This window comes from Gossypium arboreum, chromosome 2, assembly GCF_025698485.1.
Source record: "Gossypium arboreum isolate Shixiya-1 chromosome 2, ASM2569848v2, whole genome shotgun sequence".
In the NCBI taxonomy this organism is placed as follows: domain Eukaryota; kingdom Viridiplantae; phylum Streptophyta; class Magnoliopsida; order Malvales; family Malvaceae; genus Gossypium; species Gossypium arboreum.
Genome location: NC_069071.1, coordinates 80,416,230 through 80,488,318, shown reverse-complemented (window position 1 = coordinate 80,488,318; position 72,089 = coordinate 80,416,230). Strand labels below are relative to the sequence as shown.

At 34.8% G+C, this 72,089-nt stretch overlaps 2 protein-coding genes and 1 pseudogene across 2 annotated transcripts; all 3 read left to right on the top strand.

Moving 5' to 3' along the window:
* The first annotated feature begins 36,499 nt into the window (after positions 1–36,499).
* LOC108466587 (uncharacterized) lies at positions 36,500–39,173 on the top strand. The gene is made up of 2 exons (XM_017766971.2): positions 36,500–37,252; positions 38,806–39,173. The coding sequence occupies exons 1-2, from the start codon at positions 37,022–37,024 to the stop codon at positions 38,959–38,961; spliced, it is 387 nt and encodes a 128-aa protein (XP_017622460.1). The 5' UTR covers positions 36,500–37,021; the 3' UTR covers positions 38,962–39,173.
* Positions 39,174–39,681: 508 nt separating this feature from the next.
* Positions 39,682–40,224, top strand: LOC128283779 (auxin-responsive protein SAUR66-like; annotated as a pseudogene).
* Positions 40,225–43,156: 2,932 nt separating this feature from the next.
* LOC128284897 (uncharacterized) lies at positions 43,157–43,486 on the top strand. The gene has a single exon (XM_053022421.1). The coding sequence runs from the start codon at positions 43,157–43,159 to the stop codon at positions 43,484–43,486; it is 330 nt and encodes a 109-aa protein (XP_052878381.1).
* The last annotated feature ends 28,603 nt before the right edge of the window (positions 43,487–72,089 follow it).

The window sequence follows — 72,089 nt, the reverse complement described above, 5'->3', positions numbered from 1 at the left end:
ATAAATGTGAACGGTAAGTTTATATGATTTGATGAAAGTATGATGGATTATGGAAAGAATGCATATGTGATAGTAAATCATGCCTATGAGATTATTGTACAATGACCTTGTGATTATGGGATTATATCTATGATATATATATATATATATATATATATATATAATAAACATTTTTACCATGATAATTGAAATGGTTGTAAAGGTGATACAACCTTAATACCATTATTTTACATTAAAGTAGTTTTAGACAACAGCAGTAGACCGACTTTGAAAATCCACAAAAAATTATGGAAATTGAATTAGAAGCTTAATAATATATGAAACTAAAGCTTATTTAGTCTAGTTCCACATGAAGGAAATGGTGTAAGCGAAAGAATTTTGTATTATGAGATATTTAAGTTCTTGTGAGATAGAGTCGGAGTGATTCCAGACTCCCCTGTCTTAACTTTGGAAAATTACTAGAAATTTTACAAAAATAGTTTATAATTTATATGACTGAAATCCTTAATGATTCTAATTTCAATAGAAAGATACGGAAACATTATCGGAGTCCCGTACTATGAGATATTTGATTTTTAGTAGATAAAGGTCGAAGCTATCAGATAGCGAAATAGGGGAGTGTTTAAAGAATAAACTGTACTTATTGGCTAGACCAAAAATTCTGGAAATTTTATGATAAAAAGATATATGAGTATAGTTTCAGGTAAAATTTACAGATCTTAATTTGGATTCTTGTAGCTCTAGATATAAATAAATTAGTAACTATGACTCGAGAAAACAACATAACCAAAAAATCAGCAAAGGTGTATTTATGATTATATTTCCATGAAATCATGTTGGTAATTTGCTTATTATTTTCATATGGACTTACTAAGCATAAAGCTTACTCCCCCCTTTCCATTTGTTTTAGTGTTGTCAGATTAGCTCGGGGATAGAGGATGTCGGAGGCAACATCATACTACCAAGCTATCACCTTGGGATATTGATACATAGGTTGAGAAGTTTCAAGTGAGTAGCATGTATAGGAACTTAGTTATTGATATGCGTTCTTATGACTTAGCCAAACATAATGGCTTATATCGATTCATTGTATATAGCCATGAGATGTGGCTTATAATGATTTTGGCTTGTAAGCTTATTTATCCATGGTATGTGTTAATGTCTTGTGATGTGGTTATGTGATTATGCTTGTTCAATATGTATGAGAAGTATATGGCCGATGTACATGATGAATACCCCAGGACCATTCAAAATGGTCGTGGCCATGGAGTGAAAGTGTGGCATGGTAGTAAGATGATAATGATTGAACATGGACAATTGTAGAATGCGTAGAGATAAAGTGTTGGGTAATTAACACATGTATGACAACATGCAAACTATTTAATTGAATTTCACTAAAGGTTGATTAAACACTAAATGGATGTTATAATTTGAGTCTATGACGTGTATAAGTATGGGAGAGAATTAAGGTCAACATAAGGCTTGGAAAATAGCCTAAGTGTTGGCTACATGGGCAGAGACACGGCCATGTGTCTCAGCCGTGTGGAAGACATGGCCTAGCATACGGGGGTGTGGCTTGGCTGTATGGATCAATTTGTTTTGCTGATGTCATAGTCAGAGAGCTACACGGCCTAAGGACAGGGTCTGTCCAATGTACACGGGTGTGTCCCAGTTCCCACACGGGCATGTGACTCTGTTTCCTTAAAAAATTTTCTAAGTTTTTCTAAAACTTTCCAAAGTTCCCGGTTTAGTCCCGAACCCTCTCTAAAGTATGTTTTGGGCTTCATAAACCTAAATAAGGGACGATGTGTATGTGTATGAAAAGTTTTGGATGAAAAGAAATTTTATGCCCCGGTTTTGCATGTCTGTTTATACTTAAGTCTGGTAATGCCTCTTATCCTATCTTGGCATCGGGCTCAGGTAAGGGGTGTTACACATATTATATGACCTCATATTTTCAAGTATCAATTTCACCTAATTGACCTAATTCACATACATGTATATCTTATCAATTATACTAACATAAATAAATTAATAATGAACCTATATGATTCCCATCATTTAACCAAATCAAAGACTCATCAAACACATTAAGACCATATATAAACACATCAAAATATGTCCTTCACAAGCCAATCTAATGGCTAGTTACAACCAAACATTTACGTTGCCATCATTGGTCATATTTAGCCTATACATGCCATTATAACCAAAATTAGTTTGCTATATATACTGAAAAAGTCTGAGGTATAGTGTAACACCCCTAACCCATATCCGCTGCTGGAATAGGATTACAAGGTATTACCGATCAATACAAAACATATAGCTTGCATTTATTATTATAAAGCATTCATTCTCATACATCATTCAATACAACCACCTTGTCCCTTATAAGGGCCTACGAGGCCTTAAACATGCTTTGGAAGTGGTTCGGGACTAAACCGATAACATACGAAAATTTTAGAAAACTTAAAAAATTTTCAATCATATAAGGGTCACACGGCTAATAGACACGCCCGTGTCTTAAGTCGTATGGAAACAGGGCATACATATTGACTTGCATCACACAGCCAAGGACACGCCTGTGTGCCAGGCCGTGTGAAAACTGGAGAGTATACTGACTTGAGTCACACGGCCAACCACACGCCTGTGTGCCCTACGAAATGGCCACACACGCCCATGTGCTAGGCCGTGTGCCATTTAGGGGTTATACTGATTTATACCACACGGCTTGTCACATGCCTGTGTGTCAGACTGTGTGGAGCATACTGACTTAAATTCAATTTCAACACCAGGGGACATGTGACAGCCCAAAATTGACCCTAGTCGGGAAGTGGTTTCGGGACCACTAAACCGAGTCACCGAAATGTTTGAACGTAATATTTATTGTCTAGAATATGTATTTACGAATGTGTAAAAATTTCAAGCTTCGATTTAGTCGATTGCATGTGAATTCAGTTAGTAGGACTTGTATGTCACTTTTGAAAAATGATAGGCTAATCTATAAGGACCTAATAGTACATGTAGTCAAAAGGAGGACTTGCATGTCAAAATCCCCCCCCCAAGTGCTAGTGGCCGGCCATGACAAGGAAGCATGGGCAAGACATGTCATGAAACATGTTGGGTGAGTGTTTTATGTTGAAATAAATAAAATAAGGTGCATGAGTAATAAAAAAAAGTGTGTGTGTGAAGGCTTTCCCCTCCCCTCCCCATTGCCGTGCAAGTGAGAAAGAAAAACAAAAAAAAAAGCTTTGTTCATCTTTTTTTCCATCCTTTTGGCCGAAAATCTCAAGGGAGAAGAAAGGGGTCCTTGCTCATGGTTGGTTTGGAATAGGTTGGCCATCCTTGTAGCTAGATTAAGGTATGTTTAATATGGTGCCATGAGATTCATGCATGTTCTTAGTTGCTAGTTTTAGTTCTAATTAGTCCATGATTCAAAACCTTGCTATGTCATGGGGATGATAGTATGAAATGAAAATTTGAGATAAGTAAGGTTAAATTTGATTTGGTAAAATCGGCCATATGGGTGTATATGTTTGTAAAATATATTTTCTTTGTTAACTCCTTACAATCGGTTGTAGGAGTAATATTGGCTTATAAGGTTGAGTTGATTCATGATGTTGTATGTTAGGATTAAAATACTTGAGACTAGATTAGCTTAATGGTGACCATGCATTCGACCTTGAAGCATTAAACAAATGTTGGTTGAGATTTTGATATTTTGAACAAAGATAGTTGTGAAATGGGGTGAAAACCATTAAGTTATACACATAAAAATCCAGCAAGAAGATTAAACTACTAAATGTATTCATTTTAGATCAAGACATCAAAGAGGGAGAACCAAGCAAAGGCAAAGCAAAGATAATCGAGTAGTAGATTGGGAATCATTTCATCCGATATAAGGTAAGTCATTAAGCACTTATTTTGTACTAATTTAAAGGGTCGTAATGTCCAAGTAATGATGCTGAATGGAATGGTAGAATATATATATAAACATGTATGTATGTGGTGATAAAAATATTGAATTGAAAGAAAAGAGGTGAGATGTATTGAATGATCGGTTTCGGCACTAAGTGTGCGGGTGTAAACATTTATAATCACAAATTGGCACTAAGTGTGCGGGTTCAAATTATACAGCACTAAGTGTGCAAGTTTGATTATATAGCACTAAGTGTGCGAGTTCGACTATTAAGCACTAAGTGTGCGGGCTTATTGCACATCCTCTAATAAACGTACATGTTCTATGTGCGCGGCCTTACCGAGTCAATCATGGACAGCGGTACAAGTAAACACCTTGAGCTCATGAGGAATGGACATTTTATTTATATTTGGAATTTTGGTTTGGTAAGTCTTGATCTATGTGGTGATTATGCTCGAAAATAAATGCATGCAATGTCATATGGCGTAATGTATGAAATATCAAGTTGGGCTTGGTATGTGACCAAACCGAAATGCCTAAAGAATTATAGTACCGTTTGGGGTGTGGATGGAGGATTTTAATCCCGCATTAATTATTTTCTTTTATGGTATATTATTACTGAACGGAAATATAATGCTTATGGCTTCTTGAGTTATATACTCACCGGTGTTTGCTTGTCGCCATTTTAGGTTTCTCGGACTCGTCCTTTTTGCGTGCTCGTGATCGTCATTGGAGTCATCACACCGGCTATCAACTTTTGGTATTTTTTTTTGTGTGTAGTCGGTTTAAGAGAACATTTTGGCATGTATAGGCTAATATGCTTTGTTGAACTTTGGTATGTAAACTTTTAGCCATGCGAAAATGGCATAAATGCTCGGTTGGATTTAGTTCTCCAATGTTAAGTCACAAGTCTTGGTAATTCGATTTCCATGCCTTATGCCATGGTTGATTATTTTGGTGTTAAAATGCATGTTATGGCAATAGTGTAGTAGGGAGATGTTGGATAATGATTAGCCTCTGGTATGGCTAGTCATGATCATGATTTGTGACATGTATGATGAATCACTAGTTAGATCAAAGGGAAATCATGAAATAGGCATAGTTGCTTTAGTGACAGGTGCTGGCAGCAGCAGTAACGTGAGATTGAAAAATCACTAAAAATAGTAGGAATGATATTAAATAGTAAATAAATTATGTAAATGTACCTTTATGAATCTACTTTTATATAGAAGAAACGAAATGGTCATATGAGTTATAAGTTAACAGATATTAAAGTTCTTGTGAAACAGGGCCAGAACGGTTTCTGGATCCCCTGTCCCAACTTTGGAAAATCATTGTAAATTAACCAGAGATAATTAGGAGTCATGCCATATATGTGTAGATTCCTCTCTGAGTCTAGTTTCTATAGAAACAAACGGCATCAGTATTGAAGCCCTGTACAGGGAGATATCCAATTCGTAATGCACAAAGGTCAGTGTAGTCGATCCCTGCAACAGGGGAGACTTTAACTAATAAACTGTACTAATTGGCTCGACGAAAAATTCTAGAAAAAATTATGTAGATGGAAATATGAGTCTAGTTTCATGTAAAAATTGCGAAACTGATTTTAGAGTTGTAAAACTCAAGTTATGAATTTTGGAGCAACTAGTACACAGATTGGCAGCTTGTCTGGAAACTTTCAATAAGTGGGTTGAAGTCTGTTAACACCTCGTGTTCGACTCCGGCGACGGTCTCGGGTTCGGGGTGTTACAGGACACACGGCTGTGTAACCTAACTGTGTGTCGCACACGGCTGATACACACGTCTGTGTCTCTGCCCGTGTGGACAAAAATAGGCCATTTGCAAAGTCAATTTGCCACTCTTTTTGCACATACCTAAGTAAACTCAACTGGTACCATTTTAAATCACAAATATGCAACCAAAGTTCACCAACCAACACATCATCATACCATATCCATTTCAACTAAATTCAATACTCAAATCCATAACATTTACCTATTAAAATACCAATCAATTTATCTTGCTTTACTAAGCATAATTCACATGTATAATTCATTTAGCAAAACCAATCCAAACATACATAACCACTTCAATCCCATTCATTCATTATAAGTCTACTACCAAACATTAAAAATAGAACTATTTGCACATTCATAAGCATCATCAAATTCATCATCTTATGCCAACTCAAATGGCCAAAATAGAATCCATCAAACAAACCAAATTGACACAAGGCTATACATGCCATATTCCATATATACATAATTTCAAAAGTACCAAAATAGATGATCGATAGTACGATGAAGTCTCTGACAATCTACGGATCCGAGCTAGCTTTGCAGAACTATAAAACACCGAAAATTAAACAAAGTAAGCTATAAAGCTTAGTAAATTCGTATGTGAACATGAAATAATCTCAAATTCATATAGTAATTCAAAATAGATAATATCATCGACATTTAAAGCATCAATTCATGAGCTAACATAGAATTTATTCATATCCTCATTCATGAATTCTCAACTTTATCTATCTCGATACTTGAATAGTTTTTCGTACATACCTGTACCGATATATTTCTACATCTCATTAATACTATTATCAAACCACTCTGGTTTATAAGTGCTGACGATACAAATTCATTGATTTTCTGATGCCATAGTCCAACTATGGTCTTACATATACATTGCCAAGGCCCTGCCGTGGTCTTTCATTCACATGCCATAACCCGGCTATGGTCTTATTATTCGATTGCCGTAGCCCGACTATGGTCTTATTCGACAACTTGCCTTACTGAACTCATACATTTCATGTAATATCTCAAAATTTATCTAATAGAATAAATACTACTCAATTTCATCCACTCAATAAATGTATATACACATTTAAGTTCAATTATACGAACTTACCTTGTATTCGGAATTGTCGTATCGAGTCGAATATTTGATAACCTTGCTTTTCCCCCAATCTAAATCTGAATTCTTTCTTTCTTGATCTATTTGAATTCAAAATTGACTTATTCAATCACATATTCTTTCAATTTAGTCCAAAAACACACACTTGGGCATTTTTACACATTAGCCCTAAACTTGCAAATTTAATCAATTTAGTCCCTATTTCACAATTACACAAAATTCACATAATTTCATTATACTCTAGCTTAGCTGAAATACCTATAGGTCCCTAGCAGCCCATAACTTTCATTTATTTCACATTTCAATCCCTCAATTTATACATTTCACAATTTAATCCCTATTTGACACTTTTGTCAAAAATCACTTTACAAAACATGTAAAACTATCATCAAGCTTTCATATTTCAACATTAAACGTCAAATAACTCATAGATTCAACAATAGAAACTCTCAAAATCTTTAACAATTTTAAAATCTAAGGTACGGGCTAGCTAAATTGAGCTGCAACGATTACAAAAACATAAAAATCATCAAAAATTGAGCTCAAACCGTACCTTAATCAAGCTTAATATGTGCCGAAACCTAAATGCTCTCCCTTAGCTTCCTCTTAATCAACAATTTTATGTTTTGTTTTGTTATAATTAACTTTCATTATAAAATTACTTGTTTAACCTTAATGACAAAACATTAACATCATTATATTAAAGTCCATATAAGTCCACTAACATTTAAAATTGTCTAATTTCCATTTAAGGCCATCATATTTAAAAGCCAAGGCTATTTTACACCTTTAACAAATAGAATGCAACTTTTGCATTTTACGCGATTTAGTCCTTTCACAGAATTAAGCATTCAAATAGTAAAATTTCTTTACGAAAATTTCACATAATAATTCTATCATGCTGTAGAATTTAATAAAATAATAAAATAAATATTTTGACCTCAAATTTGTGGTCCCGAAACTATTGTTCCAATTTAACTCAAAAACGGGATGTTACAAATAGTGTGATGTAGGTCCGACCTGCTTCCAACCTTTACGAGCTTTCAAAAACCATAAAATAGAAGAAATAAAACCAAAAAAGTATTTAATGCTTAGTAAGTTCGTATAACGGGAATTTAACTTACCATTCATTTTCATTAAAATAAACATTCAAGAGTATCCAAGCAATTTAGCTAATAGCCTAAACACACAACTTTATCAAACATGTTAGTCATTTATTTCACATGCATAACAAGAATCATGTATGAGCTCATCAATGTCAAATTTCCATGTATTTCGTGAAGATACAGGTAGCATTTCTCTTTGAAATAATTTATTTTCTCATATATGGATGTTGCTTGTTAAATCATTAAAAATATCAATGGATACCCAGGTAGTACACACGAAGTGTACAAATCTGTAATTCGTCAAGTCATATTCAGGAATGCTCATACAAGCATATAATCGGGAAGCTCTTTTGAGCCATATAATGGGAAGCTCATGTGAGCCATATAACGTGAAGCCTATACGAGCCAATGTTGTGAAGGTTTAAGTGAGCCAATATCGGGAAGCTCATGAGACCCATTAACAAGAAGGTCACAAAGAGCCTTTAATCGGGAAAATCACAAAGAGCCATTTATCGAGACGTTATAAGAGTTACGGTGTGTCCACAACACATGTAAGACCACAACCAAATCGGGATGCTCTGAAGAGCTTAACGGGAAGCTCGCAAGAGCCATGTAATGAGAAGCTCATAAAAGCTAATAACGAGATGCTCTTTTGAGCTATGGTGTGTTCGCAACACATGCAAGACCACAACAAATATTGGAACCCTGTATACATCGAATTTCATTTATTCAAATGGGACTTAACACTTGTCGGATATATTTGGATACGTGTTCAATACTTATACATGAAAATTATACATCCCACACACAACAATATTCAATTTAAAACATTTAAATACACAATTTAGTTACACGAACTTACCTTGACAATATTCGTGCACACAAAAGTTACTAATCCGCTACTTTCTCTTTTCCTCATTCTAACTCTGTATTTGGTCTATCATGATCTATACGAATGAATTTAACATAAATTTAATACATTTAATATTCAATTCGTTCCAATTCACATCTTAGGCAAAATTATCATTTTGGCCCAATACTTTTAATTAATTTTGATTTCATCCCTAGGCTCGAAAAATGAAATTCATGCAGTTGAATCCTTATTTCAAGCCTAATCGATTTTTACATATTACAATAACAATCCATGTATTTCAAAAAAAATTAGAATTTTTCCATAAATTTCACATATTTTCAATTTAGTCTCTAAATCATAATATCATCCAAATTCCCTTTACAAAGTTATTTATCTATCAACAACCTTTCATTTTCTTCCATAAAACATCATAATTCATGCATAATGATCCATGGAAAAACTGTAATACCTTAATAACTTTGCAAATTAATTCTCGAGATAGCTAGACTAAGTTATTACGATCTCGAAAATATAAAAATTATTAAAAACGGGACAAAGAAACATACCTAATTGAGCCAAATAAGTTTGCTCAATGCCTAATTTCCATGGCTAGGGTTTCCATGTTTTAATTTTGGGAAAGATGATGAAATAAGATGATATTAGATTTTTATCATCTTTAATTATTTCTATTTTCAATTTAGTCTTTTTCTTTATTTAATTTTCCATTGATGAATCATCATGCTTATCTACTAACTCTTCTTAATGGTCTATTTGCTATATAAGGACCTCTAATTTTGAATTCCATAGCTATTTGATCCCTTTAGCTACTAGAATTCAACTTTTGCATTCTATGCAATTTGGTCCTTTTATCAATTAAACATGTAATCGGTAAAATTTTCTTAATGAAATTTTTATACGACATTCATATCATAATGCAGAATATGCAATAATATTAAAATAATTTTCCTTCCGAACTCGGATTTGTGGTCCCGAAACCACTGTTTTGATTTCACTAAAAACGGGCTGTTATAAAATAGAAATTTGTTAAGATACCGTCATACGATATTTCTGAGTGCAAAGCATGATCTGTGAAGCTCCATACTCCAATGTTCAAGCATAAAGGTGAAATATGGAATAGGTCCTTTAGGATGACACCGTGGCGACGATTATTAGGTTCCATAGAGCAACACCGCAATGATGATCAACAGGCTCTATGGGGTGACAACATGACTGTGGTAAGGTCCTAGAGGGCGAAACCCCAAAATAGTCTAATGTGTAAGACCATAGCTTCGTTATAGCAACCAAAATAGTCTACTGGGATAGTAAACATGGGTTAGTCTGTCGGGATATTAAACATGGATTAGCCCGTCGAGATAGTAAACTCGGGTTAGTTCACTGGGACAGTAAACACGGGTTAGTCCATCAGGACATTAAACATAGGTTACTCTGCTAGGACAGTAAACACGAATTAGACTGTTGAGACATTAAACACAGGTTAGTCCATTGGGATAGTAAACACTGGGTCGTCCACTGGGACAGTAAATACGGGGTAGTCAGCCAGGATGTAAAACATGTAGATTATAATTGGAAAGCCTACAGTTTAAGAGGAACATTAAGGGATTTAAGTAGAGCTTGCAGTGTGACTAATGTAACGACCCGAACTTTAAGGTTATAGGAAAAGTGTATTTTCAGGTCTCTGTTTCTAAAAAAAATGGATTAGAAAATATTTATTAAAAATAATTACAATGTTAATTGAGTAATTAACTAGGCTTTAATTAAGTGAATTTAGCTTAATTAAGAGAAATTAAGAAAAATGACTAAATTGAATAAAGGATGAAAGTTGAATTGTAGATTAAAAGAAAGTAAAAGGATTAAAATGGCAATTAAGCCATTGACAATAGATGAGGCGGCATACATGTAATTAAAATATAAGATTTTTCTTAAGTCATATATAAATATATTATAAATTATTATTACAGTTTATATATTAGTTATTAGTTATTATTATTATTATTATTATTATTATTATTAAATAAATTAAAATAAATACAAATGTATGATGATAAAATTGTACAAGTGTAATATATGTATTTGAACACTTGGAATATGATTGTATATTTACTTAATTTTAGAACAAAAATATTTATTAATTAAATAATTAAATAATGAGATTTTGTTTGATAAATAAATTAAATAATGACAATTGTAATAAATTTATTGGTACAAATGTGAAAATATAAGTGTGTACAATTGTAATATTAGTATTTGATATTAAATAAGATATTTATTAATTAAATAATTATATTATGAGATTTTTATGTAATAAATATATTAAATTATGACAAATGTATGGTAAAATTTGTGACATGTGTAATAATAAAAATGTATACAAATGTAAAATAAATATTGATTATTAAATAGATATTTATTAACTTATTATATTATATATATATATAACAAAACAAAACAAAGTAAATGAAAGAAATAAAAAGGAAAGAAACAGAATAGGCAAACGTGAAATAGGGGAGAAAGAAGGAGAAAAGAAAGGAAAGAAATAAAGAAAAGGGAAAATTGAAGGTTTGAAGCTTTAAAGTTTAATTGGTAAGTCAATATAGCTATTTTCACTTAATTTTGATGTTTTAAAAGCTTTAGAACAAAGTTTTGATGAAATTAAATTAATATTTTGAAAGTTATTAGATTTCTAAATATTGTTCATGTTGAATAAAAAGATGAATTAGGGGTTAGATTGATAGGAATTCAAGTTAGAAATGAAATAAGGATTGAATTGTAAAGTAATTCATAAGTTTTATGTTGTAGGGACTAAATTGATGAAATTTCGAAATTAGGAAAATATGCTGGAAATTTAATAATTAAGTATGAGTTTGGACAAAATTTGAATAGAAATGAAGTATGAATTGAGATAGAAAAAGTAAGTGAATTTAGTTAAGATTAAATTGAAATTAAAGTAGAAATTGAATAGAAATTGTATTAATTAGATATAAATTAGTAGTGAATTAACGAATATGAATTGTTTTAATTCTCGTAGCTAATATTGTCACGGGAAATCTCGGCTAAGCAAGGAAAAATGGCAAAGACAACTGGAGTTAGCTCGAGAAAATACGGTTTGTATTTCTATAATCCGAACTTAGTCATTATTTGTTATATTTATATACATATGGCAATTGTTAGTGTTAGAAGTATGACGTTTTACAATTGGAATGGATTGATTTTGGTATGCGATGAATTTATTGAATTTATATTGATTGAATTTATTTTGATTGAATTTATATTGATTGAATTATATAATATATATGATTTAAGTAAAAATTTGAATATTGAATGAATGTTATATTAAAAATATATTGATTGGAAATATGAGGAAATTGATATGAATATATGAGATTTGTAATATTTGAATATTTGATATTGAAAAGTGAATTGAATTGTATTGAATTATGAATTAATGTGAATAATTGAAATATATTTGTTAAATTGAATGAAAATGTATGAAATTGTGAAAATGTGTAAATATATGTGATTATTAGAATGGTATATTGATGAAAGAATTATTAAATTGAGAAAGTGAATTAAATACCCTATTAACAGTATCGGACTAGATTGGATACAAATGGCATGCCATAGGATTGTGATGTGATGAGGAGATTTGTAGCTCGGCTAAGAAGATGGTTCTGTTATTATATGCTTCGGTTTAACCGAAGAGGCATTTAATGCCTTATTGGTGTGTTTGGAAGGGTATATTATACTGGAGTGTTATAGAGGATTTATATTATTCTGGGTGTGTTTGGGGTGGATATTTTGGTGTGTTTGGGCGGAATCCGCGTATCTATCAGAGTCCGAGTCTTGTTAATAGGGGTAAATAAGTGAAAAAGATAAATCGAATATATTTAATTGATCAAGCTATTGAACTGAAACGAGAAATTGAATTGAGAATTGAAAATTTAGATATGAGATTGAAAACATGAACCAAAGGTTCATGGAATGATTGGAGTTCGAATTGATGATATATGATGCCACTTGATGAATTGAAATGTGATTTGAGATATATGAATTGTAGGTATATAGTGAAAGCTATCAGGGATAGTAAGTTGATATGATATAAATGAAATTGACTGTTATTGAAATGGATTAAAATGGAAAATGATTGATAAGTGCATAGTTGAATATAGTTTATTGATATTGAATTGTGAATAAATTAAGGAAAGCTATACCGATTAGTAAGTGAAAGAATGGAATAAACAATAATGAATTTATTTAAGAATTGAACAATTACGTTATTGTGTTTATTATATGATTTGTATAGAATTTATATGGTAAGTAGTTGAAATTTATCTATGAAATAAATAATTGAATAATTTGTAATTGTTATTATGATCTTAAGTATTTGTTATATTATTAAATGTTCGGATTATAGAAATACCATTGAGTATACCTATACTCAATGTACGGCTTGTTTCCGTGCGTAGGTTAAGTAAAGATAGAACATTGAATCAGCATCCTAGGCCAATCCCGAATTCAATAAGGTAAGGTGTGTTAATTATTAGTAATGGCATGTACCTAGGGTGTCTTATGTGTGTATCATTTTGAAATTGTAAATGTAAGGATGAAATAAATAGATTTAGTTTTAGTTATGATATATAATAGAATTTGGTTAATTTGGTATGAAATTGATTTATTTGATGATATTTGATATTTGATATTTGAATAGAATTAAATATTGGATAATATGTAAATGTTTAAATTTGGCAAATAATGAGTGTATCTGGTTGTGTTGGTATTTATGTGTATATTAATTGTAAATGTCCAATAGGTTCGATAATGCTCCGTAACCCTGTTCTGGGGACGGTTGGGGTTAGAGGGTGTTACAACTAAGCGATAAGTTACAAGAATGAATGAACTTGGTAAGTCTAAGGATCATAGACCACCAGAACAATAAGAGAATTCGCCAAAGGCAATAATGAGTAATGCCAAGGATGCATCTCAACCCAATTAGGATGATAAAAAGAAAATACTCCTTAGATAATGAGGTATACATAATGTATGACAAAACGAATTCGCTAGGAAAGTTACGAATCCCATATGGTTAAAGCTAGTCATAATTTGTAAGTCGAAAAAGAGCCAGCCAACAGGCTGGATAGGCTAATAAAGACTCTCGTAAGAGGAAATGACTGCTCAATGATGAATGACCAGTAAAGTTCTTTAGAGACTAATGGAAAGTGGAGGTCCGTCGGGATCATGGAAAATAATAGAGATCTTATTAATCTACCAAAGGAAAGAACTACATGTCTAGTAAAACCTCTTTAAGGAATGGGTTGAGTACTTTGGTGCAGTGTGATGGGCATTAGTAGTCCAAGATAGTGAGGATATCATATTCTGGTAAAGACCCCAATTATGAAAATTACTTGGTAGTCGCCAAGTGACGCAAATAAAAAATAATGAACATAAAAATCAAGAAGATGGAATAGTGAGAGAAGGAAGGGATGAGACTAAGAGTGAACATGGTAAAAAATCGAACTAGGATTTAAGTATTTGCTTAGTAAAATTCTAATACTATACACATTTAAAACTTACTCTATATGCCTTTCCTCCATAAACAGTATTCAAACACTAGGGCCTCGTTGGGCGGGATGTTACAATATTTGCTTTTTTCTTTAGGGAATGTGGTGACACTAGTGGTGGTTACAGTGGGCCGAGTCCCCCATCTTCAATAGCTTCCCATGCTACTTCGTTGACAGACATAATGAAAACCCTTATACGAGCCTTCTAATAAGCATAGTTTGTTGAACCAAGTAGCAACAAAGGTCAAGCAATCAAACTACCTTCCTTCATGGATTCCATGGTCGTAAATCGAACAAAGGATCACCTTTACATATCTATTGAACTTGTTCTAACACCAATTGTAAAAAAAAATTAGTTTGTCGATATGATAAACCAACTTGTTTAACATTCGTTGTAATGTCAGTTAGAGCAAAAACAAGTAACGTAAAAAATAAGAGTATAAAAAAATCGACGCGACCAATCTTTGTTAACACAATTCAGACACAACAATCCTACGTTTATAGAGCCTCGCTCAATGGATGATTTTATTCAACAATCGTTCGAATCACCTATTGGCTTAAGCTTAATCTACTATCACACAAAGAAGTAACTCTAGCCCCAATACCAAGCCCTATTGTCACAAATTACTCACCTAAATTCCTCACAATACAATCAATAAACTCTCCAAAGAATACATAAAAGAGTGTCACAAAATAACCACAAGAACGCAACAAAGTTATCAACAAAGGCATTTCAAAAACTGCTCTCAACATAAGAAAGAAACAAAGGCTGGTAGTGAGAAAAGAAAGTGAAGATCTTCTAGCTCTCTGTATCATGATTTACCAAGGGAGAATGAAATCTATCTATAGGTTATTACAGCAACAAGATAAACTCATTTAAATCAACAAATAAATCCTTGAAAACCTCCATTGAATAAATTTGATATTTATCTCTAAAAAAATATCTCTTTAATCATAAAGATATAATAAGACTTCCATTTTAATCAAACCACCTCATGGAAGTCAATTGGGAGTTTTAATATCCAAGTCAACCCATGCTTCTAATTTTGTCAAATATGCCACATTCAAGTGCACCGAACTCTGCACAAACAAAACCTATTCAAGGCCTAAGTCGATAGGCCAAGTAGAGAAACAATTTCACTATAACAGGATATGAAATAAGCAACAAAATTTTCCAATAAATTTGAATACCCTAAGAGTCTTAAAGACCAACATGTGCCTTCCAATTTCTTTTACGTTTGCGTAATCTTTTTTTACATCATAAAACCATGGTCAGTGATGGGCGTCGAAACCACCCAATATAAATTCCTACGACAAATATAACAGTAAATTGAAATATAGACCAGTAGGATCGAATCCACAGGGACTGATTATCTAATTTCGCCTTATCTTATGACCAGATTCACTATCGCAGTCACAGTCGTGCCCACGACCTGTGCATAGTAGTGCTGAAAAAAATAAAAATAAAAATGGGATGTTTAAATTAATTAAGATAATAAAATAAGAAAATATGAAATGTAATAAAATAAAATAAAAACAGATTTGAAAATGTAAAAATAAATTTAAGAAAATAAAAAAAATTGGTAAATAAAATATTTTTAAACTTAGTCTTAGCCTCGGTGTACTCTAATCTTGAATCGATCCTTGAAACAGATTTTCCCTTCCAAGCGATAAGCTGGTTATAGCAAGCGAGGATCCCTCAAACTGCCAACTCTTCCTCTCGTAGTTGATCCTGGTATCACCTGCAAATAGACCCATATCGAATTTTCAACCACGTGACACGTACCAATAATTTAATACTTCAATAGCCTTGTGATCTGAAAAGCCCAACTCGAACGGCCTCAACTGTGTAGGTTGTTTAAATCTGATCACTATCTCCCTTGACGGAATCCAACTAGCTTTTTCCAATTGAACACGCCAATTTATTCGTGGGATTTTGAATACAGCACTGCCGACTCAACTTCCCAACTATACGCTAAATGATTCCAACCCAACGCATACTTTTTGAATTGAAATCGAATCAACTTTGAGGGATGACTTTGTACTATCCCATATACCGGAAGATAGCGAATACCGAGTTGCAAAGTATTTAATGTGGGTTCATATCTCATGATTACTTTGTCGAAGTTATAACTAGGCTAAGGTTAAAAAATGTTTCGTTAATCATGGAAAGAATCATGCCTGAAAATAAATGGTTTAAATGGAATTGTGAAAGTAGAAAGGGAAAAGGTCTTGGAAGGCAATTAAACCAAAAGTTGAAAGTAAAAGAAAAAAAAATGAAACATCACAATTGAATTGCTAATACGTAGGAGGGAAAAAAAGAGAGAATTTATTAAATGCCAAAGACAAAGTGTTAGAATTGCCAAAGACAAAGTGTTAGAATTAAGTGACCCGAATTCTTATTTAAATAAAATACAGTGGTTAAATAAAATAAAAGAAGAATCTATATAGAATTGCACTTCTTTTATGTTATTTTAGAATAAGGTTTTTTAAACCTTATTAAATTCTATCTATTTGATATTGATTAGAATAAGGTGTTTTAGTCTTACTAGAATATGGCTTTACAAGCCTATAAATAGACATAGTCTATTCCTTTTGTAAAAAAATTTTGAATTCGACATAGTGAATTTTCTTTTCCTCTGCCCGTGGTTTTTTCCAAAAGGGTTTCAACGTAAAATTTGTGTTTTTTATTTTTATTTTTATTTTATTTTATTTTCACAAATTGGTATCAGAGCTTTCGGGTTGTTCATCTTAATCACCGTAATGGCGTCTTTGAAATATGAAATTTCGCTGTTGGATCGCAACACCAGATTTGCGTTGTGGCAGATTAAGGTGCAAGCAGTTCTTGAGCAGATGGATCTGGAGGATACCCTACTAGGGATAGATAAGATGTAACACCCCGAACCCGAGACCGTCGCCGGAGTCGAACACGAGGTGTTAACAGACTTCAACCCACTTATTGAAAGTTTCCAGACAAGCTGCCAATCTGTGTACTAGTCGCTCCAAAATTCATAACTTGAGTTTTACAACTCGAAAATCAGTTTCGCAATTTTTCCATGAAACTAGACTCATATTTCCATCTACATAATTTTTTTTTAGAATTTTTGGTCGAGCCAATTAGTACAGTTTATTAGTTAAAGTCTCCCCTGTTGCAGGGATCGACTACACTGACCTTTGTGCATTACGAATTGGATATCTCCCTGTACAGGGCTTCAATACTGATGCCGTTTGTTTCTATAGAAACTAGACTCAGAGAGGAATCTACACATATATGGCATGACTCCTAATTATCTCTGGTTAATTTACAATGACTTTCCAAAGTCGGGACAGGGGATCCAGAAACCGTTCTGGCCCTGTTTCACAAGAACTTTAATATCTGTTAACTTATAACTCATATGACCATTTCGTTTCTTCTATATAAAAGTAGATTCATCAAGGTACATTTACATAATTTATTTACTATTTAATACCATTCCAACTATTTTTAGTGATTTTTCAATCTCACGTTACTGCTGCTGCCAGCACCTGTCACTAAAGCAACTATGCCTATTTCATGATTTCCCTTTGATCTAACTAGTGATTCATCATACATGTCACAAATCATGATCATGACTAGCCATACCAGAGGCTAATCATTATCCAACATCTCCCTACTACACTATTGCCATAACATGCGTTTTAACACCAAAATAATCAACCATGGCATAAGGCATGGAAATCGAATTACCAAGACTTGTGACTTAACATTGGAGAACTAAATCCAACCGAGCATTTATGCCATTTTCGCATGGCTAAAAGTTTACATACCAAAGTTCAACAAAGCATATTAGCCTATACATTCCAAAATGTTCTCCTAAACCGACTACACACAAAAAAAATACCAAAAGTTGATAGCCGGTGTGATGACTCCAATGACGATCACGAGCACGCAAAAAGGACGAGTCCGAGAAACCTAAAATGGCGATAAGCAAACACCGGGTGAGTATATAACTCAGTAAGCCATAAGCATTATATTGCCGTTCAGTAATAATATACCATAAAAGAAAATAATTAATGCGGATTAAAATCCTCCATCCACACCCCAAACGGTACTATAATTCTTTAGGCATTTCGGTTTGGTCACATACCAAGCCCTACTTGATATTTCATACATTACGCCATATGACATTGCATGCATTTATTTTCGAGCATAATCACCACATAGATCAAGACTTACCAAACCAAAATTCCAAATATAAATAAAATGTCCATTCCTCATGAGCTCAAGGTGTTTACTCGTCATCGCTGTCCATGATTGACTCGGTAAGGCCGCACATAGAACATGTACGTTTATTAGAGGATGTGCAATAAGCCCGCACACTTAGTGCTTAATAGTCGAACTCGCACACTTAGTGCTATATAATCAAACTTGCACACTTAGTGCTGTATAATTTGAACCCGCACACTTAGTGCCAATTTGTGATTATAAATGTTTACACCCGCACACTTAGTGCAAAACCGATCATTCAATACATCTCACCTCTTTTCTTTCAATTCAATATTTTTATCACCACATACATACATGTTTATATATATATTCTACCATTCCATTCAGCATCATTACTTGGACATTACGACCCTTTAAATTAGTACAAAATAAGTGCTTAATGACTTACCTTATATCGGATGAAATGATTCCCAATCTACTACTCGATTATCTTTGCTTTGCCTTTGCTTGGTTCTCCTCTTTGATGTCTTGATCGAAAATGAATACATTTAGTAGTTTAATCTTCTTGCTGGATTTTTATGTGTATAACTTAATGGTTTTCACCCCATTTCACAACTATCTTTGTTCAAAATATCAAAATCTCAACCAACATTTGTTTAATGCTTCAAGGTAGAATGCATGGTCACCATTAAGCTAATCTAGTCTCAAGTATTTTAATCCTAACATACAACATCATGAATCAACTCAACCTTATAAGCCAATATTACTCCTACAACCGATTGTAAGGAGTTAACAAAGAAAATATATTTTACAAACATATACACCCATATGGCCAATTTTACCAAATCAAATTTAACCTTACTTATCTCAAATTTTCATTTCATACTATCATCCCTATGACATAGCAAGGTTTTGAATCATGGACTAATTAGAACTAAAACTAGCAACTAAGAACATGCATGAATCTCATGGCACCATATTAAACATACCTTAATCTAGCTACAAGGATGGCCAACCTATTCCAAACCAACCATGAGCAAGGACCCTTTCTTCTCCTTGAGATTTTCGGCCAAAGGATGGAAAAAAAAGATGAACAAAGCTTTTTTTTTTGTTTTTCTTTCTCACTTGCGGCAATGGGGAGGGAGGAAAGCCTTCACACACACACTTTTTTTTATTACTCATGCACCTTATTTTATTTATTTCAACATAAAACACTCACCCAACATGTTTCATGACATGTCTTGCCCATGCTTCCTTGTCATGGCGGCCACTAGCACTTGGGGGATTTTGACATGCAAGTCCTCCTTTTGACTACATGTACTATTAGGTCCTTATAGATTAGCCTATCATTTTCAAAAGTGACATACAAGTCCTACTAACTGAATTCACATGCAATCGACTAAACCAAGCTTGAAATTTTTACACATTCAGTAAATACATATTCTAGACAATAAATATTACGTTCAAACATTTGGTGACTCGGTTTAGTGGTCCCAAACCACTTCTGACTAGGGTCAATTTTGGGCTGTCACAACTCTCCCCACTTAAGGAATTTTCGTCCCGAAAATCTTACTGCAAACAGTTTGGGTAACGCTCTTTCATAGAATTCTCGGGTTCCCAAGTAGCTTCTTCCATCCGTGTTTGAGCCATAACACTTTTACTAACGGAACCCTTTTGTTTCGCAACTCCTTCACTTCACGAGCTAGGATACGAATCGGTTCTTCTTCATAACTCATATCGGCTTGAATTTCAATCTCGGAGGGTTTATTACATGCGAAGGATCGGATCGGTAACGTCAAGCATCGAAACATGGAAAACGTTGTGGATCCTTTCGAGTTCGGGGTAAAAGCAACCTATACGCCATCGGGCCGACTCGTTCGGAGATCTCATATGGCCCAATGAATCTCGGACTCAATTTGCCCTTACGGCCAAATCGAGTATCTTTTCGGTGATACCTTAAGAAACACTTTGTCTCCCACGATACTCAATATCTCTTCGTTTTAAATCCGCGTCGACTTCGACGATTGAAGCGACCTTCAAACTTTCACGAATTACTCGAACTTTTGCTCAAGATCTCTAATCAAATCCACCGAAAATTTTGCTTTCACCGAGCTCGGTCCAAAACAATGGTGTACGGCATTTACGACCATACAAAGCCTCGTAAGGCGCCATCTTAATGCTTGACCGAAAACTATTGTTGTAGCGAATTCAATCAAGGGTAAATACTGTTCCCATGAACCATTAAACTCGAGGATGCAACATCTCAACATATCCTCAAGTATCTCGAATTATCCGCCGGATTGACCATCGGTTTGGGGATGAAAAGCGGTGCTAAAATGCGACTTGGTACCCAAAGCTTCTTGCAATTTCTTCCAAAATCGTGAGGTGAATCTCGGATCTCTGTCCGACACAATAGAAATCGGTACCGTGTAATCTCACAATCGAGAAACATACAATTCAGCTAGCTTATCCAATGAAAAATCCGTGCGTGGGGATAAAGTGAGCGGACTTAGTCAATCTATCAACGACGACCCAAATTGCATCTTTCTTGCTTGCGACATCGGCAAGCCGGATACAAAATCCATCGTGACTCGTTCCCATTTCCATTCGGTATCATGATTGGTGAAGCAAACCCGTGGGCACTTGATGTTCCGCCTTTACTTGCGACATACTAAGCACTTGAAACAAAGTTGGAAATGTCTCGTTTCATACCATGCCACCAAAAGCGGTGTCTCGGTCGTTGTACATTTTCGTACTCCCGGGTGGATTGACATTCGATTCTTGTGAGCCTCGTTCAAAATCATCGAAACAAGTTCGAATTCCTTGGAATACATAATCGACCCTTGAACGTCAAGCAATCATGGTCGTCAATCTGAAATTTCGATTCCTTGTTCGGAACACACCCATCCCGTTTTGCAACCAACTCATCGTCGACTTTCTGAGCTTCACGAATTTGACGTATCAATAATGGTTTGGCTTTCAATTTAGCTACTAACACATTGTCGGGTAGAAACGCACAAGTGTACATTCATCGCTTCATAACACAAATAGTGATTTACGACTTAAGGCATCCGCAACCACATTAGCCTTTCCGGGTGATAGTCAATGACCAACTCATAATCCTTTAACAGCTCGAGCCAACGTCTTTGTCGCAGATTTAAGTCTCTTTGAGTCATCAAATATTTGAGACTTTTGTGATCCGAATACACATGGCACTTCTCACCAAATAAGTAATGTCGCCATATCTTTAAGGCGAATCGATGGCGACCAATTCGAGATCATGGGTCGGATAATTTTCTCATGTGGCTTTAATTGTCTCGACGCATAGGCCACAACTTCGCCCTTCTTGCATCAATACGCAACCCAACCCAAGTAGGGATGCGTCACTATAAATGACAAACTCTTTGCCCGATTCGGTTGCACTAGAATTGGGGCTTCATCAAATAAGCTTTCAGTTGATCGAAACTTTTCGACATTTCTCCGTCCATTCGAACTTAACATCCTTTTGGAGTAACCGTCATTGGCGTGGCTATCGTCGAGAAACCTTTTACAAATCGTCAAGAATAACCGCAAGCCCCAAAAGCTCCTAACTTTGGTAACATTCCTTGGTGGTTTCAATCGACTATGGTCGAAATTTTGTTCGGGTCCACCGACACCGTCACGGACACCACGTGCCCAAAAAGCTAACCTCTTTCAACCAAAATTCACATTTATTGAACTTTGCGTATAATCGCTTATCTCGTAAGATTTGCAACACTAGCCCGTGTGTTCAAATGTTCGGTTTCATCTCTCGAATAGACCAAAATGTCATCGATAAATACAACTACGAACCGATCCAAGTATGGCTGAAAATTCTATTCATTAAATCCATAAACACCGCAGGGCATTAGTGAGCCCAAACAAAGATCACCAAGAATTCGTAGTGACCGTACCTCGTTCTAAAAGCGGTTTGGGTATGTCCGATTCTCGGACCCTCAACTAGTAGTACCCGACCTCAAATCTATCTTTGAAAACACCGAGGCTCCCTTTAATTGATCAAACAAATCGTCAATTCGTGGCAACGGATATTTATTCTTTATCGTCACTTTATTGAGTTGGCGATAGTCGATGCACAACCTCATGCTTCCGTCCTTCTTTTTCACAAACAATCTTGGTGCGCCCATGGAGAAAAACTTCGGTCGAGCGAAACCTCTATCCGTCAATTCTTGCAATTGGACCTTCAATTCCTTTAACTCCGTTAATGCCATACGATCACGGAGCTATTGAGATCGGCGTAGTACGGTACAACCGATGCGAATTCCACTTCTCGAACCGGTGGCAATCCGGTAACTCCTCCGAAAAACATCTGAATACTCACAAACCACTGGTACCGATTCGAGTTTCTTTTCCGTCTCTTTACTTTCAAACACATACGCAAGGTATGTTTCACACCCTTTTCACATATCTCCGGCGGTCATAGAAGATATTATCGGCGGCACTCCTTTTAAATCGATGAGACTCGACTCGGACTACCTCATTATTTGCACTCCTCAAATCAATGGTTTTCCTTTTGCGATCCACCATCTTGCATCATGTCTGATCACCAATCCATACCAAGAATAACATCGAATTCATCAAATGGTAGAAGCATCGGATCGGCGAAAAGCAGATTCTCGAATTATTAGGGGCATCTCTTGCACACTTTATCAACGAGTGCGTATTGACCCAAAGGGTTTGACACTCGAATTACGAACTCGATGAGACTCAACGGTAGAGTCTTCTTGGATGCTAAAGTTTCACATACATATGAATGAGTAGAGCGGGGTCAATCAATGCAATCACACTAGTATCAAAGAGAGTAAAAGTACCGGTGATAACGTCGGGGAGGATGCCTCCTCTCGTGCGCGGATGGCATATGCTCTAGCAGAGCACGGGTCTCGGATCGAACAATAGTATCGGTGGCTCCTCTCGATTACCACCCCTACCTCCTGAAATCCTCGGGGTCTACCTCTAGCTGTCGCCCCACTCGATCTTGCACTGCATCTTATTCTTCTCATCTAGCTCGTGCAATCTCTAATGAAGTGGTCCTTGAACCACATCCGTAATGAGCCAGGTTAACAGACTTACCCCAACATTCACCTAGGTGTCGTCTTCCACATTGGGGTATTCAGGTCTCTCTTGACGATTATTGCCCACACTAGCCACGAAGTAGCTCGAGAGTCCGTCGATGGTCGTGCTCTAATGGAAATTCCATGATCGTCCTCGATTTATTAGTGTCCTCCACGAACTTCTTTACTGATCGAGAACGGAGCTTTACCCATCGATCTCTTACGATAGTCTTTAGCTTCAAATTCAGCCTTCTTCTTCTCCTTTCCAAGTTCTTCCGCCTTGTAGGCTCATTCGACCAGCGTCACGAACTCCTTTATCTCCAAAATACCCACTAGTAGTTTTAAATCTTCATTCAATCCTTCTTCAAATCTTTTGCACATAGCAACCTCATCGCCACACACTCCAGAGCATACCGACTAAGTCTTACGAACTCATGTTCGTATTCAGTATCTTGTCATACGGCCTTGCTTGAGTTCCAAGAATTCCTTACGCTTTTGATCGATGAACTGTTGACTAATATACTTCTTTGAAATTACATTTGAAAGAAATCTCAAGTAACTTCGCTTCGTTTGGGACTATGGAGATCAAAGTCCTCCACCAATAGTAAGTGAGTCTCTAACAAGGATATAGCACACTTTAGACATTCATCGGTGTGCATGACAGTTCATCAAACACCGAATGGTGTTATCAAGCGAACTCGGCTCTTTCGGCATCATCAAGAACTATGGCCTTAAAATCCTCAGCCCCGCTTTCTAATCAAGTCTGGTGGCTTACTCGGCCTCATAGGATCGATGGCGATGGCATTACAGCCCTTGGGGTGGATTATTTAAATTCGGAATTGTTGGACAGTAGGGTTGGTTGGGCGTATATGCTACCCACTCATTCATCATGGTAAAGAAGGCTTGTTTTGCCTCCTCACCTTGATTATTCGCAGATGACCGAGGTTCAACAGCGGCGTCCCTTGTGCAGGAGCAGCCGCTACACTTTCAACGTCATCCGCCAAGGTTCTCTCTACACCGGATCCATTTACTAATCAAAACAAAAATTTTAACCGTCAAGTCATCACACATTTAAACATTAACATTAAGGCATGTATAGCTAGACTCATACGCGCTATGGTAGTCCTAGAACCGACTAAACCATATCTCTGATACCAATAAAAATGTAACACCCCGAACCCGAGACCGTCGCCGGAGTCGAACACGAGGTGTTAACAGACTTCAACCCACTTATTGAAAGTTTCCAGACAAGCTGCCAATCTGTGTACTAGTCGCTCCAAAATTCATAACTTGAGTTTTACAACTCGAAAATCAGTTTCGCAATTTTTCCATGAAACTAGACTCATATTTCCATCTACATAATTTTTTTTTAGAATTTTTGGTCGAGCCAATTAGTACAGTTTATTAGTTAAAGTCTCCCCTGTTGCAGGGATCGACTACACTGACCTTTGTGCATTACGAATTGGATATCTCCCTGTACAGGGCTTCAATACTGATGCCGTTTGTTTCTATAGAAACTAGACTCAGATAGGAATCTACACATATATGGAATGACTCCTAATTATCTCTGGTTAATTTACAATGATTTTCCAAAGTCGGGACAGGGGATCCAGAAACCGTTCTGGCCCTGTTTCAAAAGAACTTTAATATCTGTTAACTTATAACTCATATGACCATTTCGTTTCTTCTATATAAAAGTAGATTCATCAAGGTACATTTACATAATTTATTTACTATTTAATACCATTCCTACTATTTTTAGTGATTTTTCAATCTCACGTTACTGCTGCTGCCAGCACCTGTCACTAAAGCAACTATGCCTATTTCATGATTTCCCTTTGATCTAACTAGTGATTCATCATACATGTCACAAATCATGATCATGACTAGCCATACCAGAGGCTAATCATTATCCAACATCTCCCTACTACACTATTGCCATAACATGCGTTTTAACACCAAAATAATCAACCATGGCATAAGGCATGGAAATCGAATTACCAAGACTTGTGACTTAACATTGGAGAACTAAATCCAACCGAGCATTTATGCCATTTTCGCATGGCTAAAAGTTTACATACCAAAGTTCAACAAAGCATATTAGCCTATACATGCCAAAATGTTCTCCTAAACCGACTACACACAAAAAAAATACCAAAAGTTGATAGCGGTGTGATGACTCCAATGACGATCACGAGCACGCAAAAAGGACGAGTCCGAGAAACCTAAAATGGCGATAAGCAAACACCGGGTGAGTATATAACTCAGTAAGCCATAAGCATTATATTGCCGTTCAGTAATAATATACCATAAAAGAAAATAATTAATGCGGATTAAAATCCTCCATCCACACCCCAAACGGTACTATAATTCTTTAGGCATTTCGGTTTGGTCACATACCAAGCCCTACTTGATATTTCATACATTACGCCATATGACATTGCATGCATTTATTTTCGAGCATAATCACCACATAGATCAAGACTTACCAAACCAAAATTCCAAATATAAATAAAATGTCCATTCCTCATGAGCTCAAGGTGTTTACTCATCATTGTCCATGATTGACTCGGTAAGGCCGCACATAGAACATGTACGTTTATTAGAGGATGTGCAATAAGCCCGCACACTTAGTGCTTAATAGTCGAACTCGCACACTTAGTGCTATATAATCAAACTTGCACACTTAATGCTGTATAATTTGAACCCGCACACTTAGTGCCAATTTGTGATTATAAATGTTTACACCGCACACTTAGTGCCGAAACCGATCATTCAATACATCTCACCTCTTTTCTTTCAATTCAATATTTTTATCACCACATACGTACATGTTTATATATATATTCTACCATTCCATTCAGCATCATTACTTGGACATTACGACCCTTTAAATTAGTACAAAATAAGTGCTTAATGACTTACCTTATATCGGATGAAATGATTCCCAATCTACTACTCGATTATCTTTGCTTTGCCTTTGCTTGGTTCTCCTCTTTGATGTCTTGATCTAAAATGAATACATTTAGTAGTTTAATCTTCTTGCTGGATTTTATGTGTATAACTTAATGGTTTTCACCCCATTTCACAACTATCTTTGTTCAAAATATCAAAATCTCAACCAACATTTGTTTAATGCTTCAAGGTAGAATGCATGGTCACCATTAAGCTAATCTAGTCTCAAGTATTTTAATCCTAACATACAACATCATGAATCAACTCAACCTTATAAGCCAATATTACTCCTACAACCGATTGTAAGGAGTTAACAGAGAAAATATATTTTTACAAACATATACACCCATATGGCCGATTTTACCAAATCAAATTTAACCTTACTTATCTCAAATTTTCATTTCATACTATCATCCCTATGACATAGCAAGGTTTTGAATCATGGACTAATTAGAACTAAAACTAGCAACTAAGAACATGCATGAATCTCATGGCACCATATTAAACATACCTTAATCTAGCTACAAGGATGGCCAACCTATTCCAAACCAACCATGAGCAAGGACCCTTTCTTCTCCTTGAGATTTTCGGCCAAAAGGATGGAAAAAAAAGATGAACAAAGCTTTTTTTTTTTGTTTTCTTTCTCACTTGCACGGCAATGGGGAGGGGAGGGGAAAGCCTTCACATACACACATTTTTTTTTATTACTCATGCACCTTATTTTATTTATTTCAACATAAAACACTCACCCAACATGTTTCATGACATGTCTTGCCCATGCTTCCTTGTCATGGCGGCCACTAGCACTTGGGGGATTTTGACATGCAAGTCCTCCCTTTTGACTACATGTACTATTAGGTCCTTATAGATTAGCCTATCATTTTTCAAAAGTGACATACAAGTCCTACTAACTGAATTCACATGCAATTGGCTAAACCAAAGCTTGAAATTTTTACACATTCGTAAATACATATTCTAGACAATAAATATTACGTTCAAACATTTCGGTGACTCGGTTTAGTGGTCCCGAAACCACTTCCCGACTAGGGTAAATTTTGGGCTGTCACATAAGATGCCTTCGACATTAACAGATAAAAAGAAGAAGCGTAAGGATCGAAAGGCATTAACACAATTACATCTGCATTTGTCCAACGAAATTTTGCAAGATGTGATGAAAGAGAAGACTGCCGCTGCATTATGGAAGAGGCTAGAACAAATATGTATGTCGAAAACTCTGACAAGCAAGTTGCATATGAAGCAGCGTCTTTATGCTCATCGTTTGAAAGAAGGTGCGTCTATACACGAGCACTTAACAGTGTTTAAAGAAATTCTCTCAAACTTGGAGGCTATGGAGGTTCAGTATGATAAGGAAGATCTAGGGTTGATTCTACTTTGTTCGTTGCCCCCGTCTTATTTAACCTTTAGAGACACGATTTTATATAGCCGAGAGTCTTTCACAGTTGATAAGGTTTATGATTCTTTGACCTCATATGATAAAATGAAGCACCTTGTGGTTAAACCTGACTCTCAGGGAGAAGGTCTCATTATTCATGGGAGACAAGATTGGAATGCTGATGATAATCATGGAATGACACAGGAACGAAATCCTCGCGGTAAATCTAAGGGTAGATCAAAGTCTTCAAACAGAGGTAAAACTTGCAACTTCTGCAAGAAGAAAGGGCACATTAAATTTAAGTGCTACAAGCTACAAAATAAGATTAAAAGGGAGACTGCGAATCAAAAGAAAAAATAACCAGAAAATTCCAGTGAAGCTGATGTTGTAGAAGACTACAGCGATGGTGAACTTCTAGTCGCTTCTGTCAATGATTCTAAAGTAAGTGAGGAGTGGATACTTGATTCAGGCTGTACCTTCTACATAAGTCCTAATCGGGATTGGTTTACAACTTATGAAATAGTATCTGAAGGTGTTGTTTTGATGGGAAATAATACTCCCCGTGTAAAATCGCAGGTGTTAGAACAATTAAAGTTGAGATGTTTGATGGAGTTGTCAGAACACTTAGTGACGTACGACATGTTCCAGAATTGAAAAGAAATTTAATTTCATTGAGCACTCTTGGTTCAAAAGGGTACAAATACACAGCTGAAAGTGGGGTTTTAAAGATTTACAAAGGTTCCATTGTTGTGATGAAAGGGCAGAGAAAGATTGCCAAGTTATATGTTTTGCAGGGTTCTATTGTTACTAGTGATGTAGCTGTCGCTTCCTCTTCCTTGTCAGATGATGATATTACTAAACTTTGGCATATGCGCCTAGGGTATATGAGTGAGAATAGCATGGAAGAATTGAGCAAAAGAGGAATTTTTGATGGGCAAGGAATTCGCAAACTGAATTTTTGTAAGCACTGTGTTTTTGGGAAGCAAAAGAGAGTTTGATTCACCAGAGGAATCCATAACACGAAGGGAACGTTGGAGTATATTCATTCTGATCTGTAGGGGCCATCCAGAGTGCCTTCGAGAGGTGGAGCTAATTATATGCTAACCTTTATTGATAATTTTTTCAGAAAAGTTTGGGTATTCTTTCTGAAACAGAAAAGCAATGTGTTTTTCGCATTTAAGTCTTGGAAAATTATGATTGAAAAATAGACGGGCAAACAGATAAAAAACATTCGCACAGACAATGGCTTAGAGTTCTATTCTGATGAGTTTAATAGATTGTGCAAGTCAGAAAGGATTGTGAGACACTTGATAGTTCGCCATACTCAATAGCAAAATGGCGTTATAGAACGAATAAATAGAACGATCATGGAGAAAGTTCGATGTATGTTGTCAAATGCCAACTTACCAAAGTCGTTTTGGGCAGAAGCAGCCTTTACTGCATGTTTTTTGATCAATCGATCTCCATCCGTTGCCATTGAGAAAAAGACTCCACAAAAGGTATGGTCTGGTAATCTTGCTAATTATTCTGATTTAAAGATTTTTGAATGTCCTGCGTATGCTCATGTTGATAATGGAAAATTGGAACCGAGATCTATTAAATGCGTTTTTCTTGGTTATAAAGCTGGAGGGTATAAGTTATGGTGTCCTGAAAATAAAAAAGTTGTGATTAGAAGAGATGTTGTTTTTGATGAAACTACTATGCTACCTAACTTATCTCTTAAAGACTCTTCCAATAAAAGAAAATCAAAAGCAGGTGGAGCATCAGATTAATACAAAGTCAACTCTTCAAGCCAATACAAAAATTTAGAATAGAGTTGCTTCTTCACCACAATACTCTATCGCCAAAAACAGAACTAAAAGAGAAATTAAACCTCAAAAAAAGTATGTCGAGGCCGATCTAGTTGCTTATGCTTTAAATGTGGCTGAAGATATAGATTCGAATCAAGAGCCATCTAATTATTCTGAGGCGGTTAGCTGTGAAGACTCAGAAAAATGGACGTTTGCTATGCAAGAGGAGACAGAATCACTCCACAAAAACAAAACATGAGATCTTGTGAAACTTCCTAAAGGTAAGAAGACTGTTCGTTGTAAATGGGTGTTTAAAAAGAAAGAAGGGACTTCAAGAGTTGAAGAACCTAGATATAAAGCAAGGCTTATTGCAAAAGGTTACAGTCAAATTCCAGGAGTGGACTTCACAGATATGTTCTCCCTAGTTGTGAAGCATAGTTCGATTCAAGCTTTGCTTGGTATTGTGGCCATGTATGATTTGGAGCTTGAGCAGTTAGATGTAAAAACTGCATTTTTGCATAGAAAACTTGAAGAGGATATTTACATGCAACAACCAGAGGGTTTTACAGTCTCAGAAAAAGAGGACTATGTTTGCTTGCTGAAAAAGTCCTTTTACTGTTTGAAACAGTCACCAAGGCAGTGGTACAAGAGGTTTGATTCCTTTATGACTTCTCATGATTTCAAAATAAGTAGTTTTGACAGTTGTGTTTACTTTAAGAAAAACAATGATGGTTCTTTTGTGTATGTACTTCTTTATATTGATGACATGTTGATCGTAGCAAAAGATAAAGGAGAGATAAGAAAGGTCAAAGCCCAACTAAGTAAAGAATTTGAGATGAAAGATTTGGGACCAGTAAAGAAGATACTTGGTATGGAGATTCTCAGAGATAGAAAAGTAAGTAAATTGTACCTAAGTCAGAAAGGATACATTGAGAAAGTTCTTTGCAGGTTCAATATACAGAGTGCTAAGCCTATTAGTACTCATTTAGCAGCCCATTTTAGACTTTCATCGGCTTTGTCTCCACAATCAGATAATGAGATTGAGTACATGTCACATGTTCCATACTCTAGTGCAGTGGGATCTCTCATGTATGCTATGGTTTGTTCACGTCTAGATTTATCATATGCAGTTAGTACAGTTAGTAGATATATGGCGAATCCCGGTAAAGAACATTGGAAAGCAGTTTAGTGGATTTTAAGATACTTACGAGGTACTACTGATGTTTGCTTACAATTTGGAAGAACTAGAGATGGAGTCATTGGGTATGTTGATGCTGATTTTGCTGGAGACCTTGATAGAAGAAGATCTCTCACAGGTTATGTCTTTACAATCGGAGGTTGTGCAATCAGTTGGAAAGCCACTTTGCAATCTACAGTCGCTTTGTCTACCACTGAAGCTGAGTAATGGCGATTACTTAGGCTTGTAAAGAAGCTATTTGGTTGAAGGGACTCTTTAGTGAACTCAATGAAGACCTTCAAATCAGCACAGTATTTTGTGACAGTCAAAGTGCCATCTTTCCTACAAAAGATCAAATGTTTCATGAAAGAACAAAACACATTGATGTTCGGTATCATTTTTTTCGTGATATTATTGCTCGTGGTGATATTGTTGTGAGCAAAATTAGTACTCATGAAAATCCTGCAGATATGATGACTAAGTCACTTCCTGTAACCAAGTTTGAGTATTGCTTAGACTTGGTTGGTGTTCATTGTTGAAGTTAAACCCTTAAGAGGTTTTATGGAAGAGGTGGAAAACTTGTTCGTTGAGAGTTCGCGATGAAGAACTTGTTCTATTGAGAATTCGTGTCAAGGTGGAGATTGTTAGAATTAAGTGACCCAAATCCTTATTTAAATAAAATACAGTGGTAAAATAAAATAAAAGAAGAATCCATATAGAATTACACTTCTTTTATTTTATTTTAGAATAAGGTTTTTTAAACCTTATTAAATCTTATCTATTTGATATTGATTAGAATAAGGTGTTTCAGTCTTACTAGAATATGGCTTTACAAGCCTATAAATAGACATAGTCTATTCCTCTTGTAAACAATTTTTGAATTCGATATAGTGAATTTTCTTCTCCTTTGCCCATGGTTTTTTCCCGAAAGGGTTTCCACGTAAAATCTGTGTTTTTTATTTTATTTTATTTTTTATTTTATTTTCACACAAAGTGTGTGTTCAATTGGCTGTAGTCATTAGATATTTATACACACTTTTAAGGCTAAAATTTAGCTAGATTTTTATTAAATATTATCACTAAATAATCCTAAATATTATCACTAAATAATTCAAAATTTAAAATTTAAATTTAAACTAGAGATTAAATTTAAACTAATTATAGAATTGTAACAATATAAAAAATCCTTCAATCTTTATCCAGCCACTTTTGAAAAAAAAACTTCAACCCTTCAATCTTTATCTAGTCATTGTATCTTCAATCTTTCAATCAAGCCCTCCTCTTTACTTTTTGTTCCAATTTAGCCCCTTTTTGTAAGAGTTTGAATTCAGCACACCAACTTCATTCCTGATAAGAAAAATTCAAATTTAATAGCATATTTCTGATAATTAGCCAAAAATAAATAAATTAAAAATAAAATTTTTCTTGCTATTCAGTCAGATTTCAATTTTGGCCTCTAGAATATGATGAAACTTGATATTTAATCTATATACTCTAGTTTTTGACATAATTTAATCCATGTACTTTTATAATGTAATTAATTAGTCTAAATAATTAATATTGCTAACTATTTCAATCAAAATATTGACATCAATTTTTCTTAAAAGCAATATAATATTCAAGAATGGAAGAATTTCAATGTAATATTCAAGGGAGTGTAAGGAAGAAGATTACTTCTCTAGGGTTTGATCCTCTCTTTGGGATGCGCGCACTCTATGTTGATATACAATTTTTGTTATTATTTTGAAATTCTCTTTTCTATGAAGAAGAACAAATGGAATCATATGTTTAATTTCAATTGAGTTATTTCTTGTTTCTTATTCATATGCTAATAAAGGTTATTTATATTTATTAGTTTTTAATGCTTTTCATTGTTTGATCAAATTTTAATTTGTTTAGTAAAGTTTAAGGGAAACTTAAAAAGAAAGCCTAGATTAGACTCAATCAGTATAGCTTGTGGTTGATGTTTGAAATTGTCAATTTACGGTTAGGATAAGAATTTACCTAAACATAATAGGTAGCCATATTAAGGTTGATGATTAATGATTTTATTAAATTGCAAACTACCATAGGAATGTAGGAAATTGGTCTAATAAATAGATTTATTAGTGATTCGAGAAAATTTAGTGATTAATAAAATGATAGAAAGGCTCATTAAAAGAAGATATAATGGGGAAATTAAGGGTGAGTTTGGATGGGCGGTGCGTTTACCTGCCGCTAGTGTAAAAACAGCGGTGGCGGTGAGATTAGATACTGTAGCAATACTGTAGCGTGAGACAAAAAGTAAGCTAAACGCACCGCACCGTTGCCCCAAACGAAGCCTAAGTACCTAGATTTATAAATATTAATAATTGTTTTTCTTATTTCAAAATTTCATTACCTCATATTTTTATTTCCTGTTTTATCATTTTAATTTGGATTGAATTAGTCAATTATTTAACTCAATTCAATGTCTAAAAAGATTAATATTTTCATACTATTTGTGTAGTATGTGTGTTTGAAAATTCTGCAACACACTACCTCTATCAACACCTCCCAAAAGCCACCATGCCACCAAAACCATTGAAAAAAGCCTTATTATTCTAAGAGAGAACTGAGGCAAGGGAAAGACTGAGTAGGGAAGGGATTGGAAAGAGAAAAGGAGCTTGCTTTCAGCCACCAATGGCACCAAGCGATTCACCGCACAACAAACTTAAGATATGGGTTTTTATTTTAGGTATAATGTCAAATTTATTCCTCAACGATTATATTTTGTGTCAATGACTCTTATTGATTTTTTTAGATAAATTTGATCATCAATATTTTAAAAAGAGTCAATTTGAATATCAACTTTTCAAAAAGAAATATTGTGCTTTTTATAGAAATATTGACTAAAATGCTAAACTTTTAAACATTTTAGCCTGTGTGGCAATTCACATGTATATTGTGCTTTTTTTTTTGAATTTTTATAATTTTTTATATATATTTTTGAATTTTAAAATTTCTATAATTTTTAAATTATTGATTGACATAATATATAAAACAAATAGTATGTTGTTAATATGAATTATGCATGGATTATCATGTGGGTTACTATACTAACATTGTTAAAAATTAATATTTTAATTAATATTTTTATAAAAAGAATGAGTTACCTCTTTTAAAATATTAATAATTAAATTTAACTTAGAGAATAGATGAAAGGTTAAAGAAAATGTATTTCACATTGTACGTTCTTTATCAAGGAGTTAAAAGCGACGCACTTTCTCTTGGGTTTCTGTTTTGTACATTTATTACAATAATTTTTGCCATTCATGACAGTCAAAGACATTATTAATGGTAGAGGCAAAGATTTGCTTATCGTTTGCGTGTTGAATTGATTGATTTTATTAATTGGAAGTTTATTTTGAATAAATTAATTAAATTTAAATAATTTTATTAATTCGATTAATTTTATTAATTTAATAAAATTAAACCTTTTATATTTTAATAGATAATTTTATACATCCAACAAAAAAAATCAAAATTTAAAAGTAAAACATACTAAAAGTATTAATAAATGAAAATATTCGGTACAATTTTATTGGAGTTTAAGAACCTTACAAGGAGGTTTTAATGAGTTGAGTTCGCTTAAGCATAGTCTTAATACATTTTACGATTATTTAAGCTCGGTTCGACCTGAAATATGATTTTAAAAATTTGTTTAAATTTGCTCATATTTGTAGATGGTTAATCTAAACTTAATTTAGGCTTGTCTATATTATTTTTTAAGGTTAAACTACACTAATAATTGCCCAACTATTAATATTCTTTTTGTTACCCAACTATGAAAAATTATAAAATGGTCACTCAACTATTAGCAATGGCGGAGCCATTTTTTTTGGCGGAATTAAATTATATATTTTTACAATAGTAAAAATATAATTTTACCATTTAATAGTTTATATCTTTATAATTTTTAAAGGATTAAATCAAATTTTTATCATTTTGGGAGCCAAAGTGTAATTTACCATTACTAATTTAAAATTATATAAATTATAAATGGCCTAAATGGAAAATTTCCCATTTTAGGAGGCTGCTAGCCCCCTGGCTATTAGTAAATTTTATTTTTAGTCAATAAATTATGAAAAGTTCTAAAATAATCATCAAACCATTCAATTTTATCTTTTTTGTCACTAACTAACTAATGTACAAATAGAAACACACAATAATCCCATATTGTTGGGTGATTAAAAAAGACAAAATTGAAGAATTAAATGATCATTTTGTAACTTTTCATAGTTGAAATGAGAAAAGAAATTTACTAATATTTAAGTGACTACTAGTGTAGTTACACTTTTAAAATTTTAAATTATTTTTATTTAATATTAATAATTGTATATATTTTCATTTATTAAAATTATATTTACAAGCAATTAACATTTTTCTTAAATATGTTTACATTATAGTATTATATATTATTATAGATTTAATTTTTCGTGTTATAAATTATATAATATATTATAAATTTAAAAAAGATCGAGCTCAAGCTTCAAATGCTTGGGTTTAGGCTAGACCCAAACTTATACTATAGAGGAGTTTAAGTTTTTATCTAAATTTATTTTTAAAACTAACATTTTCGTTTAAATCTTCTTAAATTTTGAATGAATTTTTGGTCGTGAGTACATAGGCCAACCAGTTTAGTGATGTCAAGTGAATGTAGTGTAGGTGAAAGGAAAATTATTTTATACATGTGGAGGCAGGGTGTTATGAAGTATATTAAAATAAATAAAATAAATTATATAAATGAACGGTATTACTTAAAAAGGAGAAAAAAAATTCACAATAGTGACGGTACAATAAAAAGAAAATGGATGATCGGGTGAGGTGAATGGGCCACTGTCCCTTTAGCAGGGCAATGGAATGGAAGAGGAGCAAAAAGGAGCCAACTTTAGGGAGTGTCTGGAGACTCGGGTATTGGTCGGGGGCCCCATCGGTCCCTTCTTTTCACACCGTGATTGCCGCTCGTCTTGCCTTGCCCCCAAGGAAATGAAACTATGGGGGACCCACCAACCCTTCGACCTTGGGAAACCCCATAGATTAGGCATCATGCTTCACCAACACTGTTGCTATTCCAAAGTCGCTAATCGACAAATATCACCCCATGATTTGCACATTTCTAAACAAACTAGCAAGGGACTTCTTTTCCCCTGAAATTGTCGATTCAAAATGAATTCTACACTTGCTAAGTTTTGCTTGAAAAGACAAAAGCCAAAATAAGATTCTTCTTCAAAAACCAAAATATGGACAAAATTGAGTTCAACCTAGGAAACTATATGTATATTTAATTGCCATATCTTTCATCAATCTTTCTTTTATTCGACATAAATGTGAATGTTTTTTAACTTGATAAAAATAGAAAATCTATCCATGAATTACTCACCATACTTGCCACAAATTTCACACAAAACGATAAGTTACATCTTCTAGATATACTTTACTATTTAAATTGTAATCATTAATCATCAAGTTTATAAGCTAAGCATTGCGCCAAAAATGATGACAAAATCAATTTTCCTTGTGTCTTCTTGCAAACTTTCACATCTACTTAATACTATCACTATTACTAATTAGTATTAAGATTACCCAAAAAAACTCTCACTTAATCATTAAACAATCTTAACAAAGTTCAATAATGACAATACTTGGGAGAGTAGAGCATTATATTAATTTCCCACTTTCCAACCAATAAATTACTACTATTAATTACATAAATTTATTAGGGGTACCTTCTTGCTACTCAATACTATATTTTAATTATTGTGTTTCCTCAACCTCAAGCCCAACAAATTACAAAACCAAATATTTTACTAATTGTCGTTTTAAACATTAGAGCTTTATTCTTTTAATACGTATTTACCTCTCTTTTTTCACCTTTAAGGCTTTTTATCAAACGAGTGGCACGCATAGCATTGCCAATTGGCAAATCAAGAAACTTTTTTTTTTGGCTCCTTGGCTTTTTTAATCTTCAACTTTTCTGGGTATTGACGAGGAATTGAAAAGAAGAAGAAGAAGAAGAAGAGGAAAATGGATGGAGCAGAGATGGAGTTAGAGAGGAGAAGCAAGTTCTTAAACAGTTTGATCCAAAAGAAGAAAGCTATAGAACAACAAGAGCAAAATGAACGTCTCAATGTTAAAGTCAGAGCTTCTGATATGCCTTTAGCTCTTCAAAACAAGGCTTTTAAATGTGCCCGAGACCAGCTTGACTATATGCCTGGAAAGCTTGATAGTAAACGCCTAGCTCTTGCCCTTAAGAAGGTTAAAAAATCAAACTTTCTTGTCTTTTTTTTTTTTCTGCTTTTATTACCGTTGAATCTTTGGTTAGATTCATTTTTTTGACGTAAAGAATTAATGGATTTGTTTAGATTTCTCATTTGATTGTTTTAGTTGACGCATTTATAACTTCTGCATGTAGGTAATATTATATTTTTTTTTGGCATAACGTTGGATAAATTTGGTTCTTTTTGGGTGTAATTGATTTTCTAACATGGTGTTGGGCGAGTAAGGTTGAATGCTATGGTTGGATTTATAAGAGTTATAGATATTAATAATGCAAGTGAGAATTGACTGAAAAGTTTTCTATTTTTAGTTGTGCAAATCAAATCTTGTCTTTTCGTAATTCAGCTTAATTGAAGACATTATGATATATCCCTTTTTGGTTTTCTCTTTACTCTTTTTTCTTTGTACCATATTGAATTTGTTATCCTGCTTCTAAATGCTGATATGAATTCCAGTGTTCTATGTTGCTTCAAAACCCCATTGCTTATCCACTTATTCCAACTGCAAGAATATGTAGCTAATTAGCTTCGATGGTCCTTGTGATATTTGAAATATTCCATTTGCATCTATGTGCAATCCAACTTTGTTCAGTTTATGAATTTATCACCTGCAATATTTGGAGTTAGAATAGGCCACAGATTATAATCGTTTCGTTTTCCAAATATCAGACGTATTTGCTCCTCTGATAACAGGCACAAGCTCACAAAGCGTTTTCATGATGAAATAACTTCTCAATAATCACTAGGTTCAAATTTGGCCTGGCCCGAATTTATGGAAGTGGGTTAGACATCCTTGATATGCTGCAAGATGTGTATGTGCAATGATTTTGCATAATTTGAAAATGGTTTCTAACATACCCTTCCTCGGAGGCATACGAGGAGTATGAAGTCTGTTTACTCATTATTCTGTTGGCAATGAGTCATCTACTTGTCCAGTCTCTGAATCTAAACTAGCACATCAAAGCCGTGTAAATTTACTATATAAATATAACAAAAATCATGTGGCCCTCAAGTTTAATATCATTCATAGCATTTGATCACTTTGTTTATACAGTGTTTGAAAATATTATGATACACTTGCTTTTGAGAGTAACCTCTCATTTTGAGTTAGAGTAAACCACTCATGTCTCGAAGAGACAGCATATTCGCTTCTGGCTTCTGGTCCTATGCTGTGGAGATTGTACATAGTTTTGGTTCTAGCTTCTGAGCTATTTGGAAATTGTAGGTTACATATGTTCTTTTGCAGAAACTGTTAACTGAAACAAAAAAGAAGAATGCAGAGAGTTCTGAATTTCTTTAGTTGAAATAAAAGTACTAAATAAGATATAGAGAGACGGATAGCGTGAGAGTGCTCAAACTAGTACGGTATAAGTTGAGCTTGTGCGATCGTTGATTCTTACGAGTTAATGGTTCAGCATTCTACTTGAATCTTACCTAAAACCATGTAGTATGGAAATCATTTAGAGTTTAATTTTGAGATTTGCTAATTTTTTACCATGATATTGACTTTGATGCCAACCATTGTCTTTTCAGGAATTCGACTCAACATATGGTCCTGCTTGGCACTGCATCGTGGGAACTAGCTTCGGCTCATACGTGACACATTCGCTAGGAGGTTTCTTGTATTTTTCAATTGACAAGGTTTACATCCTTCTCTTCAAGACTGCTGTTGAGCCTTTAGACCATTGATGATTTCAAACAGATTTGTGTTGTACACATTTCTTGTGTTGGTAACAAATTTACAAGTTTCCATTTTAAAGTTACATGTAAAACTACACAGTGCAAAAACTGATGAACATGTGTATTGTTGATTCTTCAATATTCATGTTGTATTTGCAAAGTACCAAAAGTATAAATGAATGATAGGTTGTCAATTTGACGCTCTTACAGAGTGCAGAGAACCTTTCAATGCATATATTTTCTTCATTTTTTGTTGGTTCCACATGTCCTTTCGTTGTTCGGTATCTTAATGTAACTAATAGCTAACTCAAAACAGTCTTACATTAATACTGCACAACTTCTTGTGCAGTCGTCCGTAAGTTTCTTATTTGATCTAGTTTTGTCCGCTGGCTTTGGATCCACAACAAGACAAAATGTTTAGTACCCCATGTGATTTAGTTAAGTTTGTTAAAGCATATGGTTCAGTTTTGTTTCTTGTCAATTTATAACATCAAGGCATGAATTCCGTACTGTTGAGAAACTTTCATTATCTTCCAAATTTCACTCTTGGTATTCCCTAATTGGTTTTAACTAACATTGAAAGAATCTCTACCAAAGTTGTAAACATAGGTTCCAATACTAGAAATTACACGTTTCGGCTTTGAAATTACCATCAGGAGGCCAGCATAGCAGTTATTGTTCCTTCTGTATAAATTGCAGACTAACGTTCTTCCCCTCATTAGTACCAACAAATATATACAAATCAACTGCTCAACACGTACGGAAGCAAGCATGATTACGCTTCTCAGAATGACAAGGAATTGGCAGAAGATAGCACCCATTGGAAGGAAAATAATTGCTTAAGTAGTTGATAAAGGCTGCTTTGTTATTTACACCATGGCTAACAGACGTTTTGTGATCCCCTTGGCGTTTCTCGGGAACTGCATTTTTCGCGAACTCTTCAAGATGTCTGAAGAGGAGTTCGGACTGCCAAGTGATGGGCTTATAACATTGTTGTGTGATTCAATCGCCATGAATTACATTGTTTCCCTTGTGAAACGAGGATTAGCTAAGGATATGGAGAGAGCAGTACTGAATTCGGTTACAACCTATTGCTGCAAATCAAATAGTTGTTCCAATCAATTACATGCAGGTCAACAGTCACTTGTTTGTGGATTCTAAGTAAATTGGCTTTCAATCTAGTGAATGTTTCTGTTATACATAACAACTTCCTCTTTCTAGGTGTACAGTATTCAAATGTATCATAGTGGTATTAACAAAAGATCCATTTATAAAATTATTATGAGAAAAAGATGTTTCATTTTATGTTAATTGCTTGTCTCTGTTCTGCTCTTTCAATCCTTCAGTTTTATGATGCACTGAAGCTATCAAGTTTTATTCTAAAATGGAACCTAGAACTTTATGGTAGAAATCAAAACTGAGAAGGCTCCATTTTGGTCTTTGACAATAAATTTGAGACACTAGTAATTTTGAACCACCAATAACACCCTGCAGGTGAACTTGTAGTGGCCCATGTTTATTGATTTTCCATGTCTTATCATAATCTAATTATTTTTATAAGGCTCCTAAGAGATAAGTTGATTCTATTTAAGCCAGATGCAATTATACCTCATGGAAAATGAGAGTCTTGGGTACAAGTACGTATTCAATCGTATATTATGTCTGAATATATATAAAAATATAATAAAAATATTGTTAGAAAATATGAACATCACATATATAATAAGAGTAATTATATGTTATTATTTATTATTATTAAATGTTAGCACAAATTAAGAGTGATATAATTTGGTTAAAGTTTATTAGGATTTAGTTATTAAATGAAGTATGAGTCAAATATGTATACATGCTCTAATAACTAATTTTTAATTAATAATGGGCTGATTAAAATTAGGTTAATATGCAAAATTTATATATTAGGGTTATGGTCTCCAAATTATACATACGTAACTTTTCTAATATCCTATCTTTAGAAAAGAGAGTCACATTCTCTAAATTACTTGTATGTTAATTTGGAAGATAAAAATCGCAATATTCATAGATTTCAAAAAATCGATGAATTCAAGTATGCTTCCGCATCTAGTTTTACTTATGATTTATTTTTGATGATTTGACATGACAGATTCTAGTTTATAATTTGTTAAGTTTTATATAAGATATTGTTTTTACGGTTCTAACAAGTGGTATCGGAGCCTCGTAATGTTGAATCATTGAGAACGAATTGATTTTTTATTATTTTTGAATTGATTCTTTTTTTTTTTTAATTTTATGGTTAAAATATTTCGATTATATGCTATGTTAATCTTTGAGATTTTAGATAATTTTTTTTTTAAATTTTGATTCTTTAAATTAAATTTATTTATGCTGTTGTTAATTAACTTTTTAATTTGCGGTCTACTTGCTCTGCCAATTACCACTAATTTAATTCCAATTAAATTGCATGATCTATCTTCTTTATGATTCCATTGCTGGGAAGGCATCTATAAAATTTGTTATTATATATCTATACCTATTTACTTCGCCACTAGTCAGTTAATTGATGTGTTATCAACTATTTATATGTGCATTTAAAAGCAAAAGTTATAGTGTGTCGTGCGCCAGCTAATTGATGTTATCAACCATTAAGTGTTTTTTTTTTCAATTTTGTTGTAGATAAGTGTTTTGAGAATTTCAGTTATTAACGTTTATTATGCTTTTATATTTGGGAATTCATGGTTAAATTATGATAACATATAAATCCAACTAAGAAATTTTAATGCTTTTGGAACAAAAGCAGTGTAGTTTTTGGATTAATGCATGTTTTAAGGAATTTAGTTTTAATATTGGTTGAATAACATGTAAACTATAACAGATGTTTAAAGGATTTAGTTTTTTAAGTTTAATTCTATTACATTTGGCCTTGATATTTTATAATTTCAAATATTTGGTCAAATTATGATATGATTTACAGATCGAATTGTGGGATATGTCAACTATTATGCTTTTGTTTTAAGATATTTGATTTAATGTGTTTAAATTTTGATATAAAAGAATTTTGGTTGCATAGGTTTTATTTTTATTAAGGATTAATCAACTAAAGATTAAGGTTTTCGGTTTTTTTATTGCGACAATAAGATAACCTTATTTTGGGTTATTTCAAAAATTGTAGTGCGATAAAAAACCTTAGTTTTGACATTTAACTGTTATGGAAATTTTTAAATATGAATATTGGTATATTTATATATATATATATATTTAAAATAACTTAATTGAAATAATAAGTTACCAAAGTAACCTTTGTTATTGAAATTATTTTATTTTAAAATATAAAAGGTTGTATGTATGTAACTTAAGATACATTAATATTTATCAGCCCAAATGAAGATTAATATTTAACAAAATTACATGTGCAAGCTGTGGTAATAAACATGTGATGATTATTCAGTTTTATATGTGAGCAATAAATCAGCCAAAGGAAGATTTATTGTTCGATATGTTTTTATTCAGTCTTTGATTACTATAATAAGATATCACGTGCAAGTTAATATTTTTGTCTAAAGATGGAATATTAATTGAGTGCTTGATATCTTGAGATGAGATTTACCTTTATTCAAATTATTTTGGTTTAAATTTGGAATATTTTGAAACAATTAAATTCAAATTTTGGCTTTGGAATTTAATTAAGGATGTCTAATATTTTAAATAGATTAGTTGAAACAAAAAACCACCAAAGTGACCACTTTTGCGTAGATGAATTTATTCAAAATATCAAGATGATTATATGTTTTTTGTGATTCATGCGTTTATTAATTGACCCAAAGGTAAGTTAATATTTGGTAGAATTTCAACTACATCCGTGGCGATAAGTGTATGACAATTATAAGGTATTATATGTTAGCAATAAGTTAGTCCAAAGATTGGTTCATTATTTGACATAATTTATTATCAATGTTTGATTGCTGCAACAAGAGTATTGTTTATTGTTAATATTATTATCCAAAGACTTGATATTAATGTTGTGTTTGGTATCCTGATATGAGATTGGCTGTTATTTTGAATTTATTGTTACTTATGAATATTTATGTGAGCTTGTTTTTATCTATTTTGTTTTGTATTCAGCTAGTTCATCTTCTACTGCCACAATATCTACTAATATAAATTCTATACCCATGCTTATTGGGACTAATTTCAATGAATAAAAAAGGCACTTACAGTGCTTAACTGTATGGATATAGACTTTGCACTAAAAGAGGAACAACCTACACCTCTCACTACGAAAAGCAACCCTGAAGTTAAAAGGGATTTTGAGAGGTGGGATTGTTCAAATCACATGAGTCCAATGACCATTAAGCACAGCATTCCAGAAGTCTTCAGGGACACAAAATCTGAAGAGATTACTCAGGCTAAAGGTTTCCTTAACGAAATTGAGAAACGTTTTGCCAAAAACGATAAGGTCAAGATAGCATTAGTTTTGACTTCTTTAATATCTATAAAGTATAAGCGTCAAGAAAACGTGAGGGAGTACATTATGGAGATGTTTCATTTTGTTTCATGACTTAAGGCACTTAAGATCGAGCTTTCTGAGGAATTTTTTTGTTCTTCTGGTTTTGGTTTCGATTCTTCCACACCAATTTAAAATTAATTACAATTGTCAAAAAGGAGAAATTGACTCTAAATGAGCTCATGTCTCATTGTGTGCAAGAGGTAGAAATGCTGAAACATGAAAAGTCTGAAAGTACTTAATTGGCTAGTGCCTCTAAAGACAACAACTTACATTCTGAAGAGAATATCCACTAAAGAAGATACAAAAACACCTTATGAGCCTTGGACAGGTCGAGAGCCTAGTTGTAACACCCCTTAACCCGTATCTATCGCTGAAATAGGGTTACGAAGCATTACCAAAACTTTCAAAACATTTTACAAATAATTTATATAAATTACTATTCATTAATCGAGATTATTCAAAATGTCCCTTAATTGAACTCTCGAGGCCCAATACGAACATTAGAATCGAGTTGGGACTTAATCAGGAACTCTAAGAATTTTTTGCCAAATTACAAAAATTTTTTAAGTTACAGGGCTCACATGCCCGTGTGGTTCGAGGGACATGCCCGTGTGACCCTGGGACACGCCCGTGCTACAGGCCGTGTTTGTAACAGTCTGATTTTGACCCTAGTCGGAATAGTAGTTTTGGGACCATAAATCTGAGTCTGAAGAATATTTTAATATTATTTTCTATGTCTGTGATATGTGAATTTACATCTGTGAAATTTCTGTGATTTAATTTGTCCTTTTTTGTGCTTAATTATGAAAAAGGATTAAATCGAGTAAAGTATAAAAGTTGAGTGCTAAATGTTAAAGCACCTAATTGGCTTGGCTTTTAAAATAAAGGTCATTGCATGTCAAATTTACCATTTATATTAATGGTAGACAATGATGGACATTAGTGGTTGAAAATTTGATGATATATGCCAAGGGCAAAATGGGAAAATGATTATTAAAGTTATTAAATGAAAATAAACATGAAAATGAAGCCATTTCATGCATGTATTGCCGAAAATACAAAGAAATAGAAAAAAGAAGACCATCCTAGGGTTCGACCATTGATTTGGTTGATTAAGGTATGTACTTTGGTCCGTTTTTGATAATTTCTACATTTCTGTTCTTCAAAACCCATGTCTGAATTTCTATTTTTGTTAAAGATTTCATGAAATGCCATTGTTGATATCATGAGTTTTGTGATGTTTTTGAATGAATTATAAAGGCTTGGTAGATGGTTCATAAGTTTTGTCTTTGAGTTTTTGATGAAATTGAGCTATTTGGGTTAAATTTTGAAATTGAGGTTTAGAAGGACTAAATTATGAATTGAACATGTTGTATAGGCTTATATAGAAGCCATGAAAATTCGGCTAGCCCTCGTTGCAAAGAAATTTTGCATATTGGTGATTTTGAGAAAAATGGACTAAATTGTCAAAGTGTGAAAATATAAGGGCTAAAATGTAAAGTGCCCTAAATATGTGTATATGGATTAAATTGAATGAAATGAATGATTGAATGGTTGAATTTGTATTGTATTAGATCAAGAACAAAGAAAATCAGACTTATATCGGGGGAAGTCCAAAATAGTTGAATAGTCGACTCGTTTTATCCGAAATCCGTCCAACGTAAGTCAAATTACAATTACGTGTTAATTGAAATATATTCTGCTCATATAAAATGTAATCTTTATTGGATGGCCTTGAGTGCGTGATGAATATCTTTGGAGTAAAGTATGATAATATGTTAATATCTGAAAAACTCTGTATGTTTCTAAGAAAAGTTGACATCTGTCTAAGACATCGTGTAAGACCATGTCTGGGACACAGGCCTCGATTGAGATTTACGTATAAGACCATGTTTGGGACATCGGCATCGTATTTGATTTCGTGTAAAACCCTGTCTGGGATAGAGGCATCGATATTGAATTACATGTAAGACCACGTCCAGGACGTTAGCATTGTACTTGTTTATGAGCATCTATATCGTTTCTGACCCATCTGATGATAGCGTACGAAATCTGAGATTGAGTATATGAAATGTATAACTTCTACAGGTACGTTTGTATCGTACTAAATTTCTGAATATGAAAAACTCTGTCTCTGTGAAATATGTATGGAAATGAAGCATGACATATATGCAAACAAATGAGCATGGTTAAGTTTAAGAAATATTCTGTGAATTGGTTATGAATCTATATGGGTGAATTGTATTTATATGCTTTAGTAGTTAGACCAATTGTATTTGGCTTACTAAGCTCTTTGTAGCTTACTCTATGTGTTTACTATTTGTTTTACAGTTATCGTAGCTACTGAAGGCTCGGGGATAGTCGAGGATTGTCACCACACTATCGAATTCATTTTGGTACTCTTGAAAGTGTAAATATTTTAAAGTATGACATGTATAGGCTAGAAGGTTTATGTATTAAGTTTTGAATTGTAAATATAGGTTATGCAATGAAAGTTGGCTATCAAATGGTATGTTTGTGTTAAGTTTTGGTATGGTTTGAATGAGTTTTGAATGATGATGAAATAGTTGTATTGAAGCATGTTTTGAGCATGAAATTGGTTGAATATTTTGTATGAATGTTGTTTAATTTGGCTTGTAGGATTTGACCCATAAATGGGTGGCAAATTGGCTTAAACCAAGCCTGTATTGTGCCACACGGCCATAGCACACAGTCATGTTTGTTGGCTGTGGGCTTTAGTTAGTAGCTAGCTAAGAATCACACGGCCGTGGCACACGGGTGTGTCTATTGGCCATGGGAATAAGTCAATATATAAGCTTTGTTTTAGCACAGCTGGTTTACATGGGCGTGTCTGATGCTCACGTGGGGCACACGGCCTGGTCACACGGGCGTGTGACCTCTATAGAATTGAAAGTTTTTAAAAGTTCTGAACTTTATGAATGTGTTCGATTTAGTCCCGAATGTCTCTTAAAAGTACATTTTAGGTCTCGTAGATCATCTTAGGAGATGATTGATTATGAAATGATGTTATATGATATCTGTGATTTTGAATTAGTTTGAAATGTTCTATCTGTCTGGTAATGCCTCATAACCTTAATCTGATGTCGGTTAAGGGTTAGAGGTGTTATATTTTATTGGTATCAGAGCTACGGTTTAGTCTAGGACTACCATAGCGTTTATGAGTCTAGCTATACTTGTCATATATTTGAATATGTGATAGTGTGATGACTCCTGACTTTGAAATGTGCTTTTATATAGCAAATGGATCCCAATAGAGCTATAGCTGACGATGTTGAAAGCAATGCGCCTGCTCCCACGCAAGGGACAGTGCAAGTTGATTCTAGACCGGCTACGAGTTGCCGTGATGGTGAGGCTAAGAAAGTCTTCTATCAGATGATGAATGAATGGTTCACCCAATACATTAGAACCAATCCGACTGTACAACAACCTCCACCCCCGGTTAATCCTTCTCAAACTCTTGATATGCCACGAGTGAATCTGGTACAGTTGAGTAGACCATCGGTTGATAAAATTAGAAAGTATGGGGCTGAAGAGTTCCGAGCTACAACGAATGATGATGCTGAAAGAGCCGAATTTTGGTTAGAAAATACAAAATGAGTGTTTGATGAAATGTCTCTGAGTCCGGAGGAATGTGTTAAATGTGCCGTTTCATTTCTGAGAGATACGTCGTATCATTGGTGGAAAACTTTAATATCTGTGGTTCCGAGTGAACGAGTTACTTGGGATTTCTTTCAATCTGAATTCTGGAAGAAATATATTAGCTAGAGATTCATTGATCAGAAACGTAAAGAGTTTCTCGAGCTTAAACAGGGCCGTATGTCTGTTACTGAATACGAACGTGAATTTGTGATATTGAGTTAGTATGCACGTGAATATGTATCGAATGAAGCAATAATGTGCAAAAGGTTTGAAGATGGATTAAACGAAGATATCTGTTTGTTAGTTGGGATTCTAGAGATTAAAGAAATGCTAATGCTTGTTGAACGAGCATGTAAAGCTGAAGAATTAAGTGAAGAGAAAAGAAAAGCTAATTCTGAAGCTAAAGATGCTAGAAAGAGATCTTCGAGTAGATCATTTCAGTCTATGTCAAAGAAATTTCGAGATGATCAAAGCCGTCCAAATGCTTATGTGGGACATTCAAACCGAGATCGAGCTAGATCGCATTCAAACTTCAGAGTCCCTGCTACCTCTGTTGCAAGTGTTGGAAATATCCGATCTGAGAAACTTGAATGTAAACACTGTGGTAAAAGACATCGGGAAATTGTAGATTGAATGACCGAGCCTGTTTCCGATGTGGATCTCTGGATCATTTTGTAAGAGATTGTTCTGAACCTGCTGAGCAAAAGAATGTACAAAATTTGAGACCGAGCAACACCTCAGCTAGAGGTAGACCTTCCAGAAATGCAAGAAATGCAAGTAGTGGTCAAAGAACTACTAGAGATACTATTGTTAGATCTGAGGCCAGAACACCTGCCAGAGCGTATGTTATCCGAGCTCATGAGGAAGCCTCGTCTCCAGATGTGATTACTGGTACTTTTACTCTCTATTATACTTCTTTGATTGCATTGATAGATCCTAGATCAACTCATTCTTATATCTGTACGAATTTAGTGTACAGTAAGACTTTGCCTATAGAGTCTACTGAATTCTTAATTAGAGTATCGAACCCCTTATGCAAAAGTGTCCTGGTTGATAAAGTCTGTAAGAATTGCCTGTTAATGATTCGAGATGTTTATTTTCCTGATGATTTGATGCTTTTACCTTTCGATGAATTTGACATAATTCTAGGAATGGATTGGTTAACTTTGCATGATGCTATTGTGAATTGCAAACGAAAATTCATTGATTTAAGGTGTAAGAATGATGAGATAATCCGAATTGAGTCTAGTGATCTAAATAGACTGCCAACTGTGATATCTGTAATGAAAATACGAAAATATGTGAAGAACGGTTGTGAAGCCTACTTTGCTTATATGCTAGATTCGAAAGTGAATGATATGAAAGTCGAATCAGTGCCTATTTTTTGCGAATTCTCTGATGTGTTTCCTGGAGAGCTATGAGGTTTGCCTCTGATTCGAGAAGTGGAGTTTGGCATTGAATTAGTATCTGGTACTACTCCGATTTCGATAGCTCCGTATAGAATGGCTCCGACTGAATTAAAGGAATTGAAATCTCAGTTGCAAGAATTGACCAATCGAGGATTTGCTAGACCGAGCTTCTCACCATGGGGTGCTCCTGTTCTGTTTGTGAAAAAGAAAGATGGCACAATGAGAATGTGTATTGATTACCGTCAACTTAATAAAGTGACTGTAAAGAACAAATACCCTTTACCTAGAATTGATGACTTATTCGATCAGTTGAAAGGTGCTACTGTGTTTTCTAAGATAGATTTGAGATCGGGGTACCACCAGTTGCGAGTAAAGGATTCTGATATTTCGAAAACTATTTTTAGAATGAGGTACGGGCATTATGAATTTTTAGTTATGCCTTTTGGTTTAACGAATGCACTTGCTGTATTTATGGATTTAATGAATAGAATTTTCAGACCGTATCTTGATCAATTTGTTGTTGTATTCATTGATGATATTTTAATTTATTCACGTGATGAATCTGAGCATGCTGAAGACCTAAAAATAGTGCTACAGACTCTGTGAGATAAATAGTTGTATGTAAAGTTTAGTAAATGTGAATTTTGGTTGCGAAAAGTTGGTTTTCTGGGTCATATTGTATCAGCATCTGGTATCCGAGTTGATCTGAGTAAGATTTCAGCTATTCTGGATTAGAAGCCTCTGAGGAATGTATTTGAAGTCTGTAGTTTTCTGGGACTTGCCGGTTACTATAGACGATTTGTAAAAGATTTCTCTATGATAGCAACTCCGTTGCCAAAATTGCTTTAGAAAAATGTGAAATTTGAATGGTCTGAGAAATGTCAGAAAAGTTTTGATCGGTTAAAAGCTCTATTAACTGAAGCTCCGGTATTGGTACAACTTGAGTCAGGCAAAGAATTCGTTGTTCATAGCGATGCTTCGTTGAATGGATTAGGTTGTGTTTTAATGCAAGAAGGAAAATTTGTTGCTTATGCTTCGAGATAGTTGAAGTCGCATGAGAAGAACTATCTGACATACGACCTTGAGTTAGCTGCCATCGTGTTTGCTTTGAAGATCTGGCAGCACTACCTGTTTGGTGAAAAATGTCACCTTTTTTCTTATCATAAAAGTCTGAAGTACTTAATGACGCAAAAACTTTTGAATTTGCGACAGAGAAGATGGTTAGAACTGCTAAAAGACTACGAACTTGTGATTGATTATCACCCGGGAAAAGCAAATGTGGTTGCTGATGCCTTGAGTTGAAAATCGATATTTGCAATGAATGCTCATTTAGTTCTGTCTGATGATGTTCAGTTTTAGCTGAATTAAAAGCAAGACCTTTGTTTTTACAATAGATTATCAAAGCTCAGAAGATTGATAATAAGATTATGGCTAAACGAACTCAGTGTAATTCTGATTCTGATTCTGAATTCTGAATAGATGATGATGACTGTCTGAGGTTCAGAAATAGAGTTTGTGTTCCAAAAAATCCGGATTTGATTCAAACGATTTTGAGTGAAGCTCACAGTAGTAGATTTTCTGTACATTTGGGAAGTACGAAGATGTATAACAATTTGAAACAACTATATTAGTGGCCGGGAATGAAAAGAGATATTTCTGACTTTGTTTTGAGATGTTTAATCTGTCAGCAAGTTAAAGCTGAGCATCAGGTGCCATTTGGGTAATTACAACCGATTATGATTCCAGAATGGAAATGGGATAAAGTGACCATGGATTTTGTTTCGGGTTTGCCTTTGTCTCCCAAAAAGGAAGATGCAATTTGGATTGTAGTTGATTGTTTGACTAAAGCAGCTCATTTTATTCCAATTCGGTTTGATTATTTGCTTGATAAGCTAGTTGAGTTGTATATTTATAATATTGTGAGATTGCATGGTGTGCCATTGTCAATAGTGTCTGACAGAGACCCGAGATTTACATCACGATTCTGGAAGAAATTGCAAGATGCTCTGGGTACTAAATTACATTTTAGCACCGCTTTTCATCAACAAACAGATGGTCAATTAGAATGGATTATTCAGATACTCGAGGATATGTTGAGATGTTGCATTCTCGAGTTTGAAGATGTGTGGGAACAATATCTACCTTTGATTGAATTCGCTTATAATAACAGTTTTCAAGTGGGCATTAAAATGGCACCGTATGAAGCCTTATACGGTAGAAAGTGTAGAACTCCGTTATACTAGTCTGAGCTCAGTGAGAATAAAATTTACGGTATTGATCTAATAAAAAAACATAATAGAAAGTGAAAGTAATCCGAGATAGTTTGAAAGCTGCCTCTGATCGTCAGAAATCTTATGCAGATTTAAAACGAAAAGATATTGAATTTGAGATCAGTGATAAAGTGTTTCTGAAAGTATCTCCATGGAAGAAACTATTTTGATTTGGTAAAAAGGGGAAGTTGAGTCCGAGGTTCATTGGACCGTATGGAATCACCGAGCAAATTGGGACGGTTGCTTATAGATTGAGGCTACCATCTGAGTTAGAAAAGATTCATAATGTATTTCATGTATCGATGTTTCAACGGTATAGATCTGATCCGTCTCATGTGATATTCCCTTCTGAGATTGAAATCCAGTCTGATATGACTTACGAAGAAAAGTTGATCCGTATTTTAGCTCGCGAGATTAAAGAATTGCGAAACAAGAAAATTCCTCTAGTTAAAGTGATGTGGCATCGTTGCGGTGCTGAAGAGGCTACGTGGGAGCCTGAAGATTCAATGAGACAACAATATCCGAATCTGTTTAACAGTAAGATTTTCAGGGACGAAAATCCTTAAGGGGGAGAATTGCAACAGTCCAGTTTTTACCCTAGTCGGAATAGTGGTTTCGAGACCATAAATCTGAGTCTGAAGAATATTTTAATATTATTTTCCGTGTCTGTGATATGTGAATTTACATCTGTGAAATTTCTGTGATTTAATTTGTCCTTTTCTGTGCTTAATTGTGAAAAAGGATTAAATCGCGTAATATATAAAAGTTGAGTGCTAAATGTTAAAGCACCTAATTGGCTTGGCTTTTAAAATAAAGGTCCTTGCATGTCAAATTTACCATTTATATTAATGGTAGACAATGATGGACATTAGTGGTTGAAAATTTGATGATATATGCCAAGGGCAATATGGGAAAATGATTATTAAAGCTATTAAATGAAAATAAACATGAAAATGAAGCCATTTCATGCATGTATTGCCGAAAATACAAAGAAATAGAAAGAAGAAGACCATCCTAGGGTTCGGCCATTGATTTGGTTGATTAAGGTATGTACTTTGCTGTTTTTGATAATTTCTACGTTTCTGTGATCGTTGTTTCGTGTTCTTCAAAACCTATGTCTGAATTTCTATTTCTGTTAAAGATTTCATGAAATGCCATTGTTGATATATGAGTTTTGTGATGTTTTTGAATGAATTATAAAGGCTTGGTAGATGATTCATAAGTTTTGTCTTTGAGTTTTTGATGAAATTGAGCTATTTGGATTAAATTTTGAAAATGAGGTTTAGAAGGACTAAATTGCGAATTGAACATGTTGTATGGGCTTATATAGAAGCCATGAAAATTCGGGTAGCCCTCGTTGCAAAGAAATTTTGCATATTGGTGATTTTGAGAAAAATAGACTAAATTGTCAAAGTGTGAAAATGTAAGGGCTAAAATGTAAAGTGCCCTAAATATGTGTATATGGATTAAATTGAATGAAATGAATGATTGAATGGTTGAATTTGTATTGTATTAGATCAAAAACAAAGAAAATCAGACTTAGATCGAGGGAAGTCTAAAATAGTTGAATAGTCGACTCGTTTTATCCAAAATCCATTCGAGGTAAGTCAAATTACAATTACGTGTTATTTGAAATAAATTTTGTTCATATAAACTATAATCATATTGGATGGCCTTGAGTGCGTGATGAATATCTTTGGAGTAAAGTATGATAATATGTTAATATCTGAAAAGCTCAGTATGTTTCTAAGAAAAGTTGACATCCGTGCGAGACATCGTGTAAGACCGTATGCGGGACATAGGCCTCGATTGAGATTTATGTACAAGACCATGTCCGGGACATCGGCATCATATCTAATTTCATGTAAGACCTCGCCTCGGACAGAGGCATTGATATTGAATTACATGTAAGACTACGTCCAGAGACGTCGACATTGTACTTGTTTATGGGCATCTATATCATTTCGACCCGTCGATGATGACGTCTGAAATCGAGATTGAGTACATGAAATGTATAACCTCTGCAGTACATTTGTATCGTACTAAATTTTTGAATATGAAAAACTCTGTCTCTGTGAAATATGTATGGAAATGAAGCGTGACATATATGCAAACAAAGGAGCATGGTTAAGTTTATGAAATATTCGTGAATTGGTTATGAATCTATATGGGTGAATTGTATTTATATGCTTTAGTAGTTTACTCGTGTGTTTCTTGTCTGCTTGATGCTTATCGTAGCTACTGAAGGCTCGGTAGTCGAGGATTGTCACCACACTATCGAACTCATTTTGGTACTCTTGAAAGTGTAAATATTTTAAAATATGGCATGTATAGGCTAGAAGGTTTATGTATTAAGTTTTGAATTTTAAATATAGGTTATGCAATGAAAGTTGGCTATCAAATGGTATGTTTGTGTTAAGTTTTGGTATGGTTTGAATGAGTTTTGAATGATGATGAAATAGTTGTAATGAAGCATGTTTTGAACATGAAATTGGTTGAATATTTTGTATGAATGTTGTTTAATTTGGCTTGTAGGAATGACCCATAAAGGGGTTGCAAATTGGCTTAAACCAAGCCTGCATTGTGCCACACGGCCATAGCACACGGGCGTGTTTGTTGGCCGTGGGCTTTAGTTAGTAGCTAGCTAAGAATCACACGGTCGTGGCACACGAGCGTGTTTGTTGGCCATGGGAATAAGTCAATATATAAGCTCTGCTTTTGCACAGCTGGTTCACATGGGCATGTCTGATGCTCGTGTGGGGCACACGGCCTGGTTACACGGACGTGTGACCTCTATAGAATTGAAAGTTTTTAAAAGTTTTGAAGTTTATGAATGTGTTCAATTTAGTCCCGAATGTCTCTTAAAAGTACATTTTAGGTCTCGTAGATCATCTTAGGAGATGATTGCTTATGAAATGATGTTATATGATATCTGTGATTCTAAATTGGTTTGAAATGTTCTATCTGTATGGTAATGCCTCGTAACCCTAATCCGATGTCGGTCATGGGTTAGGGTGTTACAGTGTTTGACCCCGTGTAACTGTCTGACTTGTGTGCACGGCTATGCCACATGCTCGTGTGCTAGGCCGTGTGGTTAATTGTTTCAATTCATTCAAAATTAGGTGCAGGTTTCACACGGCCAAGACATGACCTTGCTTTAGGCCGTGTAGCACACACGGCTGAGACACATGCCTGTATCTCTCCCGTGTGCTTAATTTTGAGCATTTTGTTTCTCAAAACTACATGTCCATGTACTCGGCCGTGTGTCACAACGATCTAGACACATGCTCGCGTGTCTGTCTGTATAGACAAAATGAAGCAATTTCTAGCTTCATTTCTTACCCAAAATCACACCCATGACCTGTACTTGAAACCCACATCCAATATCAACTATTCCAAGCATTCAAATTAAAGAAACTCCAACATTCATCATGGCATACCATTACATGCGTACATGCTTACAATCTTACCTTGGTTCAATCCATATACTAACATAATTTGATCAACTACTTAACATATATTTAGCTACCATAGCATGACATTACAAGTATATCAAAACAACCATTACTAGCCGCTTCGATGGCTAGATTACAAGCATCATTATCAAGCCACTAATGATCAAGTTATCCTATACATGCCATTATACCAAAATGATTTCTCTATGTATACCCAAAATAAGCTAGTTGATAGTGTAACGATGCTCCATTGATCTCTAACCTTCGTGAGCTTCGAGCACTATAAAACAGGAAAATAAAACGGAGTAAACATTACATACTTAGTAAGTTCAGATAGCAAAACTAAACTTACCAATCCATTTATTAAATCTAAGCATACAATATCATGTTTTCCATCTATTAGCAAAATTGCCTAAACACATGCATTCAATCAAACATGTTAGTCACCAAAATCTTCATATCAATTAAGTAAACATAAATGAGCTCATCATGCAATATTCTTTCAAGTCATTATCATTTCATCTCATAATTCTCATACCATGTCAAGAGTTTTATGTCTGTTGAATCATTAATATTCTGATGGATGCTCAAGTAGTACACTCGAGGTGTACAATTCAATAATCCGTCAATTTCTTATTCAAGGGTACCCATTAGGGCACTTAATCAAGGAACACACTCTCGAGCCACATATCGTACCACAGGATTACCAGTCTAGGCTAAACCCTTATCATAACGTATACTCGAGAGGTATTATATCAGAATTACTCGTCCGAGCTAAATCTTTTCTATAATGAGGTCAATAGAATTACTCGTCTGAGCTAAATCACATGCGCAATAAATGCGGACCTCATCCATTTCGGAAAGCACATATATTCATCGGAATTCAATATTCAATCGGGACTTAACCCTTTTTCACCATTTCAAGCATGTATTGAATTTTCCATTATAGCATTCAAGTAATACATTTCAATATATGTCACATTACATACAAACACAACATTTAACTAACATAATTACATGCTCGATTAAGTTACACAAACTTACCTCGACACTTGTTCGCGTATAAAATCTACTAATCCGAAACCTTTTCTTTTCCTCGATCTAACCTCGAATGTGAGTTGTCCCGATCTTTATAAGCTTGGAAAGTTTTCTCCTTCTCTCCTAGAGTTTCCATAGAAATTTTGGGGAAGAAGACATGAAAATAAGATGATAATTTCTTTTTAATTAATTATCATCTTTTAATTTTTGTGATTTCCAATTTAGTCCCTACTCTTTTCTAATTTTTCCATGGATGAGTCACAAAAAACCTACATACTTTTATTTAATGGTCTAATTATCATATAAGGACCTCTAGTTTTGAATTCCATAGCTATTTAATCCTTATAGCTACTAGAATTCAACATTCACATTTTATACAATTTAATCCTTTTTGTAATTAAACACTTAATCGATAAAATTTTCGTATCAAAATTTTCACACGACATGTCTATTATAATAAGAACCATATAATAAAATAAAAATAAACTTTATTTTCAGATCAGATTTGTAATCTCGAAACCACTATTCCGATTTCACTGAAATTGGGCTGTTACACTAGTATAAAGCATTTCACATTTGGGGATGTCCAGTTGAGGCAAGGCCTTATAGGCCACATGAAAAGAAATTGAACTTCAAAACAGTGAACAACTACTTTATTGGTTATTCTGAGTGATTTAGGGCTATGAGTTTTTGATCCCACAATTAGGAATATTTTTGAGACGGGAACTGCAACATTTTTTGAGGATGTTGAGTTTGGAAGGAGAAATAAGGTTATAAACATTGCTTTTGAGGAGGAATTGGATTCTAACTCAGTTCTTGCTGTCACTTTTAGTGATGTTCAAGTTCTCATACCTATCATTGATCAAGAAGTGAATCCAAAACCTCAACAAGACAATGTTGAACATCTCTCTATTCAAGATAAGGTAGTTGATCTAGAAGAACAAACTCAACAACATCAAGAACGAATGTCATTAGGAAGGTGCATTGAAAATAGGGTTATAATCGCTTTAGTGGAATGTTTTGTCCTTAAATTGCTTGAAATGAAGGTTAATGGTTTCTTAATGATAACATTAATTATACATTTATATGGTGCAACTAGAAAACTTTGTGTCTGATGATTCAAAGTTAATGATTTACAAAGTAAAAAACTCTATCTATGGGCTTAAGCAAACTTCTCATCAATAGTTTTAAAAATTTTACCAAATGATTATCTTATTCGGTTTAGAGATGAATTCGGTCGATAATTCTATATACTACAAGTTCAATAGGAGTAAAATTCTATATTTGGTTTTATATGTTAATGACATATTGCTTGTTAATAATAAGTTAAGTAATGAAAAATAGCCCAAGAATGACTTTGAGATTAAGGAAATGAATAAGATTCCCTACGTATCACGAGTGGAGAGTCTAATGTATGCTCAAGTATGTACTCATACATTGTTGGGATCTTAGGATAATATTTAAGCAACCCTGGTATAGACCATTGGATAGCAGCCAAGAGCTTCATAGAACAAAATATTACATGCTCACATATTGAAGGTCTGATAAGTTATGTGACATCCCTAATTTGACCCTAGTCGGAAAGTGGTTTCGGGACCACTAAACCGAGTCATAATAATAATTAACCATCATAATTGATGCTCATTATATGTATATATGCATGTGTGAAAATTTCATGTTTGGATTTTGTTAATTGTAAGTGAATTTTTATCAAATAGGACTTATGTGAGAAAATTTAGAAATGTGCTAGGCAAATGTAAGGTGGCCTATTAATACATGTGGGAAAGTGTTGTCCTTGCATGTCAAATTAGCCAAAATGAAGCATGATGGCCGGCCATGCTATGGGTGGAAACATGTCTCCAACATGTTAGACTAGTGATGCATGTAGGAAACAATAAAATAAGAAAGTTAGCATTAAAGAAATGGAAAAAGAAAATGATGATAACAAAAAAAAAAAAAGAGTGTGGATGCTTTCCTCCCCCCCCTTGCCGTACATGAGAGAAACAAAAACAAAGAAAGAAAGAAAAAAAAAAGAAAAGTGTTCATTCTCTCATTTTCTCCTTGCTTGGCCGAATGTACTAAGAAGAAAGGGGGGGAAGCTTGAGAAAATCAGCCATGGGAGTTTGCTAGACTAAGGTATGTTGATGTTATCCATGAGATTTATGCATGTTTTTAGTTGATAGTTTGAGTTCCACCTAACCCATGGTCTAAACCTTTACCATGAAATGGGGATGATATTCGGCCATGGGTGTTGTCTTCTTGGTATCATTGATGTTTGATGTTTGATGTTGTGGTGGTGAGGCATGAAGATGAGTTAAGGTTCAACTAAGGTGGATTTGTGGATGTTATTTGCATGCTAAAAGTAAAGCTTGTAATGATGCATGGTATGGTGTTGTATGGCATTTGGCCATGGTAGGAAATAAAAGGAAACTATGTTCGTTGTTCATGTCATTTGAATGAGAAGTGCTAGTAAGGCGAAGTACAAATGTTAGTGTTTGATTTACTAGTGTATATATGCATACTAGCCTAGTTGTGAACTTGAATCAAATTGGTGTTAAGTCGATACAAGCGACCTTACTTGTTGAATGTATCAAGTGTGGAAATCGGCCTTAACATGAATGTGTATGTTCGGCCACATGAACGAATACATATGTTGATGTGTATATTCGGCCTTAGGTAGCCTATTGATGGCCTTAGCTTTTCCTTGATGCTTGAATGAATTGTATTGAATTGCTTGATGTAATATAAAATGTGCATGACCAATGTGTATCCAAGCAAAAGGGTGGCCATATGACCATTTAAACTCCTTGTCATATTCGCCATAAGCTAGCATAATGAGGTTTTAATAAGTTAAATTTGTGTGAACTAGCTCAAGAACTCAAAGGATCAAAGTTGGACAAGGGAAAGACAAAGTAATTGAATAGCCATTGAAAACGATGCGACAACATCCGAGGTAAGTCATTAAGCATATATTTGGTATTGATTTAAATGATCATAATATATATGCAATTGTGTTTAATGAATTGATGTGTAAATGAAAATGTATGTGTATGGAATGATGCCATTGTTGAATGTATAAAGGCAGCAAAATGCATAAGGTATTGGTCACGGCACTAAGTGTGCGGGTATAAATGGACACGGTGACAAGATTGGCACTAAGTGTGCGGGTTTAAAATTGTACAGCACTAAGTGTGCGAGTTTGATTCTATAGCACTAAGTGTGCGAGCTGAAAATATATAGCACTAAGTGTGCGGATTCACTATATGCTCTTGTATTACAATTGGCACTGAGTGTGCGACATTATCGAGTTAATCCCGAACAGCGAATCGGGTAAGTACCCTGAGCTCATGACGAATAGGCAGTATGTTCATGCTCGGGGTTGAGCTTGGTAAGCTTTAAATCTATGTGATGATTGCAATTGTGTGATTGTGGTGAAAATGAGTTAGTGTGTGAAAATGCCTCAACTATCTTATCGTATAAATATGAAATGTGGATGTATGGCTTGGTATGAGATTGAACCGAAAGGTCCGAGGAATTATGGTATAGTTCCGATATGGATGAAGTACCTAGCCTTGTTTCATTGTTTCACTTTGTGATGAATTTAGCTAATGGATAATTGTAAAGTGCTTATGACTTACTGAGTTATAAACTCACTCGGTGTTTTCTTTTCACCCATTTTAGGTCTCTTGGACTCGTATTGTTGCGTGCTCGGAACCGTCGTTGAAGTCATCACACCGGCTGAAATATTTTGGTATTGTCTTCGTTGTTGAAGAACATTTGGCATGTATAGGCTATTATATTTTGTTGAACTGTGGGTTGTAAACTTTAAGCCATGTGAAAATGGCCTATGTGGTCGCCGAGTGGGATGCTAGAACCTATAGCCACGAGTCTTAGAAACTTTAATTTTGATAAGGTGGCCATAATTTGTGTCATGTATGATGGATGATTAAGGCCAAGGAAAGATTCATGAAATTGGCATAGTCTACTGCAGTAACTGTTGCGGACAGCAGCAGTGAGGTGAGATTGAAAAATCACTAAAAATAGTAGAAGTATAATTAAATAGTGAATAAATTATGCAATTGAACCTTGATGAATCTAGTTTAATATGGATGGAACGAAACGACCATATGAGCATTATATTGAGAGATATTAAAGTTCTCGTGAGACAGGGCCAGAACGGTTTCTGGGTCCCCTGACGTGACATTGAAAATTTACTATAAATTATCCAGAAATAATTATAAGTCATGCCTTATATGTGCAGATTCAATTTTGAGTCTAGTTTCATTAGAAATAAACGGAACCAGTATTAAAGCCCTGTACAGAGAGATATTCAAGTTTTAACACGCAAAGGTCAGTGTAGTCGACTCCTGTAACATTGGTGACTTTAACTAATAAACTGTACCAATTGGCCCAACCAAAAATTCTAGAAATAAATCCATGGATAGATATATGAGTCTAAATTCAGGGAAAATTTACAGAATCCATTTCCGAGTTTTGAAACTCGAGATATGATTTTTAAGGCGACAGTGACGCAGTTTTCCAGCCTGTCTGGAAATGCCAAATTGGTTGGTACCTTGAGAGGATTTGGCCCGTTAACCCCTCGTGTCCGACACCGGCGACGGTCACGGGTTCGGGGTGTTACAAGTTAGAGATCATCAGGTATATAAACTCCAATTTTAATGGAATGTTGATGCAAAATTTTGTCACTAAGGTGCAAATTGTGACAATAATTGGTAGTCCTTTATTCCAATAACAATAGGAGCACATCAAAGTCAAAACACATTGACTTTAAGTTTTTAGTTGCTAAAGTAAAATTTCAGAGTGGTTAGGTGCCTATAAAGCCAATTGGGACAAACTCCATGATTGCAGACCCACTTACTAAAGGACTACACCAAGGTTTTTCATTAGCACTCTACTTATATTTGGTTTTAGTGGGAGTTTGTAATTTTAAATGCTTTTATGTTATAGAAACATTTTCAATTATTTCAGTTTACAGATATTAAGTTTATTTTTTGTAGAAATAAAGTTTATTTGGTTTATTCACACTTTGATTTTGGTAAGATTTGATCTCACTAAGGTTGGAGGATCAGCTGGAAATAGACATGTTTGGATCATATTGCATGTAATTTCCATGCTATACATTCATACTTGATCTATATAATTTGGTTGTGTTGATATATGTGATCAGGAATGGTTTGTTACCATATATGTAGAAAAAGTTGCATTGAATCTATGGTAACATAATTAATGGACAAGATTATTCAGAATACCATTTGGTTATGATAGTAAATGAGAATTTTGGCTACGAGAAGTTGGATTCCTTGGTCATGTGGTTTCCATGGAAGGTATACATGTGGATCCAAGTAAAATCTTTGCCATTATAAATTGGAAAGCTCCAAAGAATGTTTCTGAGGTATGTAGTTTCTTGGGACTGTCAGGTTAGTATTGTCAATTTTTAAAAAAATTTCTATTATAGCCTCACCGATGACCAAGTTACTACAGAAGAATGCTCAGTTTGTTTGGTCAGATGAGTGCCATTAGAGTTTTGATTAGTTAAAGTGAATGTTGATAGAAGATCTAGTTTTGACATAACGTGAGTTTGGAAAAGAATTTTTTGTTTAAAATGATGCTTTGTTAGTGGACTGGGATGTGTACTAATGCAAGCTGGGAAGGTTTTAGTTTATGCTTCTCGTTAGTTACAACCTCATGAGAGGAATTACCCGACGTATGACTTATATTTGGCCTCCATTATTTTTGCTCTAAATATTTGGTACTATTATCTTTATGGTGAAAAGTGTAACATATTTACAGATAATAAAAGTTTGAAGTATTTAATGATATAGAAGGAACTGAATCTGAGACAGCGACGGTGGTTAGAATTATTGAAAGATTATTATCTCATGATTGATTACCATCCTAGAAAGACAAATGTTGTTGCAGATGCTTTAAGTCATAAATCATTGTTTGATTTAAGAGTAATGAACACACATTTATCTTTGAACGGTGATGGTTCTGTTATATATGAGCTTAGGGCTAGACCGTTATTTCTTCAGTAAATTCGGGAATTTCAAAATGATGACCTGAAGTTTGTAGCCAAAAGAGAGTTGATTCAATGTGATACGACTGTGAAATTTATTGTAAGTGTCAATGGTATGATGTATTTTTGTAACCGACTGTGTATTCTAGATAATTTCGAGTTAAAACGAGATATTTTTTCGGAAGCTCATAACAACACATACTCCATTCATCCTATAGCATAAAGATGTTTAATGACCTGAAGAAAATGTATTGGTGGCCAGGTATGAAGCGTGAGATTTCTAAATTTGTGACTAAATGTCTGGTTTGCCAACAGGTAAAAGCTAAACCTCAAGTACTATTAGGATTATTACAGTCTGTCACTATTCTTGAATGGAAATGGGAGAGGGTTACGATGGATTATAGTTGATAGACTTACGAAATCAGCTCATTTCATTTTGGTATGTATTGATTATTCACTAGAGAAGTTAGCAGAGTTGTATGTATCTGATATTGTCAGATTGCACGGAGTTCCATTATCGATCATTTTTGATAGAGATTCGAGATTCACCTCAATATTTTAGGGTAAGCTTAATGAGTATCTTGGAACTAAACTTAATTTCAGTGCAGCGTATCACCCTCAGACAAATGGGCAATTAGAACTAGTAATTCAAATTTTGGAAGATATGTTAGATTGCCTTGTTCTTGAATTTGAAGGTAGCTGGGAAAGATATTTACACTGGTAGAGTTTGCGTATAATAACAATTATCAATCTAGTATTAAAATGGCACTATTTGAGGCCCTATATGGAAGGAAATGTAGAATACCATTGTATTGGTCAGAGTTGAGTGAATCCAAGCTAGTTGGTATTGACTTGATTCATGAGACTGAAGACAAAGTTCGTGTAATAAATGACTGTTTAAAGGCAACGCCTGATCGCTAGAAATCATATGTTGACCTAAAATGAAGAGATATAGAGTTTGTTGTTGGGGATCGAGTATTCTTAAAGATGTCACCATTAAAGAAGGTGCTTCGTTTTGGTAAAAAAGGGAAAGTTGAGCCTGAGGTTTATCGGGCCTTATGAAATTATTGAAAAAGTCAGTCTTGAAGCTTACAGGTTAGCTTTACCCCCAGAGCTTGAAAAGGTTCATAATGTTTTTCATATTTCAATGCTGATGAGATATAGATCATATCCTTCACATATAGTAGCTTCTTGTGAAGTAGAGATTCAGCCTGATTTTTCATATTCTGAGGAATCGATCAAGATTTTAACATGTGAGGTAAAGGAGCTGTGACACCCCAAACCCGACCGAGACCGACTGATCCAAATTCGAAGAGTTACATTAGCCACCTAAGTGACTCTTTGTAACAACCCGATTTAAGGCCTAGTTGGAACAGTGGTCTCGGGACCACAGATTTGAAGATAGAAAAATTATGTTTCTATTATTTTTATGAGGTTATAGTACGATATTATTAGTGCATGAAAAATTTGGTGAGTTAATTTCAATGTTTTCATGCTCGATTGTGAAAAAGGACTAAATCGTATAAAAGGCAAAAGTTACATTTTAGTACCCAGATGTGTTAAATAGCTAGAGAATCAAAATTGAGGGCTTTTAAAGGGCAATTATACCCTTTTAATAGTGTTTTCCGGCCATGTGATGGATTTTAAATAAATAGTCAAAGTATTAGGTGGATGATGTCATGATTTGGTGCTAAAATAATGCCTCAAAGCCTAGCTATCATTTTCTTCTTCTTCATCCTCTTTCTCCACCGAAAATATCAGCAAAAATGGAGTTTTGAAAGCTAAAAACTTATAGAAACTCATTCCTCTCATAATGTAAGTGATCTTGATGATTTTCTTGATGATTTTTACATTTTTAGTATGCTTGGTTCATGGGCTTTCAAATGAGGGGTCTATTTTGCATAATGATTGAAAGTTTAAGAAGTTTCCATGAAAGGATTTTTAATGTTTGCTGAGTTTTTATGGAAGAATATGAGTCCTAGTTGTGTTATAAACAACTTTTGTGAAAGGTGTTAGCATGAAAACACCTAAAAGGACTATTTTGCATAAGTTGCAAAATGGGTGGTTAGTGTGTAAAATAGTGAGAATTTGGGATTGCGATAGTAGTAAAAAGAGTTTATCTAGGCTTTAAATACAAAGAAATTTGATAAAAATCTATTTTCGAGCATAGGGGTAAAATGGTCATTTTGCCAAGGCCTAGGGGGCAAAATGGTCATTTTACCAAAGTTGTGAATTTATGAATGCCTAATTGTGTTTAGTGACTAAATGGATGCATATTGTTATTATAGATCAAGATTTTCCAAAATCGATCCTAGACCGGGGCAAAGCCAAGCAATCCAATTAAGTCGTCTAGTCAAGTACTTTTTGTAATCCGAGGTAAGTTGTATGTAAATGATACAACCACACTGTTAATATTTGTATTCATATTGTCATTGAATTGCTAATGTATGAGTTGTTAAGATATAAATTAAGAATGCCTTGTAATATTTAAGATAGTATAAATATCCCGTTGAAACCTTAGGATATGAACTGGATATTCGTGCCAAGACATTGGGTGATTTGTGCGCCAGCGTAAGACATGTCTAGGACATGCATCAGCCATATTATGAGAGCCAGTGTAAGACCATGTCTGGGACATGGCATCGGCATCCAGACGAGGGCTAGTGCCATATTATGAGAGCCAGTGTAAGACCATGTCTAGGACATGGCATCAGCACAGAGATGAGTGCCAGAGTAAGACATGTTTGGGACATGTATCGGCCTCAACAGAGATAGCCAGTGTAAGACGTGTTTGGGACACGCATCGGCTAAGAGTTATGCTAGTGTAAGACATGTCTGGGACATGCATCAGCACGCATATATGAGAGCCAGTGTAAGACCATGTCTGGGACATGGCATCGGCAATATATACCATGTTGAAGGTTCATAGAATATCCAGTAGTGTTCCAAACGGTTCAATGGTGAAAGTTATAGTTCAATTTTGATAAAGAAAGGGTGATCATGTTGTGAGTGTTACAGGTACCTATATCATAAGCATGAGTAACGAGCTTAATTTAGAAAATGAGACTCGAGTAGATGATAATGAGTAAGTTAAGTTATGTTTACCTTTGAGCTATAAGTATGATGGAAAACAGTGAGATTGTTGTTGTATATTTATTTATATGCAACTTACTAAGCTTTATGCTTACCCCCTTTCCTTCCCTCTTCTTTCAGTGTCGCCAAGCTAGCTTAAGGATCCCTTAAAGTTAGAGATATCGATCACACTATCAGCCGCAGCACTTGGTATAGTTTGATTTATATTTTTTAAGGTGGCATGTATAGGGCTAGACTAGGATGTTGTATTAAGAGAATAATTCATGTATTTTGGCTCAAGTCAAAAGTCCTTCATTTTGTATCAAGCCTAGAATAATGGCTATTATTCATTTTGATAAATGCATATAATGTTCTTTCTATGGATGAATTGGTGTCCATTGTGGTGAAATTTGTATAATGACATGATCTTGTGTAGATTGTGCAAAATGGGTGACAAAATGGCTTGGGAAATAGCCTAGTTTGTCCACACGGGTAAGACACACGGCTCACACCCATGGGTGTGTGTCATGGCCGTGCGTCCCCTGCACTTAAAATTTTAAAGTCATTTTAGTACACGGGCAGGCCACACAGGTGTGTGCCCATGCCGTGTCATAAAGTCAGTATGCATGCTAGTGGTACACGGGCAAGAGACACAGCCGTGTGTCTCGGCCGTGTGAAGGACACGCTTATAGGGCATGGGTGTGTGCTTGGGCCGTGTGGATTTGGCAAAATGCCCAGGTTTTCAGACACGGGTTCGGGACATGGGCGTGTCCCTAGCACACGGTCGTGCGTTCTATATCCACACGGGCGTGTGGAGTCTTGATGCATGAAATTTTATAAGTTTTTTTTATGAGGTCTCGGTTGGGTTACGAACCACCCCGGATCTATGTTTTGGGCCTCGTAAGCCCGTATATGAGACAGTTTGCTTGTGAAAAGAGAAGTTTTTAAATTGTTTGAAATTTCATGGCTCAGTTTTATATAGTTGATTGAGTTTAAGTCAGGTAGCACCATGAACTCTATCCTAGCATCGAATACGAGTAAGAGGTGTTACATTTGGTGGTATTAGAGCATGGTTTAGTCGATTCTAGGACTAAACTAGCCAGAGTACGAGTCTAGTTATACATGCCACGTATATGCATATTGGTAGTGTGATGATTCCTGACGATTATAAATTGTGTTTTTCTTATATAGTAAATGGATCCTGATAGAACCACGGCAGATGACGTGGAAAGTAATGCGCTGGCTCCTGCAGAAGGGACCGCGTTTGTAGAGTGTGAGCCCGTAAGTATGGGCCAAGGCGGAGAGGCTAGGGAAGCCTACCTCCGAATGATGGATGCTTGGTATACAGAGTTCGTTTGTGCAAACCCGAACACTCTACCTCCCCCACTTCCCCCGATTCCTCAGTATGCCCCAATGGCTCCGCAAGGTGCGGACGTGTTCAGGAGGGAAAATCCTCCGGTAGACAAGATGCAGAAGTAAGGGGCCGTGGAATTTTGGGCTAGTGTAGATGATGACCCGGAAAGAGCGGAGTTTTGGCTAGAGAATACCATGAGGGTATTTGATGAGCTATCATGCACACCTGATGAGTGCGTGAAGTGTGCCGTGTCACTTCTACTAGACTTGGCTTATCAGTAGTGGAACACTCTCGTGTCTGTAGTACTGAGAGAAAGAGTAACTTGGGAATTCTTCCAAGAAGAGTTTTGAAAGAAGTATATTAGCCAAAGGTTTATGGACCAAAAAAAGAAGGAATTCCTAGAGTTGAAGCAAGATAATAAGACTGTGACGGAGTATGAACAAGAGTTTGTGAAACTCAACAAGTATGCGTGAGAATGCGTATCCACTAAAGCTACCATGTGTAAGAGGTTTGAGGATGGCCTCAGCGAAAACATTCGAGTGTTTGTGGGCATCCTAGAGTTAAGAGAATTTGTGGTGCTCATTGAGAGAGCATGTAAAGTAGAAGTGCTCGTGAAGGAAAGGAGGAAGGCAGCTATTGAGTCACGAGATTTAAAGAGAAGACAGTTGGGGAAGATGCATCAGTCCTCCTCCAAGAGGTCGAAAGAAATTAGTACACGATCGAACGCTTCGATGGGATTTTCGTGAAGGAACAAGAATCAACAGAATATTATGTCTAAAGCCCAGACCATTTTGGTTGCTAGTGCCGGCAGTAAACGGCCAAATAGACAGGAGTGTCTGCAATATGGGAGACACCACTTGGGCGAATGCCGAGTAAACAAGAGGGGCTGTTTCAAGTGTGGGTCACTTGACCACTTTATCTGCGAGTGCCCTAAGATGGACAAGAGAGAGAGAAAATAAGAGGTGAAAGCAAGCAGTGCTCCCTTGAGGGGTAGGCCTCAAAGGAACCCCGAGAGTGGGAATAGTAGTAGAGGTGCACCAAGAGAGGCCGTGATAAGGTCTGAAGGCAAAGTGCCAGCAAGGACCTATGCTATACGAGCCCGTGAAGAGGCAGGGTCTCCAGACGTGATCACGTGTACCTTTTGTATTCACGATATAACTGTTGTCACTTTAATTGACCTAGGATCTATCTACTCTTACATATGTTTGGATTTGGTGCCTCATATAAACATGTTAGTGGAGTCCACTAAGTTTGTAATAAAAGTGTCTAACCCATTAGGCAAGCATGTATTGGTGGACCAAGTATGTAGAAATTGTTCTTTGGTGATCAGAGGCCACTGTTTTTTGGCCAACTTGATATTATTGCCGTTTAATGAATTTGATGTAATTCTTGGGATGGATTGGTTGACCTCCTATGGCTTTGTAGTATACTATGGGAGAAAAGTAATTCAGTTAAGATGTGAGGATGGAAATGTTTTTCGAGTTGGGCCAGATAAGTCAGATAACTTGTTTGTGGTAATATCATTTTTGGCAGCCGAAAGATATTTGAGAAAAGGTTATGAAGCTTATCTAGCTTTTGTGCTGAATACCCAATTGTCCGAGTTGAAGATTGAGTCAGTACCAGTGGTTTGTGAGTTTATAGACGTCTTTCCGGAGAAGTTACCAGGGTTACCCCTAGAGAGAGAGGTTGAGTTTGGTATCGAGTTGGCTCCTGGTATGACGCAAATCTCGATTGCACCTTATAGGATGGCCCCCACCAAGTTAAAGGAGTTGAAAGTGCAGTTGCAAGAGTTAAAAGATAAAGGTTTTGCTAGACCGAGTTATTCACCATGGGGTGCTCTAGTGCTTTTTGTGAAAAAGAAGGATGGGTCGATGAGGTTATGTATCGACTACAGATAGCTTAACAAGGTGACAGTGAAGAACAAGTATCCCTTATCGAGGATTGATGATCTCTTCGATCAATTGAAAGGAGCCACTATAGTTTCCAAAATAGATTTGAAGTCAGGTTACTACCAGTTAAGAGTCAAGGAACAAGATGCATCAAAGACTACTTTTCGAACAAGATATGGGCATTATGAGTTTCTTGTTATGCCTTTTGGACTGACAAATGCCCCAGCAATATTTATGGACTTGATAAACCGCATCTTCCGACTATATTTGGATAGGTTCGTTGTCGTTTTTATTGATGACATCTTGGTTTATTTGCGAAAAACTTTTAGGTAGATCGCACACGCTCGTGTCACTTACCCACATGCCCATGTGGACAGGCACATATCCGTGTGAAAACCACTACACCTATTTTTGCAAAAAAAAACTCATTTTAAAACTCAATTTTGCATATTTTAATGGCCAATTAAACTATGATTAATTAACATATATATATACATACTCCTTGAATTGAATTTATGGACATCAATTAAGCCTTAATTAAATAGAATTAGGCAATCAATTTCATGCACATCAAACACCGAATAAATCAAACAAGTGGAGTACCTTAGTTGCTAGTAAACTACTCCATGGAAGCTTCATTTAGTACAATTTCATACTTCACACACTGTGTTATTAATCACCATGTTATCAAGAAACAAAACACCATAAATCATTCAATAATTAAACTTAAACATGCCTTAAAATTACTATAAAACCATCCAGAATAAATGTCCGATTACAGTCACTAAAATGTGTAATTAAGTCTCTACCAAGCATAAATCTCTTGGAACTCTCGTGCTCGATTCCTTAACTCCTTAATCCCGACGATTATCTGCTTGAATTATGAAGGTATGAGCTTTAAAAAGCTCAATGAATGTTAATAAAAACAACAAGTAAATTAACATCCAATTCATGCTTAATTCACAACCAATCAATCACCAATTATCAGCAAAAATAATGAAACATGACAATTAAACTTTTCATAAGTGTTTTCAATACCAAAAATCAATTATTCATGGCTTTCAATCATCAATTGATATAGCAACAATTACACATAAATATATATTGGCATACATTTCTCATGACTTAATCGGGCGATCATACATCAGATAAACGGATCTCTGAACTCTTACAAATATCAAATACAGTTCACCGAGTTGAGCGGCTGAAGCACATGCTCCCTTATAACGCCTCAAATAACCTATTGAATGGAGACTCATGCTCAAAACTCCCTTATCTACTCCAAAAAAATCAGGCCACCTAGAGCCATATACTCACAATGTCACAAATAAAGGTGAGTACCCACAAATCTTATGGCACGCCAACTATATCCAATGGATCCACCATTCATATTGCCAATATTTTCAGTTAAACATAGCATATAAATCAGTCATTATTATGCTCAATTTAATGTGACAAAATGATTATGTATAACTTGTAACATAACCATTTACCATCCAATTAAGTCAAACAATTCATTTGCCAATTTCCCATATTCAATTACCAATTGTAACACCAACAATCATGATAAAAAAATTCAGTACATATGCTTAAAATCATCCTTAAAATTAATCTAATTAAATAGCACAACACCTCCCAAAAAATCACTTACCATTTTTTTTTCAATACAAATTCAATTTTTGCAAATTTAATTCCAATCTTGCAAATCAACCATTCATCCATAATTAATTAATTGTAATAATTAATTAAGGTACTAATTAAACATAATTGAGAGCCAATTTACCAAATCACCCTTAGAAACACTAACCACATAATTTTATTCTACACAACAAGTGATCAACTAAGCAATTTCAAGCTTCAATTCTGGTTATCTCGGTCTTTTTTAAGATTTGGAGCTTCAACAGAGGTAAAGTAGACATTACCACCTTTCCAATGATATAATAAACATAAATTTTAATTAACTATGCTAATTGAAATTTTCTCACAAAGATACCTTATCGGATTTGTAACATCAAGTTGAAAACTCGATTCCTCACAAAATCAATCTCTCCAGCCCTCCTAATCACTTCCAAAGATCAATACTAAACCAAATACACATAAACTAAGCATGAATTTCACATTGAAATCAATTTCACAAAAATCTGGGAAATCGGTTCATGAAGATGATGAAGTTCAGATTTCTTCAAATTACCTTACAAATCATGTTTAATCTTGATAAATAAGATAAAAAACCTTTTAATAGATCCATTTTGAGTTAGAATATCTATTGATTAGTGGATTTCCTCTCAAAATTCAAAATCCACCATTAAAGAACCATGTGTTCTTGGAAGAAGATGACATTGATAAAAATCCTTTAATTGACTCTCAAATCATGTAAAAATGTTTCTAATCATCATAAAAACAAGTTTAGGATTGAAGATTACCTTTGATTCGCTCTAAATTCGTTAGTTGAAAATCTTGAATTAAGAGGCTTCAGAAATTTTAGAATATTTTTGGCTACTATTGAGTATAATTTTGGGTTAATTGAGAGAGTATTTTGAGAAGAAAATTAGTTGGATTTATTATCTTGTAACACTCCTTACCCATATCTGACGTCGGGATAGGGTTCGAGGTGTTACCCTACTTAAACGTACACAAACATAAAAACCGAGCCATAAAATTTCGTTCAAATCAAATTCATTCATACATATGCAAATTGTCCCTTATATGGGTCTAAGAGGCCCAAAACATACACCGGAAGTGGTTCGGGACTAAACCGAGAACTTTAGAAAACTTTGGAAAAACTTAGAAAATGTTTCCTACTTTGGAAAGTCACACACCAGTGTGGGTAAGCCGTGTGGCCACGCATGCCCATGTGGCTTGGGACACGCCCGTGTCCTCAGCCTGTGTAACTCTCTGACTATGACGTCATCACCCAAATAAGATTACACGGCTAAGTCACACGCCCGTGTTCTTAGGCCGTGTGACGAATTAAATTCCAAAATTAAGTGCAGATTTCACATAGCCTGGGCACACACCCATGTCCTGAGACCTTGTTCTTCACACGGTTGAGACACACGGCCATGTCTATGCCCGTGTGTTTATTATTAGGCATTCTGTTTCACCTAATTAGGGTGCAGGGGACACACAGTCGAATCACACGCCCATGGGGCAGACCGTGTGGATAACTTTGATGCTATTTTCCAAGCCATTTGTCGGCCTTAAATGCTCACTCACTCATACATTTTTGATGGCATGCAACATAGTATATTTAGTCACTCAAATACTTATAAACACGATTAATCCATGACTTTGTAATGTCAACATAGCACCTATCCAAACCATCATGCTTCCATATGGAATTCCACACCAATTTCATATTTATTCATCATGATAAACCTACTTTCAATTTACTCAATTATACCATTGCTTTGGTCATACTTATTAGCCACTATTCATTCATTATGCACATATGCCATTCATCTCACATATCATCCACAAGCAACCACATCAAGCATAACACATTGCATGCATGGATAATTAATTAGGGTTACAACCCAAATAATCAATATGAACCATATCACATGGCCAAATACAAAATGAATCAAAGATTACCATAAGCCAACACATTTGGCTAAACCAATATGACATATAACAAAAAGACCAAGGCTCTATACATGCCATACTCAAAATGTTGAGTCTAACTATACCCAATTTTCCAATTGATAGCGTGATCAAAAACTCTGACGTCCTCTGATCCCCGAGCTAGCTTGGCGACACTATAAGAAAAGGGAAAGGAAAGGGGGGTAAGCTTTAAAACTTAGTAAGCTCACATGCAAATAAAATGCAATTTAAACAAGCATTAATCATACATTGAACATAATGAACATAATCTTGCATTTTATTATGAAATCACTTAAATTTATTCTTTATATATATATACTTAGCACATGTTCATCATATCCCATGGTATTCTCATGAGATCTATGTACATACCTGTGCCCACTTGCACATAATAACTTACTTTCTCGTCTTTGAAGTATTCATTAAGATTACTCATTAACTTCTCTTTGGACTACCCGTTGAACACTTGGAATACCATCGGATACATCGAAATCTCACACCTTAGTGCCTCATATGTAGCCAACACTACCTCATATCACATATCACATGTTGCTCGCTTTTGAGCTACTCATGGGTCTGCTCACTCGAGCTATCAGTTAGGCTGCTCACACAAGGTATTAGGTATCTGTAACACATGCCAGACTACCTAGCCACCGGTAGAACATACAAGACCAGCACCTAGAACCCCATAATATGTGTCACATATATCATGAGCTCAGACAACATAACTAATGAGCTCAGATCGCATAGTACCTAGTGAAATGTCACTTGTATCCTAAACTACTCCTATGGTTCAAACGGGATTCTTCGTTACCATATTTCCATCGAACTTGCTCATAGTGTCGATTTCAATATCCATAACACCAA

Excerpts from the sequence above, each read along its gene's own strand:
- LOC108466587 (XM_017766971.2), top strand. The coding sequence starts at position 37,022 with ATGGATGGAGCAGAGATGGAGTTAGAGAGGAGAAGCAAGTTCTTAAAC. Across the intron at positions 37,253-38,805 it reads TAGCTCTTGCCCTTAAGAAG|GAATTCGACTCAACATATGG; the intron begins GTTAAAAAATCA and ends TTGTCTTTTCAG.
- LOC128284897 (XM_053022421.1), top strand. The coding sequence starts at position 43,157 with ATGGATATAGACTTTGCACTAAAAGAGGAACAACCTACACCTCTCACT.